Below are 70,042 nucleotides of genomic sequence, written 5' to 3'. Positions count from 1 at the left end.
AGGAGAAAAAAGACAGAAGGGGTGAGCCAGTAACCTTCCTCACCCCAACAAAGGAGGACTGTTCTTTCTGGAACAGTCTGCCTGTCCTTGACTCTGTGATCCCTCAGAGCACTGATGGGGGAGGGGGGAGCTTCTAGTTCCTCCCCATGAATGCGTTGAGTACACCCACCATCCTGGAGAAGAGATGGTGGAAGGAGGCGGGAAGGGTATGCCTGACGATGAAAGATAGCTGTAAGCAAGAGACATTATTTCTGCTCCAGGACTGAGTATCTATGCTCCTTAATTGGGAAATCACCTGTATGTCAGAGGTGCCTCTGGGAAAACATTAAGAGCAAGGGGCCAATGCAATCTCTGATCTTCCCAAATCAGCCCAGCCTCTCCTCCTCCTGGGTCTACCCTGACACTTTTCTTTATTTGCCTGGATAGACAGGACTCTGATGAGAAGCATCCATACAGGAGGTGGAAGAGGGTTGAGATGCCCCTGACCATGTCTCCTCCTCTCTGGTTCTCATTGCCTCCATTTCTCCAGAAGCCCTAAGGCTCCCTGACAGCAGCACAGGGCCCTTGAGCTAGAGCTCAGTGATAGAGTCAGATGTTATGGAAAAGGCCAAAGGGACTGCTTGGCCAATGCAATGTGACTTAGTGCATTGTAAAGCACGGGACACTTCTTGGGGTTCTGGAAACAGGAATACTGCATTGGGTTGCTGTTTCCTCCTTCAGGGGACCAGCTGTTGTCAGAACTCTTCACTATGACCGTTCTGTGCTGGGTGGCCCTGCACGACATGGCTCATAGCTTCACTGAGTTACACAAGCACCTTCATCACGACAAGGCTGTGATCCATGAAGGGGAGATAGTGAAGGACAGAGGAGTCTGTCGAGCTGCAGTCCACAGGGTCGCAAAGAGTTGGACACAACATAGCGACTGGACAGCAATAAGAAAGCTGGGCCAGGAGGAGGGTCCTTACCTGTGACAGACAGGAGCAGGGGGTCGCTGGGGTCTGACCACGCGTAGGGAGAGCGAGTGAAGGAGCCGTAGCACCTGTAGGCCCCGCTGTGGGCTGGGGTCCCAGGACCCAGAGGGAACTCGGCCTGGAGTGCTCCGCGGGGGCCCCGCCCTGCAGCGAGCAGGCGCCCAAGGTTCTCCCCCTCCCTGAGCAGATGGAACTGGTCAAAGGCATGCTCGGAGCTGCAGAGCAAGGTCACGTTCTCTCCTGACCTCACCACGGGGCCCCCCTGGGCTGAGAGAGAGGGTTTCTTGGACAGACCTGGAAGGAGGAGACCTTGATCTTAGAGCACTGAGTAACTCAAGTCCTAAATAGAGGATTAGAGCCCGAGTGTGCAACAAGAGAAGCACTGCATGAGAAGCCCGCCCACCGCCAGGAGAGAAAGCCCCACAGCAACGAACACCCAGCACAGGGAAAAGTTCAAACATAACTTTAATAATGGACTGTCATTTAATATCCTTTCTCTGAAGAAATGTATGTATATGAACAACTGAATCAGTCTTATCTACAACAGGAATTAGCAACATCATAAATCAACTAGACTTCAACAAGAATAAATAAGAAAAAATATACTTTAAAAATCAACAAGATGTGGGGTTCTCTTGAAAGACGGAACCTACTAGGTTCTGCTGGGACCATCAGAAAACATGGTACTGACCCAGAAACAGACATTATGGCCTGGAAATTGCCAGCATCTCATTGGATCTTTGACCACTTCAAACTGGAGGGAGTGTTCAGCGCAGCCCTGCCCACCCCCAGGGGCTGGAAGGGACTCCTTAGTGGGGAGGGTTGGCAGGGAGAACTCCTTCCTCTTTGTGCAGAAGGAAGTGTTAAACCACAAGGCTGAGCAACTTCAAGGTGTCGACCTCCGTCCTGACCACCCAGGGCCAGACTGCAAGGGCGTCTGGTACCACAGTGCTCCTGACAGAGGAAGGGAGCTCTGACATGAAGGCGGGAAGCCAGCCCCTTAACCAACCAGCGCTGGCTGCCTGAGCCGGGAACTGCCCGGGTCCCTGCTCTGGTGCATCTTTCTCCATTGCTCGTTCTTTCACGTTCTTGCTGCTTCACTCTGTCACCGGCTGTGTCTTCTCTTTACCACATGGCAGGTGCTCTGTTCTCTTTCCCTTCCGTGTTCACACCTCCTCTCTCTCTGGTTTGTTCCCTCTCCCGAGTGTGTGAGTGTCTCTGCACGCCTGTCATTGTCTCCCGGTACTGATGCTGGACTGGACACCAGACCTTCTGTGACACAGACAGCAGAAGGGACTGGTCTGGACACACTCACCTGTGATGACGATGTCCACGGGGTCACTGGGGGCTGACCACTCATAGGGGGAGCGGCTGAGAGAGCCGTAGCATCGGTAGGTGCCCGCACTCGCCAAAGTCATGGGGCCAATGAAGAAGTCAGCTGAGGTATTCCCACCCGGGAGCATCTCTCCACGTGTCTGGAAATGCCCTGTGCTGTTTTCCTGGTGCAGGATAAACTTGTCAAACAACAGCTGTGATTGACAGCGAATGGTCACATTCCTTCCCTCCTGCACGAGGGGGCCTGGATGGGCTGAGATGGCGGGTTTTGTGAACATACCTAGGAGCAAAGAGGTTGTGAGCTTCAGTGAGTCACCCCGCCTCGGCGCTTCCCCTGACATCTGAAGGTGTGAAAAATGTCCCCATGAACCAGCAGAGCCAATTACCCTTCCTGTCTGTTCTGTGGCATTCTCTCTAGCCTTGTTCTTGGGCTCTGGCTCATGCTTTTCTCTTTCTCTTTGCTCAAGACCTCCAGCCTCCTCTGTGTTTATTCTAAACTCTTTAGCTGTTGAATCTGCTCTCAGCTTCATGCATGCATACTCAGTCTCTTCACTTTTTTCTGACTCTGCAGGACCCCATGTACTGTAGCCCACCAGGCTCCTCTGTCCATGAGATTCTCCAGGAGAGAACACTGGAGGGGGTTGCCATGCTCTCAGCCTCTTCCAGTCCCTAATTTGCATTTGAGGGGCTGGGGTGGTTCTGAGGATGCATACCCTGTCTCCCTTCACATACATCTCTTATAACGTGGGTGATGACTGGCATCATTGGGAAGGCAGTGGAGGATAAAAAAAAGGAACCCATCTGTGACCCCACATCATGAATCTGGAAACGTTTTTGAGACTCCTCCCTGGGGCTCCAGCTCCTTCACAGGGGCCTACAGCTCCCTGCTGGGTGGCAGATGCTGGATCAGGGTCGTTCCCATCCTCCCTACTGGCAGGCAGTGACCGCATCCTATCTAACTAATGCCGAGGGATGCTCCTCCTTCCTGCGCTGGGGCACCCCATCCATCTATTCAACATCCTGAGTTTAAACTCTCAGAGTGGGTTCTCTTTCACTGGTTCACTCCTGGCTGGGAATCCTGAGTAGCTTTGGGTGCACTGGCATGTGGACCTAGGGTAGGATTGCCTGCAGGCTCGGCCATCCCAGGCTGGCTGGACCCCTCCTACCTGTGACCACAATCTGCAGGGGGTCACTGTGTGCAGACCAGTAGGCTCCAGAACATGTGTAGGACCCGGCATGTTCTCTGGTCACCGGGCCAAGGGTGAAGGTGTTGAGTTGATGTCCCTGGAGCTCGGGCAAACTGGTCCCATCTCTTTTGAACAGTCTGAATATTGCAAGTGGAGAACGGGAGTGACACCGAAGAGTCACAGTCTGTCCTAAGGGAACCACGGGGCTTGGCCAGGCTGACAAAGAGGGCTTCTCATATTCACCTAGGAGAGATGGAGGCACAGGCTTTGAGAGGAAAATAGGAACAGTCTCCTCTCCCCCCTGCCCTCATGGGCACGTCCCCTTCAATTCTTCCAACTCTCCTCCCCTAAACTGCATCACCTTGATGCTCAAGGATAACTAGGGCTTGGGGACAGACAGAGACACAGTCAACCCAGGATGGACATCATGGAGACTCTAAGAATATGATTCTCAGAAGTGATTCTTCTCAGGAGAAGAATCATTCCTTGGGTTGACAAAATTTTGAGAAACTTTCTCTCAAAACACAAAACACTGGGGATTCCCTGGTCGTCCAGTGATATGGACTCAGCACTTTCTCTGCCAAGGGCCCAGGTTGATCCCTGATCAGGGAACTAAGATCCTGCAAGCTGCATGATGCAGGCTAAAGAAAACACCACAGAGAAATTGATGCATGGAAAAGAAGTGTTGCATTTGTTGCAGCTCAAATGGTACAGAATATTCCTGCAATGCAGGAGAGCAGGGTACAGTCTCAGCTGGCAAGATCCCCTGGGCAAGGAAATGGCAACCCCCTCCAGTATTCTTGCCTGGAGAATCCCATGGACAGAGGAGCCTGGTGAGTTACAGACCATGGGGTCAGAAAGAGTCAGACATGACAGCGTGACTAACAGTAACACAACTAAGAAGAGAAAAAGCCACTTGACTGAAAAGCAGGAAGGAAACCATGACCTCACTCCTTTGTTAGCTAGCCTCCATCAAATGTGGGACCAGGTCCAGGTGGCCCTGCCTGATGCCCAGCCCCTCCCCTGGGGTCAGGTCTAGTGGGCGGTCCTGCAGATCCTGTTGTGAAGGGCCGGTTGGAGATGCCACCTTGTTGGAGAGGGGTCTGTGGGCTGCAGCCCCTTGCTCCCTCTCATGATAGAAATGGCACTCAGGGGGCCCAGCTCCCACCTCCCAGACTTCACGCTGTCCCTTCAGGTCCAGAGTGCAGAGCTGGGCTAACCTCTGGGGAGAGTGAAGATGAGTATCAAGGCCAATAGGAGGACCTGGGATCCACAGGGCACGCGGCTCTCACTGTACTGACAGGGGTCTCACCCTGCCCCCCAGTGTCATCTGCCTCAGCCCCGCCTGCTCTGCTCAACACAGAAATAAGGGATGGGGAGGACTCACCCACAGCTGCCCAGATCCTCAGACTCACACAGAATCCTAGAAGGAAAAGCCCGTCAGAGATGGCTCGTCCCGATGGACCCCATGCTCCTTGCACCCTCATCCAGGGAACCTGGTCAGTGGTGTGAAGACCCCGATTTCCACCATAAACCTCTCCTACCAGGTCTTTCCAGACTCACCGAGACTCAGGAGGCTGAGGAGTGTGGGGCACATGGCTCTGCTTCTGTGAGGCAGGAGGCAGGACTGAGCAAAGCTGACCGAGTCACAGGATGCGGAAGGCGGGCGGTGCTGTTCATACAGTCAGCCTGGTGCACGTCACAGGGGAAGACGGGCAGCCTCTTCTCACACCAGGGATGGAAGGCTGACCTGAGCCTCATCACTGAGGTCACCTCATGACCTGAGCGTCAGTTTTTATTCCCTAAACACTGTGGATGTAGGAGGATTTGAACAGGTCTTGCTGCCTCAGGAAGTAGTAACGGTGATTCAGTGTATACCATGTTGGTGGTGGTGGTTTAGTTGCAAAGTGGTGTCCAACTCTTGTGACCCCATGGATTGTATCCCACTGTGTTTTCTGTCCAAGGGATTTCCCATGCAAGAATACTGGCGAGGGTTGCCATTTCCTTCTCCAGGGGATTTTCCCAACCCAGGAATCAAACCCGGGTCTCCTGCATTGCAGGCAGATTCTTTAACACCTGAGAGGCTTAGTTTCTATGAATATCTTGTTTGAAGAAAGACTGACTCAGTTCCTTTCCTTCTCTTGATGACGAGTTCTACTGCAGTTGTGCAGGTCTGGGAATTCCCTGGTGGTCCAGTGGCTACTCCCTGATTTCACTGCTGAACAACCAAGTTCAATCCCTGGTTGGGGAACTAAGATGGGATCCCCCAAGCCATGAAGCCCAGCCAAAAAAAAAAAAAAAAAATGCAGGGTTACTAACTGCTTACTGTCTAATGGTAACCACAGGGGAAAAAAAAGCCACACTGATTTATTTTCAGCAAAGATTTCTAAGGCCTCTCTGCTCCTGAATTTAAAAGAATTTTTTTTTCAATCATGTACCTGGAATTCATTTTCCTGGTTGACATGTTGTTACTCATTCTCTATAAAACAAACCATGGGGTTCAGTGCAGAGAAAACAACTATAATTAATATGTATCCTCAATCAGAATGTCCAAGAATTCCAATAATCCCCTCATGCTTTTACTTAGGAGATGGTATGTTGCCCTGATAAAATAAAAATGCTTTAAAAGATGATCTTCATAAGAAACATAGCCCTTCTGAAGAAATCCAGTATATACCAGGCAGGATGCTTTCCCCAAGCTCATGATAAATGTCATTAACCTTAACTCTTTGCAGAAGAGAAATCACAGGTGCCCACTTCATATTTCAGGCTCAGTGCAGGTTGCCAATTAAGGACTCATTAATAGAGACTTTGATTCTGCATTCTCATAAGAGAAGGAGAGATGCATATTATGGCTCTTTGAACATTTTGTAAAAATTCTGAGGTGGAGTATAGGTTATTAAGAAACTAACTGTTAGTGTCAGGCATATAACAAGGTGATTCAGTTATACACAGACATGCGTCTATTGCTTTTCAAATTCTTTTCCCACTTAGCTAGTTACGGAATATTAAGCAGAGTTCCCTGTGCTATCCAGTAGGTCCTTGTTGGTCATCCATTTTAAGTATAGCCGTGTGTATATGTCAAAGCCAAACTGCCAACCTATCCCTCCCCGCACGCACCATCCCACCTGGTAACCATAAGTTCATTCTCTGTGAATCTCCTTTGTAAATAAGTTCATTTTCTTCGATGTCACCAATAAGCGATATCATGTGATATTTGTCTTCCCCTGACTATTCTTTTTATCTGAAATTATTTCCTGACTATGAGTGGAAACTTTGCACACACACACTCTCTCTCTCTCTCTCTTTCTTGCCAATCCAAGGACCACATGTGTACACAAAAAAAAAAAATGTGTGCAAGATGATTGTGGGGTTTTTTGGGGGGTGTGGAATTGTTTTGCCAGAAAAGGTGGACAACCTTGCTTTCTACATAAAAATGTGTAAAGGAGAGACTTCCAAGCTCCAGAATGCTTGAGTGAGGGACGTGTCCTCAACAATCAGTTCCAAACCAGGACAAAATTTTCCAGTTGTTTCAGGATTCCAAGGGCAGACACACACCCAGGTCACCATTTGTTCATGGGCATGATGGAACCTGAGTAAGGGCTGTGATTCTGTACCAATTTGCTAGGAGTGAGGATGCTTAGATTAGTTATGCTCCCTAGGTAATAAATCTGGTCTCCTCTTGATTATTAGATATGTAATGGAGTAAGAGTACAGTCAGGGTTCTTAAATTTCCTTTTATTTACTTAATATCATGCTTCAAAATTGATCTGTATTCTTTGTTGTTTCAGTTTGTGCATTTTTACTGCCATGTACTCTTTCATTGCAGATATATAAACTGAAAATTTTTTAAATTAAAAAAATTATTGAAGTATAGTTCATATCTTCTGTGCAGCAAATTGATTCAGCTTGACAAATGTATTCTTTTCCATTATGATTTACAGCAAGATACTGAATAGAATCCCCTGTGCCATGCTGTAGGACCTCATTGTTTATCCATTTTATGTATAAATAGACTTCATCTGCCAATCCCAAGCTCCAAATCCTTCCCTCCCGCTTAGCAACCACAAGCTCTATGTCTGTGAGTCTGTTCCTGTTGCACTGATAGATTCCACATATGAGTGATATCATATGAAAATTGTCTTTGTCTTTCTGTCTTACTTCACTTACTATGTTAATCTCCAGGTCCATCCATGCTGCTGCAAATCTCATGATTTCATTTTTTAAATGTCTGAGTAGTATTCCATTGTGAGTGTGTATAGACATATACAACATCCTCTTTATCCATTCATCTGTCAATGGACACTTAGGCTGTTCCCATGTCTTAGCTATTGTATGTTGTGCTGCTATGAACATAGAGGTGCATGAATCTTTTCAAAGTATAGTTTTTTTTTACAGGTATATGCTCGGGATTGGAATTGTTGGATCATATGGAAACTCTGTTTTTACTTTTTTTGAGGAACTTCCATATTGTTTTCCACAGTAGCTGAACCAGCTTACACTCCCCCAACTGTGTAAGAGGGTTTCCCTCTTCTCCACACCCTCTCCAGCATCTATTATTCATCAGCTGTTTAATTATTATTAATCATTCATGAACTGTTTAATGATGGCCATTCTGATCGGTATGAGGTGGTACCTCATCACAGTGTCAGTTGGCCTTTCTCTACTAATGAGCAATGCTGAGCATCTTTTCATATGCCTGTTGGCCATCTGCATATCTTCCTTTAAACCACAGATATGAATTGTGAGAGTGGCACATATGGATTTTGTCTAAAATGAATGACATCTCCTCCAATCTCATGAATGTGCTCTGAGTCCAACCTCATGTTTTTTGTCATAGGACAAGGTGATGAGGTCTTTGGGCAAGGAATAGTGACTTTATTTGGAAAGCCAGCCAACCAACAAGATAGTGAACTCATGCCCCAAAGAATCATCTTACCTGAGTTAGACGAGCTTTTTTCGGGGGAGAGGGATTGTCAAACAGTATTTAATGAATATAAAACAACCCTAGCCCATGGGGAAGAAAATTCCAAGAAGAGAAAACAATACATTAAATACCCACCTGTGAACTCACACTTTCACACACACACACACACACACACACACACTCTAAAAGGGGAGGAGATGTGACTGGTTGTTGCAAACTTTTGTTTAATTAATTAATGGCTGTGCTGGGTCTCAGTCACTGGGCACAGGCTTTCTCCAGTTGTGGGAAGTGGGGGCTGCTCTTTGCTGTGTGCAGGGTCTCTCATCGCCGTGGCTTCTCTTGTTGTGGAGCACCCGATCTAGGTACATGGGCTTGTGGCCCACGGGCTTAACTGCCCCGAGGCACGTGGAACCTTCCTGCTCTGGAGATTGAGCCTGTGTCCCCTACATAGGCAGGCACATTCCCAGCCACTGGACCACCAGGGAAGTCCTCTTGCAAGCTTTTTCTCCCATAATTTATTTATTTTTAATTGAAGGACAATTAGAATACTGTGATGGCTTCTGCCATACGTCAGCACGGATCAGCCACAGGTATACTTACGCCCACTCCACTGTGGAAAACTTTAAATGGTGGAATCCTTTGTTCTCACAACTGTGCATGCAGGTCTGATCATAATGTCCCTTTAAGCCCCAAGAAGACAAAAGGTTCTGTCTGTTCTGCAACTTTTTATCTCTATAAGTATGGGAAAGTGTTGTACCTTTCAAGTTCAGAGCCTTGAGAATAGTGTTAGTCCCTCAGACATGTCCAACACATTGCGACCCTGTGGACTGTAGCCTGCCAGGCTTCTCTGTCCATGGACTTCTCCAGGCAGGAATACTGGAATGCATTGCCATTTCCATCTCCAAATACTGCAGGCCAACTGCAGTATACTCCCTGATGGACTATGTACTCACTTGTACATTCCAACTCTGCATACGGTGTACTCACACGGGCACCTTGAAACTGCCCAAAAGAGGGTCAGCCCAGACGGTGGGTTTGTGGAAGGTCCCTGGAAGGAAGTCAGAGGCTGAGTCCCAGGACCTCCCCACCCCTCACTCCCCAGCTCAGCTCAGGAGCCCTTCCAGGTTTCAATCCCTGTGCCCCCACCTCGCCCCGGATCAAGTTCCCTGGGCTCAAGTGAGACACGGGTCCAGGGAAATGGGAGGACTCACCTGCAGGGTTAGGGGTCCTCTGGCCCAGACTCAGGCCTGGAAGTGAGAGATTTTCCACCAAAAGCTTGGGCTGATTCTCTCCCCATCAGGATCCCTGGTCCCTCCAGCTGCCCGAGCCCTGAGTTTCCTGTGAACTGGGGGCGGGTGGGCATCCCATGCCCTCCTGCAGTCCCCTCCCTGCCCTCCACATCTGGCCGAGGCAGAGAAGCCCAGAGAGGATGGAAGGCATGTCTGCAGCTCTGAGCACTCAGCCGCCCCGCCGCCGCTCTGTACAGATGAGGAGACTACAGGGCCCTTGAGGACAAGCAGGATGTGGCCCCTGGGGAGCTGCCACCACCCCTTGGGGCTCCCATGGCCGGGGATCTGCAGCAAGAGGGTGGCCCCTCCATGGACCTGGCAAGGATGTCTCCAGGCAGGGCTCAGAAGTCATCTCAGCCCAGACCTGAGGTTTCACCTCTTTCTCTTTCTGCCCACTCTGACCCCCTGCTCTAGACGGTGGGACCCAGGTTCTCATCCTGAGTCAGCCCCGGACAGTCTGGCTCCAACTAGGACTCGGAGCTTTATTTTCCCAGTCCCCTCCAGAAATGGAATTTACTTCTCGTCTTCGATCAGTACATAAATTATTTCAGAGCACCTACTGTATCCCAGGCATTGGTGCCACATAGCAGAAATACACCCATGACCCAGGTAGACCCATCTTCTGTAGGTGTTCGAAGAACTCAGATTCTGCAGAATGTGGGCATCAAATGCTAATATTCAATTATTTTCTTAGAAGATATATGAGAATAACTGGAGCCTACGTCTACATTGTCAACATTCAAAACAACGAAGATCATGGCATCTGGTCCCAGCACTTCATCACAAAAAAAAAAAAAAAAAAATTAGTGAAACAGTGGAAACTGGCATAATTTCTTTTCTTCGGTTCTAAAATCACTGCTAACAGTGACTGCAGCCATGAAATTAAATAACACCTGATCCTTGGAAGAAAAGTTATGACAAACCTAGACAGCATATTAGAAAGCAGAGACATCACTTTGCCAACAAAGGTCTGTATAGGCAAGGCTGTGGCTTTTCCAGTAAGCATGTACAGATGGAAGGAAAGAGAAAGTCAAAGTGAAAGTTTCTCAGTTGTTTCCAACTCTTTGTGACCACATGGTCTATACAGTCCATGGAATTCTCTAGGCCAGCACACTGGAGTGGGTAGACTATCCTTTCACCAGGGGTCTTCCCTACCCAGGAATCGAACTGGGGTCTCCTGCATTGTAGGAGGATTCTTTACCAATTGAGCGATCACGGAAGAAATACAGATGTGAGAATTGGATGTAAAGAAGGCTCAGTGCTGAAGAACTGATGCTTTCTGACTGTGGTGTTGGAGAAGATTCTTGAGAGTCCCTTGGACTGTAAGGAGATCACACCAATCAATCCTAAAGGAAATCGATCCTGAATATTCATTGGAAGGACTGATGCTGAAGCTGAAGCTCCAATCATTGGACCACATGATGCAAAGAGCCAACACATTGGAAAAGACCCTGTTGCTGGGAAAGATTGAGGGCAGAAGGAGAAGAGGGCGACAGAGGATGAGATGGTTGGATGGCATCAATGACTCAGTGGACATGAGTCTGAGCAAATTCCGGGAGATGGTGAAGGAGAGGGAAGCCAGATGTGCTACAGTCCAGGGGGTCAAGAAACTCAGATGTGATTTAGTGACTAAAAAACAACAACGTGTACACTGTAATTGAGGGAATAGCTGTTTGAGGAGGCAGAGAGCCATGGGTTGGATTGAGTACATTCTGGAGAGAAAAGAGCATTCCTTAGAACCTTGGGGACACGGGGACTTTCTGAGGGGGCAGGGGGAGTTGGTGGTTGTCATGTCAAGTGCTATCCGCTGTGCAAGGATGTTCAATTTTATTTTTAAGAGAAATGGAATATGTAAGCAAAACACTATGATAAAAATTTATGAAGGTCATATTATATTAGCTGCTATAGAGACATGGGAAGTGAGAGAAAATTGCTTGGTTGTGCCCAACACTTTGTGACCCCATGGACAACACAGTCCATGGAATTCTCCAGGCCAGAATACTGCAGTGGGTAGCCTTTCCCATCTCCAGGGGATCTTCCTAACCCAGGGACTGAACCCAGGTCTCCCACAGTGCCAGCGGATATTTACCAGCTGAGCCACAAGGAGAGTGTAAATTAAAACTTTCTTATTTATAAAGAAATAATTATTGATCTTCAATTATCTCAATATGGGTGTGTCAACCAGCATTCTTAATGATTTATGTGGATTTTTCATATTAAAATTACCCCAGGATAAGGCAAAAACCCATTAACAAGTGATAGAAATTATAGAGTCTAACTTTTTGTCTACTTTTGGTTGGGAGTGGAAAAGGAAATTGAGTCTGAGTGTTCTGAGAAGAGCTGATATGAGAGAGCACACAAATGTTAAATGGCCCATTTTCTTAGTGTGTGTGTGTGTGTGTGTGTGTGTGTGTGTGTAACTGCACCAGTATCATTTGGAGGGAAGGAGAGGTGAGAGCTGAGGTTGGGGGCGGGTCACCTCTGGAGGACCATGAGCAAGCTTGAATTCAGATAGAAGAGTTTGGAGTTTTCCCTGAAGATGTGGGCACCATGGAAGGATTCGGAGCAGAAAGCAGATTCTGAGATCTGAGTTAGAAAGGTGAAATGTGGAGGGTGGACTGGAGATGGGAGTGTGGGTCTGGAGCTCAGAACCCAGGGAGGTTATGGCTGGGATCCAGGTGTGGCTGTGGGCTGGACTATGTGGATGGAGAGGACAGCAGGGGTCAGGGGCACCCTGGAGGCTGAATTCTTTTACTGTATTGTTGAATACAAGATGTAAGAGTCGAGAGTTGAGTGTGACCTTCACTCCCTGCCTTGGTTGGGTGGAGGCACCAGCGATGCCCCCAGAGATCTGGTGAACCGTGGGGTGGGGGAGTGAGGAGGGCGGCGGAGATTTGCAAAGTACACTCTGCTCTCACAAGAGAGCACAGCTCTTCCTCCTTGGCCCAGAGGGCAGGGTTTACTTCTCCCAGTGACAAGCCAGGGTGTGTAAGAAGCAGGACGTGTCTCTGTCCCATTGAGGTGAAGCATGTGAGTCATTTCTGTCTCTTCAAAGCATCGTTTGAAGCTGCATGTTGCTCTCCTCTTCAACCAGTGGAGACTCCAGGATTTGGACAAGAATGGCCCTCATCAGAGTTCTTGATCAAGGACAGTGGCATATATTAATACATGTGAAATATTTCCATAAAGTGAAATAAAAATAAGAGAGCCTTATTTTCAAGCTGCTAAAGTCTGCTTGCTAATGTCATCAACCTCCTCAGGAAGTGGTATTGCCAACCATTGAAAACTATTGATCTATCTATCTATTTATGTATCATCATGGAGAACAAAAGGCAAACCAATCTAGTATTCTTGCCTGGAGAATCCCATGGACAGAGGATCCTAGAGACTACAGTCGAAAGGGTCACAAAACGTTGGACAGGACTGAGTGATTAAGCACATGTATCGCCTATCTATCCAGCGTCCTTGGGTTATAACTGGTACACAACCCTGCGGTTTACAAGCTAAAGACTCGTCTTACATCTGTTATGAAGAGCCTACATTTTCACACATGTCACACAGCAGTGTGGTATATGCTCTCTCACAGTAGCAACAAGAAACAGAACTCCAGCCTGTCTTCACTTCTAGCGACCCTGACATTTCTCTTAGTAAAAGAGTTCTCGGGCGGCTTAGTTCTAAGCCAGGGCAAAGCTCACACACAGAGAGCTCAATGAGCAACTAAGGCCCCGCGGAGCTTGACCTTCGCCCCACTTGCCAGCTCAGTTCCCACGGGGTCCTCATGGTGCTGTCCTTCATGCCTCCGCTTGGGTGAGCCAAGCCACAGCGTGCCACCAGTTGATAATTTCAAAGGCACAAGATGCTCAAATCCTTTGCTTCAGTGAAAAGAAGCAAAAAAGACAAAACGCGCAGTTATTGATGGATTCACACAACACGTGCGAAGCCTCCCTGGGGCAAGCGTTCTCTCTGCAGCCCTTCAGAGATCTGGAGTGGGATGTCCAGTAGGCCTTTCTGTGATGGCAGAACTTTTTAAACATCTGCTCTGTCCAGCACCCTGGCACCTGACCACATGACGCTGCTGAGCACTTGAAACGTGGTGGGTGTGACTGAAGAACTGAACGCTTTTTTCATGTACGTGTAGAGTCCATGTCTGTACCGCGTGGCTGGGTAACTACATTATCGGCCAGTGCAGGTCCAGACTGAGGGGGATTTTGTTATCCTGTCTCTACCCCTGGAACCGCAGCAGCCTCAGTGCACACGGCAGGGAAAGAGCGTAAAGAAGCACGCCCTGGCTCTTTAAGACGCCAGCCAGGAAGTGACGCAATCACATCTACTGGGAGCCTATTGGCCAGCACAGACACGCGGCCCCGCCCACCTGTAGAACCCGCCTGGGGACTGTGGTCAGGAAGAGGGAGGGAAAATGGTAAGCGCCGGAAATATCTACCATAATCCTTTTATTTTAATTTTACTTCTGCATGGGGGAGAAAGGGAAAGTGCTATGATCCTATTTTGGCTTAGGTAAGAGAAGGGAATGGCAACCCACTCCAGTTTCCTTTCCTGGAGAATCCCACGGGCAGAGGATCCCGGGGGGCTACAGTCCAAGGGGTCTCAAAGAGTCGGACAAGACTGAGCAACTGAACAAGTCAAGTCATGCCTTCAAGAAAAGTAGAATTCAGCAAAGGGGCTCTGGACAGTGAATTCTTTCTAACAGCGACACCCTATGGCCGACTGAGAGAACTTCATCTTCCCAGATCCCCTAGGATCACCAGAAATCAATGTGGGACCCCAGTGTGTACTCAGGGAATCGCTTCCTGTCTTTAAGATTTAGGATAGTCAAGTGAATCACCATCTTGGGCTTGGTGACACGACACTTGTCAAAGAAAATAGTTCCCTGTGCTATACAGTATGACCTTGCTGTTTATCCATCCTGTATATATAATAGTTTGCATCCGCTAACCCCAAACCAAGTGGGCCTTAGAAAGCATCAATGAACAAAGCTACTGGAGGTGATGGAATTCCAGTTGAGCTACTTCAAATCCTGAAAGATGATGCTGTGAAAGTGCTGCACTCAATATGCCAGCAAACTTGGGAAACTCAGCAGTGGCCACAGGACTGGAAAAGGTCAGTTTTCATTCTAATGCCAAAGAAAGGCAATGCCAAAGAGTGCTCAAACTACCGCACAAAGGCACTCATCTCACACGCTAATAAAATAATGCTCAAAATTTTCCAAGCCAGGCTTCAGCAATACATGAACCATGAACTTCCAGATGTTGAAGCTGGTTTTAGAAAAGACAGAGGAACCAGAGATCAAATTGCCAACATCCGCTGGATCATCAAAAAAGCAAGAGAGTTCCAGAAAACATCTATTTCTGCTTTATTGACTATGCCAAAGCCGTTGACTGTGTGGATCACAATAAACTGTGGAAAATTCTGAAAGAGATGGGAATACCAGACCACCTGACCTGCCTCTTGAGGTCAGGAAGCAACAGTTAGAACTGGACATGGAACAACAGACTGGTTCCAAATAGCAAAAGGAGTCGTCAAGGCTCTATATTATCACCCTGCTTATTTAACTTATATGCAGAGTACATCATGAGAAATGCTGGGCTGGAGGAAGCACAAGCTGGAATCAAGATTTCTGGGAGAAATATCAATAACCTCAGATATTCAGGTGACACCAAGCTTATGGCAGAAAGTGAAGAGGAACTAAAAAGCCTCTTGATGAAAGTGAAAGAGGAGAATGAAAAAGTTGGCTTAAAGCTCAACATTCAGAAAACTAAGATCATGGCATCCAGTCCCATCACCTCATGGGAAAAAGATGGGGAGACAGTGGAAACAGTATCAGACTGTATTTTGGGGGGCTCCAAAATCACTGCAGATGGTGATTGCAGCCATGAAATTAAAAGATGCTTACTCTTTGGAGGGAAAGTTATGACCAACCTAGATAGCATATTAAAAAGCAGAGACATTACTTTGCCAACAAAGGTCCATCTGATCAAGGCTATGGTTTTTCCAGTGGTCATGTATGGATGTGAGAGTTGGACTGTGAAGAAAGGTGAGCACTGAAGAATCGATGCTTTTGAACTGTGGTGTTGGAGAAGACTCTTGAGAGTCCCTTGGACTGCAAGGAGATCCAAGCAGTCCATCCTAAAGGAGATGAGTCCTGGGTGTTCATTGGAAGGACTGATGCTGAAGCTGAAACTCCAAATCTTTGGCCACCTCATGCAAAGAGCTGACTCATTGGGAAAGACCCTGATGCTGGGAGGGATTGGGGGCAGGAAGAGAAGGGGATGACAGAGGATAAGGTGGCTGGATGGCATCACTGACTTGATGGACATGGGTTTGGGTCAACTCTGGGAGTTGGTGATGGACAGGGAGGCCTGGCATGGTGTGATTCATGGGATTGCAAAGAGTTGGACACGACTGAGTGACTGAACTGAACTGAACCCCAGACTCCTAGTCCATCCCTTCCCCAACCCCCACCTTGGCAACCATAAGACTGTAGCGAACTGCTTTTTATTGCCGTCTGACTTCCCTCATTTCTTTCCATCCAGGGAGAAGACTGCGTCCTCCTCTCCTTTCAGCCAGTCCTTAGCAACTCCACTTTGTGGTACCTTGTGACAGGCAGCTCCTCCCATCTTTTTTTCTTTTTCTTTTTTTTAGCTTCAAGGACATTTATTGTTAAGGAGTCTTGTGGTTGGCAGTCAGCTCAACAGTGTAATCAAGGTCTTAGAATTTTTCTGTTTTTTCATTCTCTCCTTTCTTTAGCTTGTTGAATCTGCTTGGATTTTGCCTAATGGTGGCAAGATGCCCATTGCAGTTCCAGACGTCACATCTTTGTTCAAAACAAGAAATAGGAGAAAGCCACCTTGTCAGCACACCCACCTTTAGTGTCTGCCCTCGTGCCGTTTTTTAAAATCAAGGTACGATACACAAAACATAAAATTTACCATTTGAACCATCTTAAAGTGTACAGTTGATTCAGTGATGTTTTGTACATTCCCAATGTTATGCAATATAGAGTTTCCCAGGTGACGCTAGTGGTAAAGAACCTGCCTGGTGATGCTGGAGTTATAAGAGGTGCAGGTTAAATCCCAGGTCAGGAAGATCCCCTGGAGGAGGGCATGGCAACCCAGTCCAGTATTCTTGCCTGGAGAATCTCATGGAGCTTGGTGGGCTACAGTCCGTGGGGTCACAAAGAGTTAAACACGACTGAAGCAACTTAGCACAGCAACGCCATGTTATGTAACTATCACCACTGTCTAGTTCTAGAACATTTCATCACTTTATTAAGAAATCGGGAACCTGTGAAGCAGTCAGTCCCAATTGTCCCTTCCCCCCAGCCCTGGGCAGCCATAAATCCACTTTGTGTCTCTACAGACTTGCCTGTTCTGCATATTTCATAGAAATGGAATCATACAATATGTGCTCTCGTGTCTGGTGTCTTTCACTTGGCATGTTTGTTTTCAAGTCAGTGCTTCATTCCTTTTGAGGGTGGAATAATATTCCGCTGTAGAAATGTACCACATTTTGTTTATTCTTTCTTCAGTTGGTGGACACCTGAGATGTTTCCATCTTTTGGCTATTATGACTAATGCTGCTACAAACGTTCATGTACAAGTTTTTTTAAATAATTGGAGTATAATTACTTTACAATATTGTGGTGGTTTTTGCCATACATCAGTATGAATCGGCCATAGGCATACATGTGTCTGCTCCATCCTGAACCCTGGTCCCACCTCCCTCCCCACTCCATCCCTCCAGGATGTCACAGAGCACCAGCTTTGGGTGCCCTGTGTCATACAACAAAGTCACACTGACTGTCTATTTTACATAGCGAAGTGAAAGTCAGTCATCGTGTCCGACTCTTTGTGACCCCATGGACTGAACAGTTCATGGCATTCTCCAGGCCAGAATACTGGAGTGGTGAGCATGTCCGTTTTCCAGGGGACCTTCCCAACCCAGGGATCAAACCCAGGTGTCCTGCATTGCCAACAGATTCTTTACCAGCTGAACCACATGGGAAGCCCAAGAATACTGGAGTGGGGTAGCCTGTCCCTTCTTCAGGGCATCTTCCCAACCCAGGAACCAAACCAGCATTTCCTGTGTTGTAGGCGGATTCTTTACCAACTGAGCTATCAGGGAAACCCATCTATTTTACATATGGTGCTGTATTTTTTATTTATTTTGGCTGCGTTGGGTCTTCCTTGCTGTATACAGGCTGTCTCTAGTTGACGCAGGCATGGACTTTGTGCTGCGCAGCATGTGAGATCTTAGTTCTCTGATCAGGGATCACACCTGAGCCCTGTGCATTGGCAAGCAGATTCTTAGCCACTGGACCACCAGGGCAGTCCCAGTGCTTCTCCCTCTCGGTTTCCTTTCTCTGCTCCTGTTTCCTCAGTATGCTTCTGTATTTTTCCTGGCAGGTTCTGTTAGACAAGCAGGAGCAGCTGCTATTATGTCCTGGTAGCCCCCAGGACTGCCCACCCTTGCCACGTCTGTTACCTGTCATGTGCTCCCCTTCCCTCCCTCCAATCTGATTTAATTCTCTCTCTGCTCAGCTGAGGCGTCCCTGGCTTACAAACATTGGAGCATTTGCTAAATGGGACCAGGACAGGGTCAGGGGACCAGGACAGGGTCAGAGGACCAGCTGTGGGGAGCCCCCAGAGCCAAGATGGTCACAGAAGACAGCAGAGAAACTAGAGACAAAGGAGGAGCAGATGGTGCAAGAATACTGGACCATCAGTTCTGAATGCAAACTTTGTAGGTACTGAATCCATGCAGGAGTGGATCTTTGACTTATGACAAGTTAACCAGTCTCTCATACACTGACAGCTGTAAATTCATGAGGATAAATGAGAAAGGAATCCCTACCTCACACCACACACACACAATCAATTCTAGAAGTCTTAAGACCCAAAGTGGCTCAGATGGTCATCTGCCCACAGTGCAGGAGACACAGGTTCGACCCCTGGGTCAGGAAGATCCCCTGGAGAAGGGAAGGGCTACCCATTCAAGTATTCTTGCCTAGGAAATCCCATTTCCAGAGACATTTCCTCTGTCTTAGCTCCCAAAACAGAGCCTGGCGGGCTACAGTCCATGGGGTTGCAAAGCATCAGATGGGACTGAGCAACTAACACTTTCACTAAGACCTAAACATGGGAGATGATACTGGTAAGATTTCAGAGAATACAATATGTTTATGAGCAATATCTTTCTTATGATAATGAAAGACTTCTCAAACAAGAAAGACTAAAGACAAAGCATTAACTGTAAAAGGGAGTAGTTAAAACAGAGTCCTCCCCAGTGCCCTGCTGCCCAAACCTTGAGGTGGGTTGAAAGTAGTAGACCAAGGACCCAGAACTGATACCTCCAGCGAACTATTTTCAGTCTGTGATAAGGCAAGTTGACGTTGAGTGTCAGGTTTTCTGAATTTTTATGTCAACTTGAGGATGAGGCTTCTGGGGGTTATGTTAAGTCTTTATTAATAAATTCATTTTTATAGCATATCAGTGTACACACTGGTTGATCACAACGGATAAGGCGAGGCACTGAAATAGACGGGAAACTCAGGAAATTCTACTTTCAAAAAACACGAGTGGGAAAAGAAATGTTTGCAAAACTTTATTTACCAAAAGGGATAAAACGATAAATTCAAACAAATTAAGAAAAATTAACAAAAAAAATAAAAAAATAAAGGGCACTCTGCAAGTATTCCTAACGCCTAATAAACACGAGTTTAGCTTCTCTCTCATCAGGGAATCAATATGAAAAATCACAGAGAGAAGTCGCCAGACAGCAGATCAGCAAACATCACAAAGGCGCACATCCTAAATGTCCCCGAGGATCAGCAGGAGCGCTGGGCGATCGAGGCTGGTCAAGTTCCCCCGGGCGGCACCCACCAAACCCGAGCGCACATCGGGTGCTCCATGGCCGGCTTAGGAACCAGCTGAACTGCCCGCGTGCGCCCTAAATAAAGTGGCGGGGTCACTCGGAGGAGCATTACCCCCGAGGGCCGCTCCACAGGGAACACAAACGCCCCTCCGCAGGCTGGATACACGGAGGTGCGTCCCTCCCGACAGTGACTAGCGGTTTCCTGGTGATTCGCCAAGCCGCCCGGGTTTCTACACGCCACGCACGGGCCTGGGTCTGCAGGACTTTGCTGGGACAGATGATTCTATAAACTCAGAAACTGCCGGGGGCCCGAGTCATCCGCAGAGTCATCTCCCTTTTGGTGCTCTGAGAACAAGACGGAGGGAGGTTCGTGGGAGGGTTCTTGGAGCGGTAAGAGGTCTGTGAAATCAAAGATGACAACAGAGTCTGGCCAGGAGTCCGAGGCGGCGCAGGGGTCTGGAGTCGGGGCTGAAGTTGGACCTGGGGTCGAGGCTGGAGCTGCCGTAGGGAAGTCCTCCTGGGTGCCCTGCGCTGGGGCGCACCCGGCCCGGCCTTGGCTGGGGACGCCGCCGGGCGCTGGTGTGCTGAGCCTGCCAGCGGGGCTGGGCTGAGAGGGGCTGCGGAAACCCGAGCCCTCTGGGGTCGCAGAGTCTGCAGCCGCGGCGGCAGGGGTAGAGGCAGTCCCGGGAGCGGGGGCGTCGGGGACTCCGCCGTCGGTGGGAACGCTGCGGGGACCCTGGCCAGGCCCCTGGGTCAATCGCTTCAGCCTAGCGTTTTTGGCCCGGCGGTTCTTGAACCACACCTGGAGAGACAGAGGGGCGCGGGAGGAGGCATCAAATGAGGGGCCGTGCGCATTTGCGGCCGCCGGGAGTGGGTGGGAGGCTGCCCGCAGTTGGAGCAGAAGCCGGCCTCGCGCGCGACCCTCTCGGTCCCCCAGGCCCAATAGAGGCTCCTGGAGTTTTCAGGAGGCCGCAGAGGAGACCAGAAGAGGGCGGGAGTGGCCGGCCTTGGTCACTCCGGAGCTCGAGCGCCAGGAAGGGGGTCTGCCAGAGGGGCTCCCTGGGTTCCCCGGGGCCCTGAGATCCGGCCCCCGGGGGGGCCCTTGCTTCCTGGGTGACCCAGGGGCGTGCCCGGGCGGAAAGCTGGCCCCCGGTAAGTGCCAAGGTGGGAGCTGGTCCTGGGACGGCTGTGGGGACGGGGGGGGGGGGGGCGGGGGTGGGATCTGACCTGCACCTTGTACTCCTCCAGGTTGAGCCGGGCCGCCAGGTCCTCGCGGGCCCGGTAGCTCGGGTACTGGTCGTTTACGAAGTGTTCCTCGAGCACATGTAACTGTTCTTTGTTGAACACCGTGCGCCGCCGCCGCTGCCTCTTTGCGGGTCCTGAGAACCGTTGGGGGAGAAGAGGGTCAGACGAAGCCCACCTCCAGACGGTCCCCAGCACGCCTCCCCTGGCCTAGCTCAGGCCCTGGTGAGGAGGGGGGGGCGGCTCACGCTTGCGGGCAGAGGCCGGCGCAGGGCTAAGCGTGTGGCATCCAGCCCGGCCGCCCCTGTTGCCAGCCTGACTCTCCTCCCCCCACCCCACGCCTGGCACCTCTCTGGGCCTCAGTGTCCACATCCCTGCGTTCGGCCTGATCTCAGCCCCAGGGCCCCCAGCCTGGGAAGGCAGGCAGGACAGGCTCTCCTGGGTGCCGGGTATCCCCCACTATCCAAGGGCTGAAGCGACCCTGATGTTTGCAGGAGGCCGCAGTGGGCCGGCTCTCTGTTCTTCTCGTCCAGATAATGTAATTCCATCCCCCAGACTCTGCAGTGTCCTTCCCCACCGCAGGAAGCCCTCTCGGACAGCTGGGCCCTCCTCTGGGTGCCCAGGAGGCCTGCGGCCTCGGCCACAACCCCAGCCTCTGGCCCAGGCCTTTCACCCTGACCCATACTCACCCATGGTAGACTGGGGTCTTAGTTCCTCACTGCTGCTCTGCTCTCTGCGTTTGGGGCTCTGCAGGAAGATCTGAGGCCAGGGTCCTACACCCCAGCTTTATATACTATGCCCACCTTGACACGCCCTACAGGACCCACCCTCTTTTGCCCCACCCCTTGCAGGAGATGCAATTATCGATTAATCCTTTCATTGCTGAGCAATTACTGCTCACTGAGTCCTGTCCTGGGGGCTGTCAGGAAACCTCTGTGGTCCTGCCCCCTTTCCCGTGGTGAGTGAATGAACTGGCTTTCCATGCCTGACTCAGGAGCTTAGGTCCCTGGAGTCCAGCCCCTCCTGGACTCCATAGAGTGCATAGGCCTGGGTCTAAACATCAGGTTGAACTCATGGCTTCTGCCAGGGTCTCCTGGAAATTCCTGGACACTCTCTCTCCTGGTCAGAGGAAAGCACAGTTTAGGATGCCCATTCCCAGGGATTTTGATTATCAGCAATGGGATGAAATTAAATAGGTGATCAATACAACACAAAACACAGCAAAGAGATCTTGTTATTTGATTTATGTCACTGTGAACTGTTACTCAGGGTTGCATTCCACTATAAGTGTACATTTACCTGGCTTCCTTTTTGCCAACATTCTGCCTTAACTGGACATCTTTCCTGCTTCTTGGGCACCTGGAAACACACTGGCCACCAAGACAGTTGATGGCGGTACTGTCAACGGGAGAATCCAATAATTTCCTTGGTGTATAAGATGTGACCAGAGACCACGTTCTGATGATTTCTTAAAGGAAATTAAGTGTAGTTTGTTGACTAGATTGGCAAAGATTGAGAAGAGGGTCTCTGCCTGGGATTGGTAGGGGAAGGTGTAGGTATCTGACTTGCTCATGCTTTGCTAGTGTGGGTTAGTGTTTGGGACAGACTTGATGATATCCTGATGATATGCTGTTGTTTAGTCTCTAAGTTATGTCCAACTCTTCGCGACCCCATGGACTGTAGCCCACCAAGGCTCCTCTGTTTATGGAATTTCCCAGGCAAGAATACTGGGGTGGCCTGCCATTTCCTTCTCCAGGGAATTTTTCCAACCCAGGGATTGAACCCAGGTCTCCTGCATTGGCATGAAGATTCTTTACCAGTGAGACAGCAGGAAAGCCCAATATCTGCCAATACCCTCAGCCAAAGGTTGTCAGGAAGATGCTGGGGGTGCCTCTGTTCTGTCCAGACAGCTGAGTGGGTGCTCCCATTCTCTTGTGGCCAAACCCTCATGGGGTCAGAGGTCAGAGGAGAGCATGGCTAACAAAGCTCACAATCCAAAGTGCTGGAAATAGATGAGGGATCAAATTCAAAATTAAATAAAACATATAGGCATCTTCTAAAACCAGCTTGAACATCTGGAAGTTCATGGTTCATGTATTGCTGAAGCCTGGCTTGGAGAATTTTGAGCATTACTTTACTAGCATGTGAGATGAGCACAATTGTGCAGTAGTTTGAGCATTCTTTGGCATTGCCTTTTTTGGGGATTGGAATGAAGACTGACCTTTTCCAGTCCTATGGCCACTGCTGAGTTTTCCAAATTTGCTGACATATTGAGTGCAGCACTTTCACAGCATCATCTTTCAGGATTTGAAATAGCTCAACTGGAATTCTGTCACCTCCACTAGCTTTGTTCGTAGTGATGCTTCCTAAGGCCTACTTGGACATCACATCACATTCCAAGATGTCTGGCTCTAGGTGAGTGACCACACTATTGTGATTATCTGGGTTGTGAAGATCTTTTTTGTACAATTCTTCTGTGTGTTCTTGCCTCAAGCTGGTTTTAGAAAAGGCAGAGGAAACAGAGATCAAATTGCCAACATCCGCTGGATCATCGAAAAAGCAAGAGAGTTCCAGAAAAACATCTATTTCTGCTTTATCGAATATGCCAAAACCTTTGACTGTGTGGATCACAATAAACTCTGGAAAATTCTGAAGGAGATGGGAATACCAGACTATCTGACCTGCCTATTGAGAAATCTGTGTGCAGGTCAGGAAGCAACAGTTAGAACTGGACATGGAACAACAGACTGATTCCGAATAGCAAAAGGAGTATGTCAAGACTGTATATTGTCACCCTGATTATTTAACTTATATGCAGAGTACATCATGAGAAATGCTGGACTAGAAGAAGCACAAGCTGCAATCAAGATTTCTGGGAGAAATATCAATAACCTCAGATATGCAGATGACTCCACCCTTATGGCAGAAAGTGAAGAACTAAAGCACTTCTTGCTGAAAGTGAAAGAGGAGAGTGGAAAAGTTGGCTTAAAGCTCAACATTCAGAAAAGTAGGATCATGGCATCCAGTCCCATCAGTTCATGGGACTTCATGGGGAAACAGTGGAAACAGTGGCTGACTTTATTTTTCTGGGCTCCAAATCACTGCAGATGGTGATTGCAGCCATGAAATTAAAAGATGCTTACTCTTTGGAGGGAAAGTTATGACCAACTTAGACAGCATATTAAAAAGCAGAGACATGACTTTGTCAACAAAGGTCCATCTAGTCAAGGCTATGGTTTTTCCAATGGTCATGTATGGATGTGAGAGTTGGACTGTGAAGAAAGCTGAGCACTGAAGAATCGATGCTTTTGAACTGTGGTGTTAGAGAAGACTCTTGAGAGTCCCTTGGATTGCAAGGAGACCCAAGCAGTCCATCCTAAAGGAGATGAGTCCTGGGTGTTCACTGGAAGGACTGATGCTGAAGCTGAAACTCAAATACTTTGGCCACCTCATGCAAAGAGCTGACTCATTTGAAAAGATCCTGATGCTGGGAAAGATTGAGGGCAGGAGGAGAAGGGGATGACAGAGGATGAGATGGTTGGATGGCATCACTGACTCGATGGACATGGGTTTGGGTGGACTCTGGGAGTTTGTGATGGACAGGGAGGCCTGGCGTGCTGCAGTTCATGGGGTTGCAAAGAGTCAGACGCAACTGAGTGACTGAACTGAACTGATAGGCATCTTCAGGCTTCCCAGGTGGTGCAGCAGTAAAGAACCTGCCCGCCGGTGCAGGAGATGCAAGAGACGTGGGTTCGATCCCTGGGTCAGGAAGATCCCCTGGAGGAGAGCATGGCACCCCACTCCAGGATTCTTGCCTGGAAAATTCTATGGACAGAGGAACATGGCAGGATACAGTCCCACTGGGGTCACAAACAGTCAGACACGACTGAGCCACTGAACGTAGATGTCGTTATTATAGGTCTGGGTCATTCGGTGGCTACTTTGGGTTGGATGTAGGGAAGTTTTATAGTCCACCAGCCAGCTCTTTCTCATCTAGCATATTTTGATCCTCATAAATATGCCAGTGGGGAGCAGGAAAGCGAGGTCCTTGCCCTCAAAGGTTCTGCAATGCAGCATTCATCTGGCCAAGAAAATCATGAATAGATGGAGAAACTCACTGATACTGCCTCATGAAATGATAAAATTTACTTATTCATTTACTTGGCTATGCTGGGTCTTAGTTGCAGCATGCAGGATGGCCTTTGCTCATGCGGGATCTTCGGCTGCAGTGCACGGACTCTCTCTAGCTGTGTTGCACAGCCTTCGGTAGTTGTGGCACTCAGACTCAGTCACCCTGAGGTGTGTGAGATCTTACTTGCCTGACCAGGGGTCGAACCCACGTCCCCTGCATCGTAAGGCAGATTCTTGACCACTGGATCATCAGGGAAATGCTGGAAGTATATAATTTAAAGTTGGAAAAGTTGGTGGCTGCATTACTCACAAGAGCCACAAGTGGAAGCTAAATGGAAATGACCACCCATTGATGAAGGGATAAACAAAACATCATACACTCATACAATGGAATACTGTTTAATCAGAAGAGGGAATGAAGTATTGACAGGCGACAACATGGAAGAACCGTGAGAACACTACACTGACTGAAGGAAGCCAGACCCCACAGGTCACGAATTGTATGATTCCATTCATAGGTGGTGGTTTAGTCGCTAAGTCGTGTCTGAGTCTTGCAACTCCACGGACTTGCCAGCCTGCCTGGTTTCTCTGTCCATGGGATTCTCCAGGCAGGAATACTAGAGTGGATTGCCATTTCCTTCTCCAGGCGATCTTCCCAACCCAGGGATAAAACCCTTGTCTTCTGCATTCCAGAACTGAAAAACCCAGGGAGAAGATAGACTAGCAGTTTCCAGGAATTGGGAATGCTGGGGGCGGCAATTGGGATTCCCCAGTGGTGGGTGTGGGGTTTCTATTTAAGGTGATGAAAAGTTCTACAATGAATTGTGGTGAGGGATACACAACTCTGTGAGTAAAGTGAAAACCATGAAATTGTACACTCTAAGAACAGTTGTATGTATTTAGTTTTCACTGTGCGGGGTCAGTGGTGCGCACAGCCTGTCTCTGATTACCGCCGGCGGGGGCTCGTCTTCCTTGCATTGTCCTTCCTCACTGTGGCGGCTTCTCTTGTTGCAGAGCACAGGCTCTCGAGCGTGTGGGCTTCAGTAGTTTCGGCTTCCGGGCTCTAGAGTGTGGGCTCAGAAGTTGTGGACCACAGCCTAGTTGTCCTGAGCAAGGCATGTGCAATCTTCCTGGACCAGGGACTGAACCTGTGTCCCCTGCATTGGCAGGCAAGTTTTTAACCACTGGGCCACCAAGGACGTCCCTGAATTATACACTCTAAAGCAATGGGCCCCAACCCTTTTGGCACCAGGGACCAGTTTTGTGGCAGACAGTTCTTCCCCAGAGTAGGGATGGAGGGATAGTTTGGGGATGATTCAAGTGCATTACGTTTACTGTGCACTTTATTTCTATTGTTATTACATCAGCTCCACATCAGATCATCAGGCATGAGATCCTGGAGGTTGGCAATACCCTCTTTAAAGGGGTGAATTTTGTGTTATGTGAATACATATCAATAAAAATATACAAATGAAAGTAATGCCAATTTCATTGCCCACTGGATTGATCAAGACAGCTGGGACACAGGAGGAGAATTTTGGCTTTCTCTACCTGCTGATGGGATGTACACTGGTACACGATTGTTGGAGATGTTGAAGACAGAATTGGTGACATTTGATAAGGATCAAATGAGTGCAGTGCCCACTGACTCAGTGGTTTTTATCCTAAGAGATTTCTTCTGGGAGAATTCTTGACTACTGTGAACAAGCATCAGTATATTTGCTTGAACTATCAATCAGCTGAGTTGATTGGATTAATTCACATCTGGGTTTTTATCCTAAGAGATTTCTTCAGGGAGAATTCTTGGCTACTGTGAACAAGCATGAGTATATTTGCTTGAACTATCAATCAGCTGAGTTGATTGGATTAATTCACATCTGGGTTTTTATCCGAAGAGATTTCTTCAGGGAGAATTCTTGGCTACTGTGAACAAGCATGAATAGTAGTAGTTCAAGTTTTACTTGAACTACCAATCAGCTCAGTTAACTGGATTAATTCATGTTGGTGAATGAAAGAATGATTAAATAATTCTTAACTTCAGAAATGCTAATTAACAGTTAAAAGGAAGGAGGGGTAGAACTTTTAAGAACAATTGATGATTTTCAGTGTAGTTTTTGCTCTGTTTACCTGATGAGTCTTCTTTCTGCTGAAATAGCTGTGTCTGGAACACATCTTGTTAGACTGTTTTTTTGGCTCCCAAATCTAGTCTAGAAAACTTGAGGTTGATGGCTAATGATGTGTTGCATGATTCGATGAAGGTGCAGTTTTTGACACGGAAGTAATGTCAAAAAATGAACAAAGTCATACACATTGTTCATTTCTGAGGATGTATACATTCAACAAGCAAAAGATCTATAGCATGCATCTATAATATGTTTAACAACAAAACATGGAGCAAACATGAATTATCCATGGACTATGGCAGATGTTGGGCTTCCCAGATGGTTCAGTGGTAAAGAATCCACCTGCCAGTGTGGAGATGCAGGAGATGTGGATTCCATCCCTGGGTAGGGAAGACCCCCTGGAGGAGGAAGTGGCAACCCCCTCCAGTATTCTTGCCAGGGAAATCCCATGGACAGAGAAGCCTGGTGTGCCGCAGTCCACGGGGCTGCAGAGAGTCAGACATGACTGAGCGACTGAGCACACAGGCATGGGGAACGTTAAATATTCATCTTCTCTCTTTCTTATTGCTTAGTTATTATTACTTTTTAAATTTGAAAGCAGGAAAACAAGAAAAATGTCTGGTTCTGGATCCTGCTTGGATCATGTGGATGCCCTGCCCTCTGTTCGTTCTTCTGACCTGATTCATCCCAGGGCCGGATGGAAATCCAGAGGGCAGAGCCCACCCAGGGACAACTGGGGAGGGATGTAGGAAGAGAGAAACAGCTCCTGAGGGTTCCTCCTTGGCTTCCCAGGCTGCTGTCCAATTCCTAGATTCAAATGGATAGAGAGGTTGCCTGTGGCCCGGAATCTGCTTGGGCAAAAGAGAAGGAGCTGGAAAGAGAGTTAGTAGAAATATGTGCTAAGAGGAAAAAAAATAGTTCATTCATTTTGATTCAGTCAGAACAGAAACAATGGCTGTCTCTCCATCCATCAGTTCCTGATCTCTTCTGCAGCCCTCTCCCTGGCAAGCTCAGATTCTGGTCCTCCCAGAATGGTTGCTCCATCTCTGCCTCCAGCCTCAAGGATGTTCATGGACAGGGAGTCTCTCCCTGCTCTCTCCACAATGAGAGGCATCACTCCACATAAGGGATGAAAAAGAGAAAGCTGGGTTTTGAAGACAACACTGTGGAGACAGAGATAAAATGGGAACAGAGAATTGGATCTCTGCTTCTGGAACCTCTGGCCTGTCTTTCCATCACTGGGGTTCCACTTTGTGTCTCCTGACACTGCTCTCTACCTCCATTTCATTCTTGAAATACAGTCCATCCCTCATTTTTTTAATTTTTTTTTTTTTTGCAGACTCCATATCTGCCAATTTGCCAAACTCATGTCCATTGAGTCAGTGATACCATCCAACTATCTCATCCTCAGTCACACCCTTCTCCTCTTGCCCTCAATCTTTTCCAGCATCAGGTTGTTTTCCAATGAGTCAGCTCTTCACATCATGTGGTCAAAATATTGGAGCTTGAGCATAAGTCCTTCCAATGAATATTCAGGGTTGATTTCCTTTAAGATTGACTGGTTTGATCTCCTTGTTGTCCAAAGGACTCTCAAGAGTCTTCTCTAGCAGCACAGTTCAAAAGCATCAATTCTTTAGCACTCAGCCTTCTTTGTGTCCAACTCTCACACCCGTACATGACTACTGGAAAAACCATAGCTTTGACTACATGAACCTTTATCACCAAAGTGGTGTCTCTGCTTTCTAATTTTGTCATAGTTTTTCTTCAAAGGAGCAAATGTCTTTTAATTTCATGGCTGCAGTCACCATCCGCAGTGATTTTGGAGCCCAAGAAAATGAAATCAGTCAGTCAGGCACTTTAATTCCTCTTTGCTTTCTGCCATTACAGTGGTGTCATCTGCATATCTGCGGTTATTGATATTACTCCTGGCAATCTTGATTCCAGCTTATGCTTCATCCAGCCCAGCATTTCACATAATGTACTCTGCATAGAAGTTAAATAAGCAGGTTGACAATATACAGCCTTGATGTACTCTTTTCCCAATTAGGAACCAGTCCATTGTTCCATGTCTGGTTGTAACTGTTGCTTCTTGACCTGCACACAGGCTTCTCAGGAGGCAGGTAAGGTGGTCTAGTAGTGCCATCTCCTTAAGAATTTTCCATTTTGTTGTCAGCCACACAGTCAAAGGCTTTAGCATAGCCAGTGAAGGAGATTCCCTTGGTGCCCTTGACTCTCAGGCTCCTGGAAATCAGCACCACGGACAGGGGTGAGGAGGCCCCCTTCACTCTGCCCTGTACAATGTGGGGTTGATTCCCTTGGTGCCCTTGACTCTCAGTTCAGTTCAGTTCAGTCACTCAGTCGTGTCCGACTCTTTGTGACCCCATGAACCACAGCACGCCAGGCCTTGCTGCCCATCACCAACTCCCAGAATCTACACAAACTCGTGTCCATTGAGTCAGTGATGCCATCCAACCATCTCATCCTCTGTCATCCCCTTCTCCACTTGCCCTCAATCTTTCCAAGCATCAGGATCTTTTCTAATGAGTCAACTCTCTGCATGAGGTGGCCAAAGTATTGGAGTTTCAGCTTCAGCATCAGTCCTACCAATGAACACCCAGGACTGATCTCCTTCAGGATGGACTGGTTGGATCCCCTTGCAGTCCAAGGGACTCTCAAGGGTCTTCTCCAACACCACAGTTCAAAAGCATCAATTCTTCGGCACTCAGCCTTCTTCACAGTCCAACTCTCACATCCATATGTGACCACTGGAAAAACCATAGACTTGACTAGATGGACCTTTGTTGGCAAAGTAATGTCTCTGCTTTTTATTATGCTATTTAGGTTGGTCATAACTTTCCTTCCAAGGAGTAAGCATCTTTTAATTTCATGGCTGCAGTCACCATCTGCAGTGATTTTGGAGCCTGCAGAAATAAAGTCAGCCACTGTTTCCCCATCTATTTGCCATGAAGTGATTGGACCAGATGCCATGATCTTAGTTTGCTGAATGTTGAACTTTAAGCCAACTTTTTCAGTAGGTGCTAAGAGAGGGCATCAGAGGACAGACAGACTGAAACCACAATCACAGACAACTAGCCAATCTGATCACATGGACCACAGCCTTGTCTAACTCAATGAAACTAAGCCATGCTGTGTAGGGCCACCCAATATGATTGGGTCATGGTGGAGAGTTCTGACAAAATGTGGTCCACTGGAGAAAGGAATGGCAAACCACTTCAGTATTCTTGCCTTGAGAACCCCATGAGCAGTGTGAAAAGGCAAAATGATAGGATACTGAAAGAGGAACTCCCCAGGTCTGTAGGTGCCCAATATGCTACTGGAGATCAGTGGAGAAGTAACTCCAGAAAGAATGAAGGGATGGAGCCAAAGCAAAAACAACACCCAGTTGTGGGTGTGACTGGTGATAGAAGCAAGGTCCAATGCTGTAAAGAGCAATATTGATAAGAACTTGCAAAGTTAGGTCCATGAATCAAGGCAAATTGAAAGTGGTCAAACAGGAGGTGGCAAGAGTGAATGTTGACATTCTAGTAATCTTCAAACTAAAATGGACTGGAATGGGTGAATTTAACTCAGATGACCATTACATCTACTACTGTGGGCAGGAATCCCTTAAAAGAAATGGAGTGGCCATCATAGTCAACAAAAGAGTCCAAAATGCAGTACTTGGATGCAGTCTCAAAAATGACAGAATGATCTCTGTTCACTTCCAAGGAAAACCATTCAATATCACAGTAATCCAAGTCTATGCCCTGACCAGTAATGCTAAAGAAGCTGAAGTTGAATGGTTCTATGAAGACCTACAAGACCTTCTAGAACTAACACCCAAAAGAGGTGTCCTTTTCATTATAGGAGACTGGAATGCAAAAGTAGGAATTCAAGAAACACCTGGAGTAACAGCAAATTTGGCCTTGGAGTACGGAATGAAGCAGGGCAAAGGCTAATAGAGATTTGCCAAGAGAATGCACTGGTCATAGCAAACACCCTCTTCCAACAACACAAGAGAAGACTCTATACATGGACATCACCAGATGGTCAACACTGAAATCAGATTGATTATATTCTTTGCAGTCAAAGATGGAGAAGCTCTATACAGTCAGCAAAAACAAGCCCGGGAGTTGACTCTGGCTCAGATCATGAACTCCTTGACTCTCAGATTCCCAGGAATCAGTCCCATGGACAGAGGCCACCTTCACTCTGCCCTGCACACTGTGGGGCTGGTTCCCTTGGCGCCCTTGACCCGCAGGCTCCCGGGGATCAGCACCACGGACAGAGGCGGGGAGGCCCCCTTCACCCTGCCCTGCACACCGTGGGGCTGGTTCCCTTGGCGCCCTTGACGCTCAGGCTCCCGGGAATCAGCACCACGGACAGAGGCCACCTTCACTCTGCCCTGCACACCGTGGGGCTGGTTCCCTTGGCGACACTGACGCTCAGGCTCCCGGGGATCAGCACCACGGACAGAGGCCACATTCACTCTGCCCTGCACTCCGTGGGGCTGGTTCCCTTGGCGCCCTTGACGCGCAGGCTCCCGGGAATCAGCACCACGGACAGAGGCGGGGAGGCCGCCTCCTCTCTCTCTCCTCAGCTGGTGACTTCCCCTTAACACACAGCTCTTCTCACTCTGAGCAGCCAGTATACTGCGACCAGTGAGCTCAGTTATACTTGGGACCTGAAGCCCCCTCCCTTCATCCTCACCCCACCCTAGACCCTGTGGGAAGCAACCCGTAAATGTTTAGTGGGGAAGGGGGAACAGGAGGTCACCCAGGGCCCGGGGAGACTTCCTCTCCTCTAGGCTAGGAGGACTCGGTTACCCAGCGGACACGGAGCTCGCGCATGTGGGTGGGGTCTGCAGGCCCCAGCTGCTCCCTGGAACAAGGACAGGAGGAGGGTGTGGGAGTGTGTCTGGGTCTTCATGGTGCTTTTAGCTCCATGTCGTCCCTCAAAGCCCAGAGTGTTCCACTCTTCAGTCCCCTCTCTGCACACCTAGCACTGCCTGGACCCTGGAGAGGGGGTACGTGGAGTAGAGATGTGTTATCCATCTCTCCGTGAGGTGGGGTCACCTGTGGCTGACGTCCCTGTGTCTCCCTTCTTCCCATGCAGCCCAGAGCTGCCCGGGGACAGGACTGAGCTGTGGGTCTGACTCCTCAGTGGGTATGGGCAGGGGGCTCCTCATCCGAGACCAGGAGCTCCAGGGGGTCACTGGGCAGCGACAGCAGGTGGGGGGCGGCGCTATGTGAGCCGTAGCACCTGTAGGTCCCACCGTGGGCCGAGGTCACAGCTCTCAGGGTGAAGTTGGCCTGGACGGGCGGAGCCGTGTCCTGCAGACGCAGGTGCTGGGGAGGAGCGGGCGACCCCTCCTTGAACAGGTGGAAGGTGTCTGAGCGGACCTCAGAGCGACACTGCAGGGTCACGTTCTCTCCCTGGGGCACTGAGGCCCCCGGGCGGGCGGAGAGGGAGGGTTTCCTGTGCATTCCTGGGGGGGGGGGGGACGGGGGTGATGAGCAGAGAGCCCCTCCCCACACCCCAGACCGTGAGCTGAGGGGCCTCCCTGTGAGCCCTCCCAGCTCCTCTCAGCCCGTCTGTGTGGGTCTCTTTTTTTTGTCTTTGATTGTTTTTCACTTTAGTTTTGGTGGCACAGTGCTGCATATGGGATGTTAGCTCCTTGACCAGAGATTGAACCTGTGCCCCTGCAGTGGACATGCAGAGTCTCAACCACTAGACAGCCAGGGAAGTCCCATGTGTGGGCCTCCTTAATCTTCATGCCTCTCACTCCTGTTTTCACATTCCCCTCCCCCAGACCCCTGCCCCACCTGGGCCTCTGCTCCAGGACCCTCTCCCTGGACCCAGCACCACCAGGGCCGAGCCTGGTCCACCGCTCTGAGCAGACAGTCAAGACCTGGGCCAGAACAGGGGCTCTTCACCCGCAATCAGCATGTCCAGAGGGGGTGCTGGGGGCTGACCACACATAGGAGAGGTTGTGCCCACTGCAGCATCTGTACTGGCCCCCGTGGGTGCTGGAGAAGGAAATGGCAACCCTCTCCAGTATTCTTGCCTGGACAATTCCGTGAACAGGAGAGCCTGGTCAACTACAGTCCATGGGGTTGCAGAGTCAGATGTGGGTGAGTGACTAACACCTTTACTTAACACTTTCCATGAGTGCTGCTCACATGGCCCAGGGGAAGTTGGAGCTCAGCCACCCTCCTAGACGGAGGGGAGAGGTGAGCCCCTCATCCTTTGTTGGAGCGAATCTGCCAAAGCCAGCCTCTGAGCAACACCAGAGGGTCAGGTTGTCTCTGGGGAGCACAAGCAAGCCAGGCTTGGGGGAGAGGGAGGGCGCCCTGGACAGGCCTGGGCGGAGGGGCTGTGTTAAAGGGGGGCCTCCAGCCCACTGACCCTGGCTGTGGGTTGGGAGAGGAGGGGTCCACCTGAGCCCACACTCTGCTCCTCTGCCCATGAGGAGGCGCCCACTGTGGGAGACCCGGCCCTCCCTCTTACCTGTCAGCACCAGGGGCGGGGGTCACTCTGCTCTGACCGGCTGTTCCTGCTGCAACATGCTCAACCTCCTGGACTAATGGAGAAGCTGGCCTTGTTACTGGAGTCCTGTGGGGGCCGAGTAACCAGGGGGCTGTTTGGGTGGAAGCAGGAAGTCTGGCGGGGACTCACCTGATTGTACCTGGTCCCACTGGTCCCAACACAGTCCTGGAAGAGTTTCCTGTTAGCACCATCCTCCACCACACATTGTAGGTGCTGCAGGTCTGGTGTGGGCCCGTGCATGCTGGGGTCAGATCCGGGGCTGAGTGCATTCCCCCTTCCTCTGGAACGTCTGTCCCTTTAAGACTTCTGTGGCCTGGGGTCTCGCAGGACCCAGGCTTGGGAGGACAGTGAGGGTCTGTGCTGTGGCACTGCCTCAGTTCAGTCGTTCAGTCACTCAGTCATGTCCAACTCTTTGTGACCCTATAGACTGCAGCACGCCAGGCCTCCCTGTCCATCACCAACCCATGGAGTTTACTCAAACTCATGTCCATTGAGTCGGTGATGCCATCCAACCATCTCATCCTCTGTCGTCCCCTTCTCCTCCTGCCCTCAATCTTTCCCAACATCAGGGTCTTTTCCAATGAGTCAGTTCTTCGCATCAGGTGACCAAAGTATTGGAGTTTCAGCTTCAACATCAGTCCTTCCAATGAACACCCAGGACTGATCTCCAGGATGGACTGGTTGGATCTCCTTGCAGTCCAAGGGACTCTCAAGAGTCTTCTCCAACACCACAGTTCAAAAGCATCAATTCTTTGGTGCTCAGCTTTCTTTATAGTCCAACACTCACATCCATACATGACTACTGGAAAAACCATAGCCTTGATTAGATGGACCTTTGTTGGCAAAGTAATGTCTCTGCTTTTTAATATACTGTCTAGGTTGGTCATAACTTTCCTTCCAAAGAGTAAGCGTCTTTTAATTTCATGGCTGCAGTCACCATCTGCAGTGATTTTGGAGCCCAGAAAAATAAAGTCAGCCTCTGTTTCCACTGTTTCCCCATCTATTTCCCAAGAAGTGATGGGACTGGATGCCATGATCTTAGTTTTCTGAATGTTGAGCTTTAAGCCAACTTTTTCACTCTCTTTCACTTTCATCAAGAGGCTCTTTAGTTCTTATTCACTTTCTGTCATAAGGGTGGTGTCATCTGCATATCTGAGTTTATTGATGTTTCTCCCGGCAATCTTGATTCCAGCTTGTGCTTCTTCTAGCCCAGCATTTCTCGTGATGTACTCTGTGTATAAGTTAAATAATCAGGGTGACAATATACAGCCTTGACGTACTCCTTTGCCTATTTGGAACCAGTCTGTTGTTCCATGTCCAGTTCTAACTGTTGCTTCCTGACCTGCATACAGATTTCTCAAGAGGCAGGTCGGGTGGTCTGGCATTCCCATCTCTTTCAGAATTTTCCACAGTTTATTGTGATCTACACAGTCAAAGGCTTTGGTGTACTCAATAAAGCAGAAATAGATGTTTTTATGGAATGCTCTTGCTTTTTTGATGATCCAGGAGATCTTGCCAATTTAATCCCTGGTTCCTCTGCCCTTTCTAAATCCAGCTTGAACTTCTGGAAGTTCATGGTTCATGTATTGCTGAAGCCTGGCTTGAAGAATTTTGAGCATTACTTTACTAACGTGTGAGATGAGTGCAATTGTGCAGTAGTTTGAGCATTCTTTGGCATTGCATTTCTTTGGGATTGGAATGAAAACTGACCTTTTCCAGTCCTGTGGCCACTGCTGAGTTTTCCAGATTTGCTGGCATATTGAGTGCAGTGCTTTCACAGCATCATCTTTCAGGACTACAAATAACTCAACTGAAGTTCCATCACCTCCACTAGCTTTGTTTGTAGTGATGCTTCCTAAGGCCCACTTGACTTCACTTTCCAGGATGTCTGGCTCTAGGTGAGTGATCACACTATCGTGATTATCTGGGTCATGAAGATCTCTCTTATACAGTTCTTCTGGGTATTCTTGACACCTCTTCTTAACACCTTCTGCTTCTGTTAGGTCCATATCACTTCTGTCCTTTATTGAGCCTATCTTTGCATGAAATATTCCCTTGGTAGCTCTAACTTTCTTGAGGAGATCTCTAGTCTTTTACATTCTATTATTTTCCTCTATTTCTTTGCACTGATCACTGAAGAAGGCTTTCTTCTCTCTCCTTGCTATTCTTTGGAACTCTGCATTCAAATGGAAATATCTTTCCTTTTCTCCTTCGCTTTCACTCCTCTTCTTTTCACAGCTACTTGTAAGTCCTCCTCAGACAACCATTTTGCTTTTTTGCATTTCTTTTTCTGGAGGATGGTCTTGATCCCTGCCTCCTGTACAATGTCACGGACCTCTGTCCATAGTTCTTCTGGCACTCTATCAGGTCTAATCCCTTTAATCTATTTGTCACTTCCACTGTATAATTGTAAGGGATTTGATTTATGTCATACCTGAATGGTCTAGTGGTTTTCCCTACTTTATTCTATTTGAGTCTGAATTTGGCAATAAGAGTTCATGATCTTAGCCACAGTCAGCTCCCAGTCTTGTTTTTGCTGACTGTATAGAGCTTCTACATCTTTGGCTGCAAAGAATATAATCAATCCGATTTTGGTTTTGGCCATCTGGTGATGTCCATGTGTAGAATCTTCTCTTGTGTTGTTGGAAGAGGGTGTTTGCTAAGACCAGTGTGTTCTCTTGACAAAACTCTATTACCCCTTTCCCTGCTTCATTCCGTACTCCAAGGCCAAATTTTCCTGTTACTCCAGGTGTTTCTTGATTTCCTACTTTTACATTCCAGGCCCCTATAATGAAAAGGGAATCTTTTGGGGGGTGTTAGTTTTAAAAGGTCTTGAAGGTCTTCATAGAACTGTTCAACTTCAGCTTCTTCAGCATTACTGGTCGGGGCATAGACTTGGATTACTGTGATATTGAATGATTTGCCCCAGTCTTTAGATGACTTTAAAAGCCCACAGGCCTAGAAGGTCAGACAGACACATGGGGTGTGTGACAAGGTCCAGCCTCTGTGTTACATGTTGCAAGTTCCTCATAGGTGGCCTCAGAGGAAGAAAAACAGCCTCAGCCCCACCCAGGGCCTGAATCCACCCTCCCTGCAGGATGGGGCCCAGCAGACAGCAGGTTCTGGAACTTTCCAGACCATATATGAGTCTCACTAGACCCCACAAACTCTGCCTACACTTTGTGCCAAATCCAAACCAAGAGAGTGACAGGAGGCTGAGATGCAGGGCAGGGCCTAGGAGCAGCCCTAATTTGTTTCAAATTGTTTCATTTTCTTTCTTTCTTTTTTTGCTATAAAAAGCTTTATTGTTTCCATTTGGTCCAAAGCTTGGGAGAGGGCTCCAGGGTGATCTACAAGCTAGCTGCCTCATGGCTGCAGAGAGACTTCAGGAAGAAGCTGTGACACCAGAGGGTCTCCTCAAAGACCACTGGGATGAGATGGGAAGTGTCCAGTTTTCCCAGTACCACTTACTGAAAATATTGTTTTGTCTCTATTGGATATCCTTGCCTCCTTTGTTGAAGATTTTCTTGACCACAGGTGTGTGGATTTATTTCTAGACTCATTGTTTTGTCCCAGCGACATGTCTGTTTTTGTGCCAGTACCATGCTGTTTTGATTACTGTAGCTTTGTTGTATTCTCTCAAGTCCAGGAGGGTTATGTCTCCTGCTTTTTCCTCAGCATTGCTGTGGCAATTTTGAGTCTTTTGTTGTTCCGTATAAGTTTGAGCATTATTTGTTCTAGTTCTGTTTTTTAAAATGCCATGGGTAACTGGATAGAGATTGCATTATATCTATAGATTACTTTGGGTTATATGGCCATTTTAACTACATTAATTCTTCCAATTCAAGACTAAGGGATGTCTTTACATTTCTTTGAATCATCTTCAGTTTCCTTTATTAATGTTTTATAGTTCTCAATGTATAAGTCTTTCACCTCCTTTGTCAGATTTATTCTTACCTATTTTATTACTTTTTATGCAATTTTTAAAGGGGTTGATTTTTTTACTTCCTCTTTCTGATATTTCATTGCTAATGTAAAGAAATGCAACATATTTCTGTATGTTAGTCTTGTATCCTAATACCTCTTTGAATTCATTTATCAGTTCTAATATTTTTGTTTGGAGTCTTCAGGGTTTTCATGATATATAGAGTATCATGTCATCTGCATATAATGATATATAAGTCCAAGCCATAGCAATTAGATAAGAAAAAGAAATAAAAGATATCCAAATTGGGAAGAGACTTCCAATGCTATGTTGAATAAAAGTGGTGGTCATCCTTGACTTGTTCCAGGATTTAGTGGGAATATTTTCAGCTTTTCACCATTGAGTATTACATTGGTTGTGAGTTTGTCATAAATAATTTTTCCCTCTATACCTGCTTTGGAAAGAGTTTTTATCATTAATGAATGTTGAATTTTATCAACTGCTTTTTCTGCATCTGTTGAGACAATCATGTGGTTTTTGTCTTTTGTTGTTGTGGTATATCACATTGATTTGCGTATGTTAAACCACTCTTGTGACCCTGCAATGAATCAAACTTCATCACGGTGTATGATCCTTTTAATGTGTTATTGGATTCAGTTTGCTAATATTTTGTTAAGGGTTTTTACATCTATATGCATCAATGATAGAAGTGAAGTGAAAGTTACTCAGTCGTGTCCAACTCTTTGCAATCCCATGGACTATATAGTCCATGGAATTCTCCAGGCCAGAATACTGGAGTGGGTAGCCTTGGCCTGTAATTTCTTTTTTTGTCTTAGCTTTTTCTGGTTTTGGTTTCAAGGTGACAGTGACTTCATAGAATGACTTTGGAGGCTGTTTCCTCCTCTTCAACTTCTGAAAGAGTTTAAGAAGTATCAGTATAAATTCTTCTTTGTTTGGTAGAATTCCTCTATGAAGCTATCCAGTTCTGGACTTTTGTTTGCAAAAAGTTTTTATTTTTAATATGATAGATTCTATTTAACTTCTAGTGACCAGCCTTTTCATGTTACCCATGTCTTCTTCATTGAGTTTTGGCAGGCTGTATGTCTCTAGACTTGTCCACTTCTTCCAGGTTGTCCAATTTGTTTTTCTTCGTATTCTCTTATGACTTTTTGTATTTCTGTGGTATCAGCTGTTATTTCTCTTCTCTTATTTCTTACTTTGTTTATTTGGGTCTCTTGTTGTCACATTTTGAATTTGATGTGATGGAATATGCTCCTATAGTTTTATTTCACTTATTCACCATCATGCTTGAAAATTGAACTGTGTTACTGTAGCAGTTTAACTTTGTGAATTTTTCTGTCATGTGAAACTTTGTCATATATATATATATATATATATATATATACATACATATAATGATTCATTTTTCATGGGACTGATTTCTATAATTTTTTTCTAATGTGAGCGACCCATCTGTCTGTCCATATGCTCCTGCTTGTACACTCGTGGTTATGCACACATTTTCCTCTAGGTTATATAACTATGGACCAGAGCTGGGCCTCTTCCTTTCAACTGATAATTGTTACTGACTCTCCAAATTGACTGGAGTAGTTAGTACACCTCCTGGTGATGAGCCAGGATTCAGCAGACTCAGCATTTTCTCCTACAGTTGTTTCCTCTTCCCTCACTTTATCTTTCCCTCTCCAATAGATGAACTAGGATATTTTGGCCTCTGGTTTCATGGAAACTGGGGCAAAAACTAAAGTGGAAATGATCTGACCATGATGTTTAATATGAAGGACACATCTGTACACGTGGGGGTCATCAGTGAGGGGCCGGCTGGATCAGACTTGGCTTCTTTGAGAAAGTCTGCTCCTTACTTCCCAGACTGCCTTCAGCACATTCACCTGAGCACCTTGAGGTTGGCCACGAAGAGAGTGTTTATACTGAAGAAACAGACAGAAACCACAATCCGGGCTTTTTACAAAATGGATATATTGCTAACATCGTTTAGCAGCGCAGCACCTGACTGTCTCTTCAAACGACAAGGTGTTCGTTCACACTGACGGCGTCTGGGGAATCGACACCGGTGTCCTCTGACGAGGAGAGCGGGGCGTCAGGGGTCCAGGGGGTTCAGGGAAGATTCTGGATGCATCTGTTCCAGATGGGGCCCCGCTTCCACCCATTTATTCAGTTACTTAAACGACGTTCTGTTTCTGAGAAGGGATGGAGGTCACTGCGCACAGCAGAGACGGCGGGCCTGAACAATGAGGCTCACGTCGTCCAGGAGAGCGGACAGAGCCTGCGGACCTGCAGGGTGAGGACCCGCCCCTGCATTGGGTTGCGCCTCGGGCTGGGGGTGGGAGGAGCCGGGAGTCGGGGCGTCCTCCCCGGGAGGGAGGGGGCCCCGTGAGCGGAGGCTGAGCCCCCAGGCCCCCTCCCCAGGACGCCCAGGCCTCCTCCCGCCCCCAGGCACATGTCTCCCCCGGGGTCTCCGCAGACAGCACACCCAGCACGCGCGGCAGAGGCTCTTTCCGGAGCTCCGAGGCCGGAAGCTCGCGTCCCGGGCTGCGGCGCTCCGGACAGTGCCGGGGGCCTCCCGTGCTCAGCTCCGGGCCGCGTCTCGGGCTCCTCCGCGGTCGTGCCGAGCCTGGCAGAGCAGGACCCCGAGGAGCACCAGAACCGAGGCCGCGAGGCCCATCCGGATGAGATTCTGCACCGTGTAGTCTGGGGTGAGGGCGCACAGGTCAGCGCCGGCCCGTCACCCGGAACTGGGGTGTGTGCTCAGGGCACCCGCCTCCCGGGAGAGGACGTGGCCCCGAGCCCAGCCCTGTAACAGACTTTGTCTTACTCACCACTCTTGGGGTCTGGCTTGTTTTGGGGTGGGCTGATGCTGTCAGCTGCTCCTGAGAAGCATAAAGTGAGTGGTGTGGGTGAGGAGTTGGGGAGATCTTTCTCTTGGCTCTGTCTTTCCCGGTGGAGCCCTCATCGCCATGCACCCTCATGTTGACTGTCTCAGGCATTTCTGAGGACAGGACTCTGAGCTCAGACAGGACAGTGTCCAGCCCCTCACCTGAGACCACAAGCTCTAGGGGTTCACTAGGGTGTGATGGCTCTGGCCACCATGGACCCACCACCCCCTCCCTCACTGACCGCTCTGGGGGCCTCCCTCCTGGGAGAAAGAAGCTGATCATCAGAGCTCCTGAGGGTCAGGACAGGGGCTGCCCTCCCCCAGCTGGGCCCCAGCATCTCCCTCTGCACGACCCCCACCCGTCATCCACATCTCAGCCCCGGGAGCCCCGCGGTCCCCCGGGACACCAGCTGAGCCAGGGCCTGGCCGCTCGCTCCCTTGCGGGCCACGGGCTCTGCTAGCTGCTCTCTTGTGCTCCCTCTGGGCGAGGGGCCACGAGGACTGGAGACCAGAGGAGGGTGGGGCCCGGGGGCGCTGGCCTTGAGTCCTGCTGGTCGGCCCCGAGGCCTCTCTAGCTTTGCTCCATCACCAGGAGCGGGTCTGGACGGCCGGGATGAGGGTGAGGACGGGCAGGGAAGGGAGGCCTCTGGCTCTTTGCGGCCCCCTCAGGGTTGATCTCCCCCTCTGTGACCCCCCACTCCCACTCAGCCCAGAGCTCCCCTGGGGACAGGGCCCTGGCCTGCCCCGGAGGACACAGAGGACCAGGGCTGGGCCCTCACCTGAGACCAGGAGCTCCAGGGGGTCACTGGGCAGCGACAGCAGGTGGGGGGCGGCGCTATGTGAGCCATAGCACCTGTAGGTCCCACCGTGGGCCGAGGTCACAGCTCTCAGGGTGAAGTTGGCCTGGACGGGCGGAGCCGTGTCCTGCAGACGCAGGTGCTGGGGAGGAGCGGGCGACCCCTCCTTGGACAGATAGAAGGTGTCTGAGCGGACCTCAGAGCGACACTGCAGGGTCACGTTCTCTCCCCAGGGCACTGAGGCCCCCGGGCGGGCAGAGAGGGAGGGTTTCCTGTGCATTCCTGGGGGAGGACGGGGGTGATGAGCAGAGAGCCCCTCCCCACACCCTGGACCCTGAGCTGAGGGGCCTCCCTGTGAGCCCTCCCTGTGAGCCCTCCCAGCTTCTTTCAGCCCGTCTGTGTGGGTCTCCTTAGTCTTCGTGCCTCTCACTCCTGTTTTCCCGTTCCCCCCCTAGGCCCCTGCCCCACCTCGGCCTCTGCTCCAGGACCCTCTCCCGGGACCCGTCACCACCAGGGCCAACCCTGGTCCAGTGCCCTGAGCAGACATTCGGGACCTGGGCCGGGACAGGGACTCCTCACTCGAGATCAGGATGTCCAGGGGGGCGCTGGGGGCCGACCACGCGTGGGAGAGGTTCTGCCCGCTGTAGCATCTGTACCGGCCCCCGTGGGCGCAGCTCACGCGGCCCAGGGGGAAGTTGGGGTCCTGCTGCCCTTCTAGGCGGAGGGGCGGGCTGAGCCGCTCGTCCTTGGTCAGAGCGAAGCTGCCAAAGCCGGCCTCTGAGCCACACCGGAGGGTCAGGTTGTCTCCGGGGAGCACAAGCGAACCAGGCTGGGCGGACAGGGAGGGTGCCCTGGACAGGCCTGCAGATGGGGCGGAGACTAGCGGCTGCACGCCCCGCACTGCGCCCGGGGCTGTGGAGACAGCTCTCCCTGCTCCCTCCCGAGGCTCCTGCCCGCGTCCTGCCCCTGTCTCCCCCAGGGCTCATGGGCACAAGGCTTAGGTCAGGGGTCTGTCTAGGAAATAGAGGGGCCTGGGGGCCTCACCTGTGACCTGGAGATGCAGAGGGTCACTGGGGCGTGACCACAGATAGGGCAGGTTGCTGGGAGCATCATAGCACCTGTAGGTCCCCCCGTGGGAGCTGGTCACGGGGCCCACAGGGAACACAGCCTCTTCCCGCCCTTGGTTCCCGTAGTTCCTCGACGTCTGGTATCGGGGCAGGTCAGCGCCTCCCTCCTTCAGCAGGTGCAGCGTGCCCGCTGCACACTGTGAACTGCACGTGAGGGTCACGCTGCCTCCTGCGGCCACCACAGGGCTGGGCTGGGCAGACAGGGAAGGCGCCCTGTACACTCCTGGGGGCGAGAGGCTGTGTTAAAGGGGGACCTCCCCCCCAGTGACCCCAGGTGTGGGCTGGGAGGGCAGGGCCCCCTGAGCCCACACTCTGCTCCTCTGCCCGTGGGGAGGCTCCCACCCCCCGCCCCTCCCTCTTACCTGTCACCACCAGGGGCAGGCGGCCACTCCGCTCTGACCAGCGGTTCCTGCTGCGATATGCACACTGATACTGCCCGGCATCACTTGAGCTCGTGTATTCAAAGTGGAACCTGGCCTTGTTCCTGGAGCCCTGAGGGGCCTTAGCCTCCCAGTATACAGAGCCCCTCTCTTTATACAGACGGTAGACATCTGCCATCAGAGACCCCTGACACCAGATGGTCACCGGGCTCCCCTGGGCGACCATGGTGCCTGGGTCAGCCCGGATGGAGGGTTTGGGGAGGACCTCTGGAAAGGAATCAGACCTGCGGAGTCAGGGCGCCTTCTCCCCCAGGTTCCCCAGCTGTCACCCGCCCCCCCCCCCCAGACGGGCCACCAGCGGCCCTGGCCCGCTGTGGTCCCCAGTGACCAGGGGTGGTGGGTGGAAGCAGGAGGTCTGGGGGCTCACCTGGCTGTCCCTGGTTCCCCGGGCCCCAGCACAGCCCTGGAAGAGAGTTCCCTGTGAGCACCCAGCTCCACCACATGTCCTGGATGCTCCAGGTCTGCTCTGCGCCCTGAGGGCTGGGGACAGATTCGGGCTGAGGACATTCCCCTCTCCCCCAAGAAAATCTGTCCCCACCGAGCCTCCTGCATCCTGGGGCTCTCAGGGACCAGATGTGGGAGGAGGGGGTCCCCACCCCCTCCCTTCCCCGAAGCTCACTGAGGCAGAGAAGGGTGGTGAAGGTCAGGGTCGTGGCGCTGACTCTCATGGTCCTCAGCAGAGCAGGTGACTTACGGAGAGCTCAGAGCCCGCAGGCCGGACAGACGCACCGGGCGTGAAGGTCCAGGGTCGGTGGCGCATGTCACCCAGAAAGAGGAAGAGCCCCACCCCGCTCACTCTGCTTGCCCTGCCCCATGGAGCCCAGCGGAAGGCAGGCTCAGGAGCCTTCCAGAGCACGTGGGAGTCTCACCAGACCCCACCCCAAAACCCAGAGAGTAACATGGTCTCCAGACAGGAGGCTGAGACGCAGGGCCGGGCCTAGCTCAACATTGGTTCCATTTTTTTTTTTTTTTTTTGGAAAAGGTTTTATTGTTTCCATTTGGTCCAAGGCTTGGAAGATGGCTCCATAGTGGTTAACAAGCTGCCTCTTGGTTGCAGAGAGAAGCTTCCCGGCAGATGCCCTGACCCCAGAGGCGCTCCTCAAAGGCTGCTAGGCTCCAGGGGCTCCTAACAGTACTTTGGAGGCTGAAGCTTTGCAGGAGAAAGCTGTCCAGCCCCACCCAGGACCAGCCGGCCTGCAGAGGCTGGTCAGGTGGGCGCCCATCGTCGTGATGAGTTTCACCTGCTTGTCCAGGATGTGGGTGCAGAAAGTCATGGAGCCGGAGTCGGGCGGGGAGGACCGGGGCCTGTGGGTCCATGAAGGCCTGGCTCGGGTTCTTCTCCGCGAGCAGGGCGGCCCCACGGCGTCCGGGATCTGACTCCCTCGTCCTGTTCTGGACGGACGTCCTGGAAGAGCGCGTGGCCGCAGCGCTGGTTCTGCAGGTCCCGTGGAGCTCGGCGCCCCTCCCGCCCCCCCGTTTCTCCCCCGATCCGCGGGGAGATGGCCCACCCTCCAGAGCCGCCTGGTCCTAGTGGTCGGAGAAGCCCAGAGAGAGGTCGGGGCGGCAGGCCAGAGACGGCATGTGGACCGGTCGGCCGGGGTGCCTCCGCCTGCGGGAATAAGTCTCAGGAATCTGGGAGCTCACGGGTGGCCGGCGACAAGGAGCTGAGCTCTGCAAATGGCGTTGGCTGGTCCCGGGGGCCGAGGACAGCTGAATGGTTGGTTCCAAGGTTGCCACTGGAAAAATGGTCGGAGGGTGGGCGGAGGCTGGAGGAAGGGGCGTCCCTGGGCCTGTTCTGTCCGAGCACCGTGGAAGGAGAGACACATTTGCGGTGCTGCCCAGAGCTCTGCTTTTGGTTCCAATTCTTATTCTGCTTTTCATGGAAACGGTGTGACCTTGAGTCACTTCCCTTTTCTGAGACTCTGAAAATGCAGAGTTCCTCCCTCCCTTCCTGTCTTCCTTCCTTCCACCATCCAGGCAGTCAGCCAGTGTTTGCTGAGCAGTTACTATATCCAGACTTGAGACTCTTTGGTCAAAGTGCCCAGTCCCTTCCCTGGACTCAGGGGCTTCTGATGATGATAACCGACAGTGTGCACGTTTAGACGGTGAATACATTGGCTCTGGTTTCGGTTGGTTGTAGAGAAGGGGAACCACAGGGCAGCGAGACCCAGTAACTGGTGGAGGTCCAGGAAGCTTGTGACGGCGAGTGGGGGCTTCTGGAAGAGAGACCCAGACTGCTAGCGGGAGCACACGAGTGGCAAGGGGCCGGGAAGGGGGAGTGGGTTTTTCTAAGAACTGGAGTCACCAGATGCTGCGCCCTGGTCACACAGGGTCTCATGCTCCCTGCCAGTGAGCCAGGATTATATCCCTGAGGCATTAGGCTCATTTTCAGGAAAGGAAGGTGTGAACACACAGCTGTTACTGAGATGGTCACCATCCTGCAGCGACTGGACTCTGGAAGGATGGTGATGGCGATAAACAGTGATACAGTGCCAGTGTCAAGTCGGCCAGTAGGTGATGAGTGGATCAGTATCTAAGAGGTTTATGAGGTTTTGTCACGTAAGCCATCCACAAATCCTACAACAAAACATATGCACAGTTAAATGGGATGTGTCAGGAAGACTTGCATGTCATTATCATGGTTTAGAAGAAGTCTTGTCAGAAATCAGCTGGTCATGTGAATAGGTTTATATGTTGGCATTCCAAGCATCAGTGCGTCTCTTCTCAAGCCAGCACCACTCTGTTTTGATCACCGGAACTTTGCAGTAAGTGCTGAAATCAGAAAGTGGGCGGTTTCCAACTTTGATCTTGTTTTTCCAGGTTGCTTGGCTACTGTGGGTCTTTCTCAATGACCGTGACTTCAGAGAAATGACTTTCTCCTTTCTGCACAAATAGCCTTTGGGATTCAGACAGGGATTGAATTAATTCTGCAGGATGCCTGGAGAGTATTGTCCTCTTTACAACGTTAATCTTCCACCCTACCATCCTGGAGTGTCTTCCCATCAATCCAGCTCTTTTCAGATGTTCCTCATCAGATGAAAAAGAACTACAGTGTATAATTATTGCACTTCCTTCCATAAAGTCATTCCTATGTATATTTCTCTTTTGGAGGCTGTTAGTTTTCACCTAAATGAGTATGTTGAAATTGGCAGCCTCACTTCCTGGGGATGTGACTTTTGGGAAGTGGGGTCTTTGCGGCGTCATCACGTTAAGATCGTACTGCAGCACGTGGGTCCTCATGTGATATTTTAGGTGCTCCAGTTGGATGAATTGAAGAGGCGCGTGGAGAGGCATGCCGGAGACAACAGAGAGGCACAAGTGGCTGCAGCTGTCTGGAGTGGCGGAGAACGAGGAGAGGGTCCGCCCCAAACCAGGGGGCGCCTTGGCCAACAGACCCTGGAAAGAGGCAGTCAGGATTGGCCCCTAGAAGCGCCCAAGGGACACCCTCATGGTGGGCTTCTCCAGAATTGTGATCGGATAGTCAACACCTGTTGTCCTAATCCTCCCTGATTGTGGAAATGTCCCCCCGGCCTTCGGGCTCTAGCGCAAGGTGGACGAGCATTGTTCTGGCCAGACGGGGCTCTGGGGTCTGCACACTGGGCTCGTTCCGGGACCCGCCCCGCTCTGCAGCTCTGAGCCCGCGGCCTGTTCTCCGAACCTCAGCTGCCTCAAGTGAACACATGGATGATAGTAGTCATGTCTTCCTGAAGCTTACGAGCGGGAGCAGATTGTCCCCCACCTTGAGCACCCCACACAACTGCAGGTCCCTTTGGCGTCTGGAGGAGATCACACATTGCAGTGGGATATTTCCCCGGGGATCCCGGGAGACTCAGCAACACGACCCGGTCCTGGTCCCTACATTACTTCTAGGGGACACAGTTTGATGGGATCTGTGTGTGTAGGGGGGGACACGGGCCCCCGTCCAGCCCGAGGACAGAAGCAGAGAGCGGGGGAGTGGGCTCAGGGGCCCTGCCCTGTCCACGCCACCTCCGGCGACACTTTCTGTTGGGGCGCTGGCAGTGCCCGTGCTGCAGGGACCGGGGCAGCTGTCCTGTCTGGGAGGCACGGGGTGCCTGGGCTGCTGGAGCTCTGAAGGCCCCTCCTTCCCAGGCCTGAGTCGTCACCTGTTCTGATGCACTGCGTGTCGTCTGAGGCCCCATTTCCCCCTGGGCAGCGGCTCATCGTCCGGCTGAACTCAGGGATGCCGATCGCGCAGCTGAGGTCATGGTGTGTGCAAAACACACTGAGAGTGTGTGGAGGGTTTGCTGTCACGGATGGACGGCCACTTTGCTGTGAATTGGCCCCTACGCAGGGGTTGGCTTCCCCAGCCTGCTTCAGCCCCTCCTCACTCGGGTGAGAAGCTAGGGAGGGTGATGGAGCAACGGGACGGCTCACCAGTCAGGAGCCGCAGACAGGAGTCAGTACCCGAGGGTCAGGAGGGACAGGCCCACGTTCCAGCAGCCTGACCTTCCCTCTGAGAGCGACCCGCCCCCTCCCCGGTGTGTGAGGACCAGGGAATCACGTGGGGGCTTTCCTTCCTCTTGTCCTAAGATTCGGAAAAGTTCTGCCTCCCCAGGTAATGCATTTTATCTCCTTTTGCCCGCATGAAGTTGCTTCAGTCGTGTCTGGCTCTTTGCGACCCTATGGACCATAAACTGCCAGACCCCGCTGTCCATGGGACTTCCCAGACAAGAGTACTGGAGTGGTTGCCACGCCCTCATCCATCTCCTTTTGAATTTTATGCAATGGAGATCCTCGTGCACACACTTAGAGCTTTTCTTCACTCATTAACTAACATGCCTGAAGGTTGGTCTGTATTACTGTGGTAGTTCAACTTTTCTCTCATATAGAAGTCTGTTGCAGGGCTTCCCTGGCAGTCCAGTGGTTAAGAATCCACCTTCCAATGCAGGCAACGTGGATTCCCTCCCTGGTCAGGGAACTAAGATCCCACATGCAGAGGGGCAATTTCAAGCCGTGTGCGGTGACTACTGAAGCGCGCGCTCCCTGGAGCCTGCCACCACAACCAGGGTCTGCAATGAAAGATCCCACATGAGGCCACAAGATCTCACCTGCTCAAGCTGGGACCTGACACAGCCACATAGATCAGTAAAATATTTTTTAAAATGAAATTTTAAAGCCCGTTGCAAGTATGCACCAAAGCGTTCGTGTGTGTGAGGTCTTCTGTGGTCTGATCTGAGCGACCCTCTGCCTACTCTCCTGCTTGTGTGCTGCTGGTTACACACAGTTCTCCCCTCGGTTACATAACTCTGGGTGGGGCTGTGTGTTTCTCCCTTTTACCTGATGGTCGTTACTTCCTGCCCAAATGACTGAGGCGATTTGCACTCCAAGCTGTGAGGTATTGGAGTCAAAGTGCTCCGTGTTTTCTCCCACAGTTGGTACTTGCAATGTTTTCTCTTTCTCGTCTGAATGGACTAAGGTTTTGGCATCTGATTTCGTGGAAAGTGGGGCTTGAAACTGAGATGGGAATGATCTAACCGTGACGTGTAATGCAAAGGACACATCTGTGGGTGTGGGGCTGTCGGTAGGGGCTGGGGGGACCAGACTCCCTCCTGTGGGAAAGTCAGCCTGCTCCTTCCTTCCCACCCGGCCTTCAGCGCATTCACCCCGGCTCCTTGAGGTTGGCCGCGGAGAGCGTTTGCAGCAAAGCAGACACACAGTTCACACACCTGGGCTCCTTATGAAATGTTGTATTCCTTAGCCGTTTACCAGCACAGCACCCGGCTGTCACTTCAAACGTCAGGGTGTCTCCTCGCAGCGATGGGGTCTGCAGAAACCACACCGGTGTCCTCTGATGAGGAGAGCAGGGCGTGAGGGGTCCAGGGGGTTCAGGGAAGAGTTCTGGATCCATCTGTTCCAGACGGGGCCCCGCTTTCACCCATTTATTCAGTTACTTAAACGACATTCTGTTTCTGAGAAGGGATGGAGGTCATTGCGCACACTGAGACGGCGGGCCTGAACAATGAGGCTCACGTCCTCCAGGAGAGCGGACAGAGCCTGCGGGCCTGCAGGGTGAGGACCCCTGCCACTGGGATGCACCTTGGGCCTGGGGTAGGAGGAGCCGGGAGCCGGGGCGTCCTCCCCGGGAGCGGAGGCCGAGCCCCCAGCCACCCTAGGACTCCCGGGCCTCCTCCCGCCCCCGCGGCACATCTCTCACCCAGGGTCATAGGCTCTTTTTTTTGGGGGGGGGGTATTTTTTTTTCCATTTATTTTTATTAGTTGAAGGCTAATTACTTTACATCATTGCAGTGGTTTTTGTCATACATTGAAATGAATTAGCCATGGATTTACATGTATTCCCCATCCCGGTCCTCCCTCCCACCTCCCTCTCCACCCGATCCCTCTGGGTCTTCCCAGTGCACCAGGCCCGAGCACTTGTCTCATGCACCCAACCTGGGCTGGTGATCTGTTTCACCCTAGATAATATACATGTTTCAATGCTGTTCTCTTGAAACATCCCACCCTCGCCTTCTCCCAGAGTCCACAAGTCTGTTCTATACATCTGAGTCTCTTTTTCTGTTTTGCATATAGGGTTATCGTTACCATCTTTCTAAATTCCATATATATGTGTTAGTATACTGTAATGGTCTTTATCTTTCTGGCTTACTTTGCTCTGTATAATGGGCTCCAGTTTCATCCATCTCATTAGAACTGATTCAAATGAATTCTTTTTAATGGCTGAGTAATATTCCATGGTGTATATGTACCACAGCTTCCTCATCCATTCGTCTGCTGATGGGCATCTAGGTTGCTTCCATGTCCTGGCTATGATAAACAGTGCTGCGATGAACATTGGGGTGCACGTGTCTCCTTCAGATCTGGTTTCCTCAGTGTGTATGCCCAGAAGTGGGATTGCTGGGTCATATGGCAGTTCTATTTCCAGCTTTTTAAGAAATCTCCACACTGTTCTCCATAGTGGCTGTACTAATTTGCATTCCCACCAACAGTGTAAGAGGGTTCCCTTTTCTCCACACCCTCTCCAGCATTTATTGCTTGTAGACTTTTGGATAGCAGCAATCCTGACTGTTGTGTAATGGTACCTCATTGTGGTTTTGATTTGCATTTCTCTGGTAATGAGTGATGTTGAGCATCTTTTCATGTGTTCGTTAGCCATCTGTATGTCTTCCTTGGAGAAATGTCTGTTTAGTTCTTTGGCCCATTTTTTGATTGGGTCATTTATTTTAAAAAGACCTATACATAGAAAACTATAAAACACTGATGAAAGAAATCAAAGAGGACACAAACAGATGGAGAAATATACCGTGTTCATGGATTGGAAGAATCAATATTGTCAAAATGGCTATACTACCCAAAGCAATCTATAGATTCAATGCAATCCCTATCAAACTACCAACAGTATTTTTCACAGAACTAGAACAAATAATTTCACAATTTGTATGGAAATACAAAAAACCTCGAATAGCCAAAGTAATCTTGAGAAAGAAGAATGGAACTGGAGGAATCAACCTGCCTGACTTCAGACTACACTACAAAGCCATAGTCATCAAGACTGTATGGTACTGGCACAAAGACAGAAATATAGATCAATGGAACAGAATAGAAAGCTCAGAGATAAATCCACGAACCCATGGTCACCTTATCTTCGACAAAGGAGGCAAGGATATACAATGGAAAAAAGACAACCTCTTTAACAAGTGATGCTGGGAAAACTGGTCAACCACCTGTAAAAGAATGAAACTAGAACACTTTCTAACACCATACACAAAAATAAACTCAAAATGGATTAAAGATCTAAATGTAAGACCAGAAACTATAAAACTCCTAGAGGAGAACATAGGCAAAACACTCTCCAACATAAATCACAGCAGGATCCGCTATGACCTACATCCCAGAATTTTAGAAACAAAAGCAAAAATAAACAAATGGGACCTAATGAAACTTAAAAGCTTTTGCACAACAAAGGAAACTATAAGCAAGGTGAAAAGACAGCCCTCAGATTGGGAGAAAATAATAGCAAATGAAGCAACAGACAAAGGATTAATCTCAAAAATATACAAGCAACTCCTCCAGCTCAACTCCAGAAAAATAAATGACCCAATCAAAAAATGGGTCATAGGCTCTTTCCGAAGCTCCCAGGCCGGACGCTCGCTTCGGGGGCTGGGGCACTCCGGACAGTGCCGGGGGCCTCCCGTGCTCAGCTCCGGGCTGCATCTCGGGCTCCTCTGCGGTGGTGCCGAGCCTGGCAGAGCAGGACCCCGAGGAGCAGCAGGACTGAGGCTGCGAGGCCCATCTGGATGAGATTCTGCACCACGTAGTCTGGGGTGAGGGCGCACAGGTCAACGCCGGCACCAGCACCCAACTCCCGGGAGAGGACATGGCCCCAAGCCCAGCCCCTGACGGGGACGCTGTCCTTGTCCTCACTCTGGGTCTGACCGCGGTGATGGGGGAGGGTGTCGGGGGCCCGAGGGTCCTGAAGGGAGGCTGTGGGTGGGCCGTGTCCTCCTCGGGGAGCCTCCCGGGGACAGGATGGGGTGGGGGCGGGCCTGCTCCTCCCCAGACTGACCCCCATCCCGCAGCCTCAGGCCCCTCCAGCCTGTGGCTCCTGCGCCATCTCTGCCTGACTCCCTGCTGGCCCTTGACGATCTGAGGGGCCTTGTCTCCCCAGAGAATCTCAAAGCGCCCTGGGGTGGGCTGTCTCCCCTGAGCACAGAGCTCTGTGACTCCCCAGTTGTTGAATTGGGGCCTAAGGGTGGGGGCTGGGCCCATGGGTCCTGGGAATGAGCCCAGGAAGGGGTGGGCCGGGCTGACCCGGGGACCCCACCTCACTCCCCTCTGCCCTGCACGGGCCTGTGGCCTCCCCAAGACCCTCCGGGACCCCAGTGAGTGAGGACGGGGCAGGGGCAGGCTTCCAGGCCCCTCCCTCAGGGGGCCCCTCCATCAGCGCCCCCTCCTCCACGACCTCCGGGGCCTCCCAGGGCACAGAGCCCCGAGCTGCTGAGTCAGACGGACAGATGGGGCCTCACCTGAGACCAGGAGCGCCAGGGGCTCGCTGGGCCGGGACAGCAGGTAGGGCTCTGTGCTGAGTGCGCGATAGCACCTGTAGGTGCCCCCGTGGGCCGAGCTCACAGGACTCAAGGAGAACTCGGCCTGGAACCGCCCGCCTTGGTCCTGGGCGCGCAGACGCAGGGGGCGATGGGCTGCCCCCTCCTGGGACAGAAGGAAGGTGTCCGTCCAGTCTCCTGACTGACACAGCAGGGTCACGTTCTCCCCCGGGGCCACCGAGGGGCCCGGCCGCGCTGAGAGGGAGGGTCTGTCTGTGAGCCATCCTGCAGAGAGGAAGGGGGCACAGGCTGGCCCTGGTTCTGAGCGGGACTCCGCAGCCTCTCTGGACCCTCAGCACCGTCTGTTTCTCCAAGTCTCCCGTCCCCCACCCCATCTCTCTGTCCCCTCCCTGGGACCCCTGCCCCTGGTCCCAGCATCACCCCTGGGGCTCCCCTGTGGGGCTTGTGCAGAGTCTGGCCCCCGACTGACCCGCTGGCTCCTCTCCTGCCACCAGGAGCTCCAGGGGGTCGCTGGGGGCCGACCACTCGGAGGAGAGGCCGTGTCCACTGTAGCATCTGTACCGGCCCCCATGGACGGTGCCCACCGGGCCCAGGGGGAAGTCGGCCTGAGAGAGCCCCCCCTGGGCCCTCCGGGCAGGGCGCTGGGGGAGGTCCCGGCCCCCCTCCTTGGACAGAGCAAATCTGGCGTAGCCCATGTCAGAGCGACACTGAAGGGTCAGGTTCTGTCCAGAGGTGACGACAGGGCCCTGTGGGGTCAGGAGGGACGGCTTCCCAGACAGCCCTGGGGAGAGATGGGCGCCGGGTTGTTGGGACCGCGTCCCACGTGGATGCCCCTGGCCCTGCCCCAGGCCTCACCATCTCTGTCTGTGTGTCTGTCCTGTGAGCACCACGCTCACTACCCCTCTCACAGAGGCTCCCCTGGGAGCAGAGACCCGAGTACATTGTCTTGTCTGCACAAATGTGGGGTCAGGTCGGGACTTTCTCACCTGAGACCAGGAGCTCCAGGGGGTCGCTGGGGGCCGACCACACCCAGGGGGTGTCCCTGTTAAAGCCGTAGCATCTGAACGTCCACCCGTGTCCGGGGCTCACAGGGCCCACGGGGAACAGGGCCTGGGTCTGCCTGTAGGGGCTCCACTGTCCATACAGGGTCCGAGAGGACTCATCTTCTCCTTCCTTGGTCAGAAGGAACCTGTTAAATCCCTGACGGGAGCCACACTGCAGGGCCACGTTCCCTCCCGAGGTCACCACAGGGCTCGGCAGGGCTGAGAGGCTGGGTTTGCCATAGCGTCCTAGGAGAGGAGGCAACTGGATCCCCAGGGCTCCCCCCTTGCCCCCCAGGGCTGGGCTGTGAGAGGGACATCCCCTGAGAGCAGACCCCCCTTCTGAGGGCAGAGCCTGAGGCCCCCGAGAGTCTCTCACCTGTCACCACCAGCTCCAGGGGGTCACTGCGCTCTGACCAGAGAGTTCCCCTGAGATAGTAGCACCGATAGCGCCCTGCGTGCTGCTCGGTCATCAGTGAGATGGAGAACTTGGCCTTGTCCCCGGGCTCCAGGGGTTTCTGTCTGTCCCAGCGGACTGAGCTTCCCTCTTTATCCAGATGGAACTCCTGGGCCCCTAGGGGCCCCTGACACCAGATGGTCACGGGGCTCCCCCAGGGGACCACAGAGCCCGGCTCAGCCCAGATGGTGGGTTTGGGGGGGTTCTCCGGAAGGAAATCAGAGGTGGGCTCACCAGGCGTCCCCCGCATGCCCCAGCTCTCAGCCCAGGCCTCCCAGACTCCCCCTCCATGAGCCCCAAGCTGCTGTCCCCCTCCCTGTGGCCTGGGGGTGACCCTTGACCCCACGAGAGGAGGGAGCTGGGCCCTGGGACAGACTCACCAGCCTGCACCTGGGTCCTCAGGCCCACACTCAGCCCTGGAAGAGAGAGCCCTGTGAGAGGTCTGCCCTCAGCTCTGAGCAGCGCCTCTCCTCCCCGGGAGCCTCCTGGGCCCTGGGGTCCCCTGACGGAGCAGGCTGGCTGGGGGGGGGGTCCCTCCAGACCAGGGCTCCCCCTGCCCCTCCTCATCTCACCGAGGCAGAGCAGGGCAGGGGAGGGTGGGGCCATGGCGTCTCCTCCCTGCGGTCCAGGCCGTGACGATGGAGGACATGTGGGTGCCCTCCAGACAGACAGATACACAGGGTGTGTCCTCTCCTGGGCTGGTGCTTCCTGTCACATGGTCATCAGGTCAGCATCCCCGCCAGAAGGGGACTGACCCTCCCTGGAGCCGGGCCCTGGTTTCTACAGGCTGAGGCTGGAGCAGGCAGTGGGTTCGACAGACATTTCTGACCACTTCTGGGGCCTCTCGTGACTCTAAGCTGTGCTAAGTCTTCCTAGACTGATGGCCTTTCTCCCCCCAAGCATCTGCACCTATTTCTCGGTGTTGGCCATGTGCCTGGCTCAGAGATACATCACTGGACACGACAGATTCAGACCCTGCGCTTGCAGAGTTCAGACTGGCAAACGAACAAGCAAACAGCTTCGGCCACCAAAACCCCCTCAGAAACTCGTGTGTTTGCTTCCTGTGGCTGAAGAGCAGCTGCTGGAAGTCACCACGTTAAACCGTTAAACCGAGACAGTTCTGTTCTGGAGGTCATAAGTCCAAACCGGAAACCAGGAATTCAGACCGCATTGTCGTCAGGCTGCGTTCGTCCCACTTGATCGCTCTGCAGGAAATCTCTCCCCTCACCTTCTCAAGCTTCTGCAAACGACCGTCTCCCTGGCCTCACCCCTCCCATCTTCAAAGCTGGCAGAAACAGCTCTCCATGTTCTCTGGCCCCGTCTTCCCTGCCTCCTTGTTTCACCCGTAAGGACCTTGCTGGTGACAGGGGACCCCCCCCCGTTCCCTGGATAACCCAGGACTGTCTCCCCATCTCCACCACTGGGAAGGTGTGTTAGGGGATCTGAAAGGGAAATTCAAGTCTCATCCTCAAATAACTAAATGATGATAATAAAACTATGACTCACGCTCTCTCCCCATGGAGTGGGGCAGAGCAGGGTGACGAGTGCTGAAATCACAGCGACTCTCCTGCCCGCCCCAGACTGAGCAGAGGGACGAGACGACAGAGCGTGGGAGGCCGCGCTGACCACGAGGATGCCGTAGGCAGGTGCCCTCACCCCTAGCATGCGTTTCAACGCTGAAATTTTCACCAGAAGCAGAGCAGCTCTTCCCCTACATGTCAGCCTCCAAGGCCATCGCACATAAGGTGTAACAATCCTTTTTGTTCAGAAAACAATTTCCGCTCATCATAAACCCGGACGTGTGCTCCAGGCATGGTCCAAATATGCCATCAGGTGACGAGACCCTGATGCCGGGCTTAGGGATGGACGGTCAGAAGACCTGGCGAAGGTCTGAGCCCATCCTGGTCTTGCGTGGCTCATGTTTGTCTTGAGTCTCTGGCTTGGGCCGCCTGTGTGGATGCAGTGAGGTTTCCATCAGTCTCCCGACCAGAGACCCGGGACTCCTCCCCTCCCAGGGGCGCTGGGGAAGGGGAGCCGGCCGAGAAAGGAGGACCCAGAGCACTCTGGTCAGATGCAGGCCGTGCACTGTGGGTGGAGTAGCAGCCAGGCCGCGCTGGCCTTGTTTCTCCTTGTTGGTGATTGCGGGTGAACTCGGCGTGCCCCGGGTTTCCCCAGCATGGAGCTGTTGTTTGCCCTTGGTGACCAGTCCCTGGTGTGCGGGGAGACATTGTTTCTCTGAGGGTTTGAACATACTGCGGTCCTCGTTAAACATTCACTTAATAACTTTAGCAGCTGCTGACCTTGTGCTGTAGCCACAGGTTGTCTTCTCTCGGAAGCATCTGTTTGCACGTAAACCACACTGTTTATAATACCCCCTGCTCTGAAATGCCTGCGGAATACGGCTGATTCTTTTGTTTCTTTCCCCAGAGTATGGAGATGCACCTAGGCTTTCTTACTGCCTCCTGACTCAGAGGCTCTATGGTATATGTGCTATCTTTAAAAATTTTATAATGCGCACTGTTTTTAAAGTCTTTGTTGAATTTGTTGCAATATTGTTTCTTTTTCTGTTTTGGCTTTTTGGCTGGGAGGCATATGGGATCTTAGCTCATATGGGATCCTCCAGCAAGGATGGAACCCCCAGCATCGGAAGGTGAAGTCCAACCACTCGACTGGCAGAGAAGTCCCTGCGTGCTGTGTTTTACCTTCTGGTTGTGCTCATCCCCTCGGCCCGCATACTGCTTCTCTTTGGGTGTTTCCTAGTTGTTATTTTGCCATGTAAGGTTTAGTATCAATTTGTCTAGCTTTTGAGAAAATGCTGGTTGGTGCACTTTGAGGGCTGGGGCTCATTTCTAAATTAGCCGAAGAAGAATTGACGTAACTGTAAGGTCCAAGGATGCTGTCCAATAATCGGATGTCGCTCTTCATTTCTTCGAATCTGGCTTTTGTGCCACTCAGGAATGTTTGAGACATACACACTTACGTGGGGTCAGTTTTGCACGTTTTGTGTCACATTTATCCCTTGGAATTTTCCTCTGCTGTTGTTTTTGTTGTTCCTACTCAGGGGAAGTTGGGATTTCTTTGTGGATCTGAGAGTGGTTGGTTCATAGAAATTAGTTTTATACTGACTACAAGTCTGACTTTTTGATGACTGAGTGACTCTCACCGCGGTGTGTCTAGGACTCTGCAGTCGGCTTCCTTCTGCTCCCCGTGCTCCCCGCACCACTCAGCCCCCCTCCCCCCTCCCCTCTCTCCCCCTCTTCCCCTCCCCTGGTGGCCCAGCTCCCCGGGGTCTACACTTGCAAGTTCTCCCTGGCGTCCACGGTCTTGCAAGAACTGTCTCTTCCCGCCTCTCCCACTGTGTTCGCCCCTCAGTGTCCCCGCCAGAGAAGAACACGTACAATTCATGTGAGGACAGGGCCGGCACTGCCAAAAGTTCAGTGAAAACGAGCAAACAAAAATTGGCAATGGTCCTTTCTGAGTCTTCTAATATTTCACCTTTGGGGTGGGGGGCAGGGAAGGGACAACTGGCCAAATTTCCTGGCACCTAGAGAATAATGAAAATTCTGTGTGAATGCAAGAATTGTGAAGATATGTCTAATTTGGGGAACCTGTAACACTACAAAATAAGAATCTAAAAGTGTAACACTGTCATGAAAACAGCAGGAATAAGCTCTTTCTCTGTGGCCAGGATTTGGGACGTTTCCTTAAGGGCTGATGGAACCAGATGATGCCCTGGACAGGCGGCCGTTGGTTACCGCCCGTCTTCCCATTGGCCTTCCGGAACGTTCCGCATGTTGCTCCCTCCACCCAGCAGGCCAGCTCCCCTCCAGGCCCCCTCATCTGGGCTCTGCTCCCCAAGTCGGGGCAGGGGCCCAGGCCGCTCCCAGCACCCTGCTCTCTCTCTCCCTCCCCAGGCAGCGGCCTGACATCTGGGGTGTGCTCTGAGGCTAGAGAGGTACGCCTGGCCTGAAGTGCCCTGGAGCTGTGGTCTGATCTGGGAACTGAGTAACCGCTGCTCTGCTCTGTTCTCCTTAGAGGGTGAGAAGACCATCTGACTTCAGAACCGAAACGCTGCCTGGGAGGGAAAGAGGAAGCAGCGATTGACAGAGACATTGTCTTCTGTTCCAGGAGGCAAAGACGCAGAGGCTTTCAGAAGGGGTGAAGTCAAGTTCACAGACTGGATTCAATCCGTTGAACAGAGGTTTTCAAGCATGTGTTTTCAGCCTCCGTTTCACATCCCTGTGGTGACCTGCTCTTTCATTTTTGATGTGGTTGACGGCCCTGTAGGTGTCAGAATCACTTTCAGCCCCGACCTTGAAGAATGTACCATCCCTGGGGCAGTTCCCAGCAGTGGGAACAGGAGCCCATGAATACACTCCCAAGTGTCGCTGCCTCCAGAGGGAAGACCCTGCAGGGCGTCCTCTACACCCTCCGAGGTCCTGGTGGAGTCCCGAGCCATCACCGCCTGCACGGACCTCAGGAGTGCTTCTCTGCCAGGAATTCCTTTCCTTCACACTCTCCCTGCCCCACTCCCGCCTTCTTGCATCCCAGGCAAACTACCTACACTTCCATCCTTGTCTTAGGCTGTGCTTCCAGGGTAACTCACAGTAACTCGGGGACTGGAAAATGCCATGCGGTGTTTCCGGTTTGTTTTTTCCAATGACATCATCTCTTCTCTGATTGCTAGAGACCACTCTCCTTAACCACTCCATGACTGCTTGGACTTGCCCATTTGTTCATCCATTCACCATTCAGGAATCTTATCCCTGCTCACTAAAGAAATATTTAAGCATGTCAACCCGTGACCATCCGAGGAAGTGAAGCGATAGAATTGAGCTAAACGCATGTATTCTCTGCCCTCAAGGAAGGTCTGGTGTCAGAGAAAAACTAAATGAACAAAACAATTACACCGATAAGTGTTTCTAGAGAGATCTGTCATAACAGGCTCAACCTAAGTCTGGATGAAGCAGGCATAGTATTAACTCATCATAGATAGAAACATGATATGTGGATAAACATGTTAATTGATTGATAAGTAGCTAGATGATACATAGATACTTAGAAATACAGATAGTTACATAGATCGATACATAGACACATAGGTAAATAGCTACACAGATACATACATATGTATGTAGGTAAATACATAGATACATGGTTACATAGATACATAAACAATTGCATAAACAACCAGACCACAATGTATCATATCAGTGGAGAAACTTCCCTGCACCGCTTCTGGTCCTAACAGGCTGACAATACTCAAAGCGCTCATTTCCTTGCTCATACACTTAGATTTCCCAGCACAAAAGGAGAAAGAAAACTCTCCTGTCAACGTCACATTGTTCCATCAGGAGGCGCAGAGACAGGCTCTCGGTCCAGTCTCCCTCGCGCCCTCCAGGGTAGGCTGCACACCTCCACTGTGAAGCTTGGTCTCTGCCAGCCCCCCACCCCACCCCACCCCCGTATCCTGTGACCCTGAGCTGTGCTCTCCACACTCACCCCTGCCCCCCAGCTGGCTCAGATCGGTTCTAAACCGAAAGCCTTCCGTCTTCAGGCATGGGTGCTCTAAGGAAACAATTATGTTTGTCTAACATGGGCGGGCGGGGCTTCTTGGACCGGCGGGTGTGCAGAGAGCCAGAGGGGTCTGGGACGGTGGCTGGATTCTTGCCTGCACCCCACGAGGCTCACAGGACACGGGCCCTATGACGAGGCAGGGGTGGTCCTGCGCCCCCGCCCCCTGAGTCCTACCATCACGACACCCAGGGGAGGGGCCGGCCTTGTGAGGAGGAGACTGGGGAGGGGGGTCCGACGCGGAGGGAGGGCGAGACCTGGGGTTTGTCAGAGTCATAGCCCCAGAGAGCGGCTGGTTGAGCCCAGGGCACCAAAGACAGGCTCACAGGCAGAGCTGGGTGTTCAGGAAGGGACCTCCTCGGGATGCTGGGGTCAGCAAGGCAAGGTCTGATAGAGATGGAGGGCGGTGATGTCCTGTCCGAGGGGTCAGTCTGTCCAAGCGCTCAGACCAGTGGCTGGTCCCAAGCCTTGCTGCATTCAGGCCCAAGGGGCCCCCAGCCCCAGTGGTTGCTTCTGTTCAAGGAGAAGACAGCCAAGCTGTTGGTGTCTGAAATCCTTGCCGGCATCAAGGTCCTCATGCCTTAGGAGTCTTGACCCAAAACCCCACATCTGCCCAGACACCACCCCCCTCCCCGCCACGTGTCCCCAGCCCAGCTGACCAGCTCCTCCAAGAATCAGAAAGGGCAGAGCCCCGAGGTCTGCACCGTGAGGGAACCCAGGAAAGGGGTGCGTGGCTGCCACAGAGGGCCCCCAGTGGGCTGCAGGAAGCCAGGCTCTGTGGTCAGTCACTCTCCTCTGAAAAGCACTTCCCTTTCTGCATGAAAACAGCCATCCTCATCAGTTCCTTCCCCAAATCAGGATGAGATCGGCCACACACTCTGTGTTGAAACTCACCCCTGTGCAGACACTCAGGCAAGGCAACCCTGCCCGCCGTTTACTGCCAACCAGACCCATCATTCATTTTTAGACCATGTCACCCCAGGTAGGAAAGTCAGCGGGAGAGGGGGCGAGAGGCGTTATTGGCAGAGGGCAGGGCCCCGTGGCACCTGCCACAAACCTATGAGTGTTGTCGTGGATGGATTTTTAAGTGAAAAAGCAATAAACATGGTCTCTCAATTATTTTTCTTGTTGGAAAAGAAAACAATGATACAGACGTTCAAAAAAATGGGATGCATGCATGCTAAGTCGCTTCAGTCATGTCCGACTCTTTGCGGCCCCATGGACTGTAACCCATCAGGCTCCTCTGGTGGGATTCTCCAGGGATTCTCCTTCATGGGATTCTCCAGGCAAGAATACTGGGGTGGGTGGCCATTTCCTTCTCCAGGGGATCTTCCCGACCCAGGGACTGAACCCGCATCTCTTATATCTCCTGCATTGGTAGGCAAGTTCTTACCACTAGTGCCACCTGGGCGGGCAAAAAAAGAGGGGAGGGGGGATAAATAATAACAAGAGTTTGCATTTGTCTAGCTCTTTCTTGCCCCCTTTTTTGGCTGAATGTTGTTACCTTTACTCTGTGGTCTGGTTCGGATTCAGACTCAGGAAGCGACCCAACCTCACTCTCACCCACATTCTGCCCCAGACCTCTTGAGTAGGTTCTGTTCTCACCAGCTCTGACAGTTCAGCAACATGGTTGCTTATTCAGCAAGCCCTGTTAGAACATGTGTTTTTGTTGTTGTTCAACCGCTAAGTCTTATGCGACTCTTTTCAACCCCATGGACTGTAGCTTGCCAGGCTCCTCTGTCCATGGGATTCTCCAGGCAAGAATGCTGGGGTGGGTTGCCATTTCCTTCTCCAGGGGGTCGTCCCAATCCAGGGATCGAACCAGTGTCTCCTGCATTGGCAGGCGGATTGGTTACTATCTGAGCCACCAGGGGGAGCCCTGATGATATCACACCTATTATTCAAACTGGGTGTCTTTTCATTGAGTCATTCAGATTTTGAATAATTTGGTTCTAAACTAGCCATTAACCACTAACTCTAAAATTATTTTTTAATTGAAGTATAGTTGACTCACAATGTCATGTTAGCGGCAGGTGTCACACAGTATACACCTGAAAAGTGACTCAGACATGTATCTTTTTCAGGCTCTCCTCCATTATACATTATTACCAGATATTGAATATAGTTCCCTGTGGTCTACAGTAGGTCCTTGTTGGCTATCTCTTTTTTTTTGTAACTTTATTTCTTTTTGGCTGCAGTGGGTCTTCATTGCAGTGCGGGCTTTCTCTAGTTGTGGTGAGCAGGGGCGCACAGGCTTAGTTGCCTCGCGGCACGTGGCATCTTCCCAGACCAGGGATAGAACCCGTGTCCCCTGCACTGGCAGGCGGATTCTTAACCCTTGGAACCCCAGGGAAGCCCCAGATATCTATTTTAAATAGTAGTGTGTGTCTGTTAATCCCAGTCTCCTATTTTACCCCCTCCCCTGATCACTAGTTCTTTATCAGGAGGCTCCAGGTTTCGATAAGAGGTTCTGCCAGTGAGTGCTTGGCACCATTAGAACAAAACACAAACCCCTCTGGAAAAATAATTTTTATACAATTTTCTATGACTCTTGACTCCTTTTTATAATTCAGAGAAATCATTCACTTTGACTATTTTATCTTTTTATCATATTATGAATCAACATAGCACCTTTTTGGAATCAATGGTTTCCCACTGATAGGACTCTGCTGTGCATAACCAAAGCACCGTTAGAAGCCTTATCGGGTATATGGCCTTCCTCAGTAAATTAAAATGTGGGGACGTTAGATAGTACTGCATATAAATGAATGTACCATCATTGGCATGCATTAGTTTTGGGTGAGTGTGCATATGTGTGCAAGCCCATGTGCATGTGTGTGCATGTAATTTGTGTGCATGGGTGTGTACACATGTGTGCATGTATGTGTAGATTATTAGCAGTGCAGTTCAGCAGAAGAAATAAAATGACTTTTTATTCACTATAACCTTGCCAAAAAAAAAAAAAAAAAAGAGTGAGAGAGAGAAACCCTATTTTTAAACTGAACTTCATATACAGTTCTAAATTTTTTTTTGTGTTTTTTTTTTTTTTGTCTTTAAATATTGTATTTCAAAGAGTCTAACCTCTACACTAGATTTTCAATCTTTGTTTTTCAGTAGTATGTGATATAAATTTTGGTCATTTAAGAATCCAATATTCAGTTCCCATTTCTATTCAGGAGTGTGGTGATACTCTCCCACTTTTGACTCTCTGTTTTCTACCTCAGAACACCTCTATTTCCTCCATTCCCCTTCTCTTCCCAATCCAACTCTGTGAATCTTTGTGGGTGTCTGGGCTACGGAGAACACTTTGGGAACAGATAACTGCATAGATCTGTCTCTCTCCTCTTGAGTCCCCTTTTTCTCCTCCTGCTCACCTCTGTCTCCTTCCTCCCTCTCCTATTCTTCATGTAACTCTGTGAACCTCTCTGGTTGTCTCTCACGGTGGAGAATCTTTTCACCATTAATCTAGAAGTTTTATTATCAGTGCTGTATATTTGGAGAAGCCTTGAGACTACTGGAAGAATAAAACTGAAATCCAGAGGCAGGAGACTTGAGCCCAAATCCTGAGAAAACCAGAAAACTCCTGACTACACGGAACATTAAGGAATAAGAGACCATCCAAAAGCTTCCATAACTACACCAAAACCAACCACCACCCAAGAGCCAATAAGCTCCAGTACAAGACATACCACGCAAATTCTTTAGCAACGCAGGAAAATAGACCTGAGTGTCAACATACAGGCTCTCCAAAGTCACACCTAACACAGAGACCCATCGCAAAACTCATTACTGGACACTCCATTGCACTCCAGAGAGAAGAAATCCAATTCCACGCACCAGAACGCTGTCACAAGCTTCCCTAACCAGGAAACCTTGACAAACCAATCGTCCAACCCCACCCACTGGGTGAAACCTCCACAATAAAAAGGAACCTCAGACCACAAGAATACAGAAAGCCCACTCCAGACACAGCAATCTAAACATGATGAAAAGGCAGAGAAATACCCAACAGTTAAAGGAACATGAAAAAAGCCCACCAAGTCAAACAAAAGAGGAGGAAATAGGGAATCTACCTGAAAAAGAATTTAGAATAATGATAATAAAAATGATCCAAAATCTTGAAAACAAAATGGAGTTACAAATAAATAGCCTGGAGACAAAGATTGAGAAGATGCAAGAAATGTTTAACAAGGACCTAGAAGAAATTAAAAAAAATCAATTAAAAATTAATAATGAAATAATTGAGATCAAAAACACTCTGGAGGGAACCATGAGTAGAATAACAGAGACAGAAGATAGGATAAGTGAGTTAGAAGATAAAATGGTGGAAATAACTGAAGCAGAGAGGAAAAAAGAAAAAAGAATCAAAAAAAATGAGGACAACCTCAGGGACCTCTGGGACAATCTGAAGCGCCCCAACATTCGAATCATAGGAGTCCCAGAAGAAGAAGACAAAAAGAAAGGCCATGAGAAGATACTCGAGGAGATAATAGCTGAAAACTTCCCGAAAATGGGGAAGGAAATCGCCAACCAAGTCCAAGAAACCCAGAGAGTCCCAAACAGGATAAACCCAAGGCGAAACACCCCAAGACACATATTAATCAAATTAACAAAGATCAAACACAAAGAACAAATATTAAAAGCAGCAAGGGAGAAACAACAAATAACACACAAAGGGATTCCCATAAGGATAACAGCTGATCTATCAATAGAAACCCTTCAGGCCAGAAGGGAATGGCAGGACATACTTAAAGTAATGAAAGAGAATAACCTACAACCTAGATTACTCTACCCAGCAAGGATCTCATTCAGATATGAAGGAGAACTCAAAAGCTTTACAGACAAGCAAAAGCTGAGAGAATTCACCACCACCAAACCAGCTCTCCAACAAATACTAAAGGATCTTCTCTAGACAGGAAACACAGAAAGGTGGTGTAAACGTGAACCCCAAACAACAAAATAAATGGCAACGGGACCATACCTATCAATAATTACCTTAAATGTAAATGGGTTGAATGCCCCAACCAAAAGACAAAGGCTGGCTGAATGGATACAAAAGCAAGACCCCTATATATGCTGTCTACAAGAGACCCACCTCAAAGCAAGGGACACATACAGACTAAAAGTGAAGGGCTGGAAAAAAATATTCCACGCAAACGGAGACCAAAAGAAAGCAGGAGTCGCAATACTCATATCAGATAAAATAGACTTTCAAATTAAGTCTGTGAAAAGAGACAAAGATGGACACTACATAATGATCAAAGGATCAATCCAAGAAGAAGATATAACAATTATAAATATATATGCACCCAACATAGGAGCACCACAATATGTAAGGCAAATGCTAACGAGTATGAAAGAGGAAATTAATAGTAACACAATAATAGTAGGAGACTTTAATACCCCACTTACAACTATGGATAGATCAACTAAACAGAAAATGAACAAGGAAACACAAACTTTAACGGACACAATGGACCAGCTAGACCTAATTGACATCTATAGGACATTTCACCCCAAAACAATCAACTTCACCTTTTTCTCAAGTGCTCACGGAACCTTCTCCAGAATAGATCACATCCTGGGCCATAAATCTAGTCTTGGTAAATTCAAAAAGATTGAAATCATTCCAGTCATCTTTTCTGACCACAGTGCAGTAAGATTAGATCTCAATTACAGGAAAAAAATTATTAAAAAATCAAACATATGGAGGCTAAACAACACGCTTCTGAATAACCAACAAATCATAGAAGAAATAAAAAAAGAAATCAAAATATGCATAGAAATGAATGAAAATGAAAATACAACAACCCAAAACCTATGGGACACTGTAAAAGCAGTGCTAAGGGGAAGATTCATAGCACTACAGGCCTACCTCAAGAAACAAGAAAAAAGTCAAATAAATAACCTAACTCTACACCTAAAGCAACTAGAGGAAGAAGAAATGAAGAACCCCAGGGTTAGTAGAAGGAAAGAAATCTTAAAAATTAGGGCAGAAATAAATGCAAAAGAAACTAAAGAGATCATAGCAAAAATTAACAAAGCTAAAAGCTGGTTTTTTGAAAAAATAAACAAAATTGACAAACCATTAGCAAGACTCATTAAGAAACAAAGGGAGAAGAACCAAATTAACAAAATTAGAAACGAAAATGGAGAGATCACAACAGACAACACTGAAATACAAAAGATTATAAGAGACTACTACCAGCAGCTCTATGCCAATAAAATGGACAACTTGGAAGAAATGGACAAGTTCTTAGAGAAGTATAACTTTCCAAAACTGAACCAGGAAGAAATAGAAGATCTTAACAAACCCATCACAAGCAAGGAAATCGAAACTGTAATCAGAAATCTTCCAGCAAACAAAAGCCCAGGACCAGATGGCTTCACAGCTGAATTCTACCAAAAATTTAGAGAAGAGCTAACACCTATCTTACTCAAACTCTTCCAGAAAATTGCAGAAGAAGGTAAACTTCCAAACTCATTCTATGAGGCCACCATCACCCTAATTCCAAAACCAGACAAAGATGCCACAAAAAAAGAAAACTACAGGCCAATATCACTGATGAACATAGATGCAAAAATCCTTAACAAAATTCTAGCAAACAGAATCCAACAACATATTAAAAAAATCATTCATCATGACCAAGTGGGCTTTATCCCAGGAATGCAAGGATTCTTTAATATCCGCAAGTCAATCAATGTAATACACCACATTAACAAATTGAAAGATAAAAACCATATGATTATCTCAATAGATGCAGAAAAAGCCTTTGACAAAATTCAACATCCATTTATGATTAAAACTCTCCAGAAAGCAGGAATAGAAGGAACATACCTCAACATAATAAAAGCTATATATGACAAACCCACAGCAAGCATCACCCTCAATGGTGAAAAATTGAAAGCATTTCCCCTGAAATCAGGAACAAGACAAGGGTGCCCACTCTCACCACTACTATTCAACATAGTTTTGGAAGTTTTGGCCACAGCAATCAGGGCAGAAAAAGAAGTAAAAGGAATCCAGATAGGAAAAGAAGAAGTGAAACTCTCTCTGTTTGCAGATGACATGATCCTCTACGTAGAAAACCCTAAAGACTCTACCAGAAAATTACTAGAGCTAATCAATGAATACAGTAAAGTTGCAGGATATAAAATTAACACACAGAAATCTCTTGCATTCCTATACACTAACAATGAGAAAACAGAAAGAGAAATTAAGGAAACAATACCATTCACCATCGCAACAAAAAGAATAAAATACTTAGGAGTATATCTACCTAAAGAAACAAAAGACTTATACATAGAAAACTATAAAACACTGATGAAAGAAATCAAAGAGGACACAAACAGATGGAGAAATATACCGTGTTCATGGATTGGAAGAATCAATATTGTCAAAATGGCTATACTACCCAAAGCAATCTATAGATTCAATGCAATCCCTATCAAACTACCAACGGTATTTTTCACAGAACTAGAACAAATAATTTCACAATTTGTATGGAAATACAAAAAACCTCGAATAGCCAAAGTAATCCTGAGAAAGAAGAATGGAACTGGAGGAATCAATCTGCCTGACTTCAGACTCTACTACAAAGCCACAGTCATCAAGACAGTATGGTACTGGCACAAAGACAGAAATATAGATCAATGGAACAGAATAGAAAGCCCAGAGATAAATCCACGAACCTATGGTCACCTTATCTTCGACAAAGGAGGCAAGGATATACAATGGAAAAAAGATAACCTCTTTAACAAGTGGTGCTGGGAAAACTGGTCAACCACCTGTAAAAGAATGAAACTAGAACACTTTCTAACACCATACACAAAAATAAACTCCAAATGGATTAAAGATCTAAATGTAAGACCAGAAACTATCAAACTCCTAGAGGAGAACATAGGCAAAACACTCTCCGACATAAATCACAGCAGGATCCTCTATGACCCACATCCCAGAATTTCAGAAATAAAAGCAAAAATAAACAAATGGGACCTAATGAAACTTAAAAGCTTTTGCACAACAAAGGAAACTATCAGCAAGGTGAAAAGACAGCCCTCAGATTGGGAGAAAATAATAGCAAATGAAGCAACAGACAAAGGATTAATCTCAAAAATATACAAGCAACTCCTCCAGCTCAACTCCAGAAAAATAAATGACCCAATCAAAAAATGGGCCAAAGAACTCAACAGACATTTCTCCAAGGAGGACATACAGATGGCTAACAAACACATGAAAAGATGCTCAACATCACTCATTATCAGAGAAATGCAAATCAAAACCACAATGAGGTACCATTATACGCCAGTCAGGATGGCTGCTATCCAAAAGTCTACAAGCAACAAATGCTGGAGAGGGTGTGGAGAAAAGGGAACCCTCTTACACTGTTGGTGGGAATGCAAACTAGTACAGCCACTATGGAAAACAGTGTGGAGATTTCTTAAAAAGCTGGAAATAGAACTGCCATATGACCCAGCAATCCCACTTCTGGGCATACACACCAAGGAAACCAGATCTGAAAGAGACACCTGCACCCCAATGTTCATCGCAGCACTGTTTATAATAGCCAGGACATGGAAGCAACCCAGATGCCCATCAGCAGACGAATGGATGAGGAAGCTGTGGTACATATACACCATGGAATATTACTCAGCCATTAAAAAGAATTCATTTGAATCAGTTCTAATGAGATGGATGAAACTGGAGCCCATTATACAGAGCGAAGTAAGCCAGAAAGATAAAGACCATTACAGTATACTAACACATATATATGGACTTTAGAAATATGGTAATTATAACCCTATATGCAAAACAGAAAAAGAGACTCAGTTGTATAGAACAGACTTGTGGACTCTGGGAGAAGGCGAGGGTGGGATGTTTCAAGAGAACAGCATTGAAACATGTATATTATCTAGGGTGAAACAGATAACCAGCCCAGGTTGGGTACATGAGGCAAGTACTAGGGCCTGGTGCACTGGGAAGACCCAGAGGGATCAGGTGGAGAGGGAGGTGGGAGGGGGGACTGGGATGGGGAATACATGTAAATCCATGGCTAATTCATTTCAATGTATAACAAAAACTACTGTAATGATGTAAAGTAATTAGCCTCCAACTAATTAAAAAAAAAATGACTTTTTAAAAATTAAATTTATACATTTTTAGTTGAAGGATAATTGCTTTACAGTACTGCATTGGTTTCTGCCAAACATCAACACGAATCAGAGAAATGGCGCTTTTTTTAATATTTATTTATCTGGTTGCGCCAGGTCACGAGGGATCTTCGATCCTCTTTGGGACACTTGGGATTTTTGGTCTTCTTGCAGCTTGCGGGATCTTTGACTGTCCCACGTGAACTCTTAGTTGCGCCATGTAGGATTCAGCTCCCAACCGGGGTGGAACGCGGACACCCGCATCGGGAGTGCTGAGTCCTACCCGCCGGAACGTCTTTACTTGCCTGTCATTAAGCTGGTCCCCAGAGCGGTCCCCTCTTAGTGGCAGGACACACACACACACACACACACACACACACACACACACCGCCGGAGTTTGATACTTAGCCCCTGCCAACCAGTATAAACACACCCCGTGGCATTTGTTTCGCCCCTGTGTTTCCCTGTCCACGCTCCACCAGGACGGTACCCAGGGGACAGGGAGCAGTCGTTAGCACTGCGGGGAAGACTCCGGGCCCCCGCAGGCGCTGGGTCCGCTGACTGGCCGCGCGGGCCTCGCTCACAGGCTGCTGGAGGCTTATGTCTGCGGGCAGCGGTCGAAGGAGTCCCACCTCGCTCTGCTCCCTGGGGGACCGGGGACCCTTCAGGTCATCGCGGTGAGCTCTTCGTCCCCGGGAGCTCAGCGTCTGCGCATCTGTCCCTGCCCCCTCGCACCCGGGCGACGTCTCTCCTCCCACCACGACGGGGCGCACTCTGACCCCCGTCACTCAAGTGAACACACCGGAGCCGGGAGGGTCGGAGCGCAAGGTGGAGCCTCGCTGCCTGACCACGCAGCACTGCCCGGCTCGTCCTCCAGGTGGCGCCCGGGGGCCTCAGAGCAGGAGGGGCCGTCCCTCCCCGTGGGAACGTCCTTGCGCCCCAGCGCCCTGAGTCCATCCCCGGGCTCCGGAGGCCACAGGGTCGGGAAGAAGAGACTAGCCCTGACTTTCGGTTTCCGGTCCTCTCTCTGGGCCCGTCTTCTCTTCCCACCTGCTCCCCAGGTGGGAAGGGGTTTTCTTTTACCTTTGTCTTAATTTCTCCTAAACCTTGTCTGCTCCCTGCTGTGGGCTGGAATCATAAAAATCCTTCTCGGTGGGGCAGACAGCCATGAACCGGGCCGGGGCATAGAATATTCAGGAACCTCTCCGGGAATGCCAGCCCTCCACACTTCCCTCTGCTAACCGCCCACCTATCCGCCTGTCTGCCTGGGGTCAGGGTCAGGCCAGCTTTTAGGGGAAATACACCATTCTAACTGTGGTCATTAATTTATGTGTCAACCTGCCTGGGCTAAGGAGCCTCCAGTGCTGGTAAAAACAGAATTTCTGGGCGTGTCTGCGAAGGAGACTCTGGAAGAGATGAGCTGAGAGAAGGGGTCCACCCTCACAATGTGGGCGGCTCCACCCCATCCCCCGGGGGCCCACAGACCGAGCAGGGACAGGCGGTGCATTCCTGCCTGTTCTTGCACTGGGACGCCCAGCAACTCCGGCCCTCAGACTCAGACCCCTGGTTCCCGCCTCCCCAGCCCCGGGCCGGGACTGCCACCACTGCCCTCCGGGTCTCGGCCTGCACACCCACGCTGAAGCCGTCATACATGCATGCTGACGCCATCACACACCCAACTGATGCCATCACACACCCGTGCTGACACCGTCACACACCCACGCTGATGCCGTCACACAGACACTGATGCCATCACACACCCATGCTGACGCCATCACACACCCAACTGACACCGTCACACACCCACGCTGACGCCGTCACACACCCACACTGACACCGTCACACACTCAACTGACACCATCACACACCCACGCTGACGCCGTCACACACGCACACTGACACCATCACACACCCACGCTGACGCCATCACACACG

The 70,042-nt window shown here is 50.0% G+C and overlaps 4 protein-coding genes across 5 annotated transcripts in view; all 4 read right to left on the bottom strand.

Moving 5' to 3' along the window:
• Nucleotides 1–5,174, bottom strand: part of LOC110152194 (putative killer cell immunoglobulin-like receptor like protein KIR3DP1) — a 7,444-nt gene extending 2,270 nt beyond the window's left edge. The window contains 5 exon segments of the mRNA XM_070450303.1: nt 966–1,265; nt 2,287–2,586; nt 3,473–3,736; nt 4,881–4,916; nt 5,057–5,174. Coding sequence (XP_070306404.1) covers nt 966–1,265; nt 2,287–2,586; nt 3,473–3,736; nt 4,881–4,916; nt 5,057–5,090 — 934 coding nt within the window. The 5' untranslated portion in view covers nt 5,091–5,174.
• Nucleotides 5,175–19,447: 14,273 nt separating this feature from the next.
• Nucleotides 19,448–21,535, bottom strand: LOC139029975 (tetrapeptide repeat homeobox protein 2-like). Its single transcript, XM_070451563.1, has 3 exons — nt 21,532–21,535; nt 20,828–20,979; nt 19,448–20,402 (listed from the first exon to the last, which is right to left on the bottom strand). Exons 1-3 carry the CDS (start codon nt 21,533–21,535, stop codon nt 19,884–19,886), a joined length of 675 nt encoding a protein of 224 aa, XP_070307664.1. The 3' UTR covers nt 19,448–19,883.
• An 18,010-nt stretch (nt 21,536–39,545) lies between these two features.
• On the bottom strand, nt 39,546–53,633 carry LOC110150035 (leukocyte immunoglobulin-like receptor subfamily A member 6). Its single transcript, XM_070451562.1, has 5 exons — nt 53,306–53,633; nt 52,873–53,175; nt 52,356–52,667; nt 51,848–52,150; nt 39,546–40,297 (listed from the first exon to the last, which is right to left on the bottom strand). Exons 1-5 carry the CDS (start codon nt 53,631–53,633, stop codon nt 40,176–40,178), a joined length of 1,368 nt encoding a protein of 455 aa, XP_070307663.1. The 3' UTR covers nt 39,546–40,175.
• LOC139029791 (leukocyte immunoglobulin-like receptor subfamily A member 6) lies at nt 41,705–44,228 on the bottom strand. Of its 2 annotated transcripts, XM_070450301.1 has the most exons (5): nt 43,465–44,228; nt 43,213–43,248; nt 42,768–43,052; nt 42,323–42,628; nt 41,705–42,139 (listed from the first exon to the last, which is right to left on the bottom strand). In XM_070450301.1, the coding sequence occupies exons 1-5, from the start codon at nt 43,511–43,513 to the stop codon at nt 41,730–41,732; spliced, it is 1,086 nt and encodes a 361-aa protein (XP_070306402.1). In that variant the 5' UTR covers nt 43,514–44,228; the 3' UTR covers nt 41,705–41,729. The 2 variants fall into 2 exon arrangements, with proteins under 2 accessions (XP_070306402.1, XP_070306401.1); XM_070450300.1 differs by having other exon boundaries at nt 43,213–44,228.
• Nucleotides 53,634–70,042: the final 16,409 nt, after the last annotated feature.

The sequence above is a fragment of the Odocoileus virginianus genome, chromosome 20, assembly GCF_023699985.2.
Source record: "Odocoileus virginianus isolate 20LAN1187 ecotype Illinois chromosome 20, Ovbor_1.2, whole genome shotgun sequence".
NCBI lineage: Eukaryota > Metazoa > Chordata > Mammalia > Artiodactyla > Cervidae > Odocoileus > Odocoileus virginianus.
This window is presented reverse-complemented; position numbering and strand designations above follow the sequence as displayed.

Coding starts and splice junctions, on each gene's coding strand:
- LOC139029975 (XM_070451563.1), bottom strand. Junction 20,403..20,827: donor TGGAGGAGTACAAGGTGCAG/GTCAGATCCCAC, acceptor CTGTCTCTCCAG/GTGTGGTTCAAGAACCGCCG.
- LOC139029791 (XM_070450300.1), bottom strand. CDS start 43,513: ATGAGAGTCAGCGCCACGACCCTGACCTTCACCACCCTTCTCTGCCTC. Junction 42,629..42,767: donor CCTGCCCCTGGTGGTGACAG/GTAAGAGGGAGG, acceptor TCTCGCCCCCAG/GAGTGTACAGGGCGCCTTCC. Junction 42,140..42,322: donor TCTGCATCTCCAGGTCACAG/GTGAGGCCCCCA, acceptor CCCCATCTGCAG/GCCTGTCCAGGGCACCCTCC.
- LOC110150035 (XM_070451562.1), bottom strand. CDS start 53,633: ATGCGGGGGACGCCTGGTGAGCCCACCTCTGATTTCCTTCCGGAGAAC. Junction 52,668..52,872: donor CCTGGAGCTCCTGGTCTCAG/GTGAGAAAGTCC, acceptor ATCTCTCCCCAG/GGCTGTCTGGGAAGCCGTCC. Junction 52,151..52,355: donor GGCAGGAGAGGAGCCAGCGG/GTCAGTCGGGGG, acceptor TCCTCTCTGCAG/GATGGCTCACAGACAGACCC.